At 46.0% G+C, this 70,726-nt stretch overlaps 1 protein-coding gene, 2 long non-coding RNA genes and 2 pseudogenes across 7 annotated transcripts in view; 2 read left to right on the plus strand and 3 right to left on the minus strand.

Moving 5' to 3' along the window:
* Positions 1–208: 208 nt before the first annotated feature.
* On the minus strand, positions 209–44,605 carry LAMP3 (lysosomal associated membrane protein 3). Of its 3 annotated transcripts, XM_077161161.1 has the most exons (7): positions 44,440–44,605; positions 41,611–42,089; positions 40,706–40,834; positions 21,387–21,444; positions 18,594–18,764; positions 5,737–5,783; positions 209–907 (listed from the first exon to the last, which is right to left on the minus strand). In XM_077161161.1, exons 1-7 carry the CDS (start codon positions 44,486–44,488, stop codon positions 803–805), a joined length of 1,038 nt encoding a protein of 345 aa, XP_077017276.1. In that variant the 5' UTR covers positions 44,489–44,605; the 3' UTR covers positions 209–802. The 3 variants fall into 3 exon arrangements, with proteins under 3 accessions (XP_077017276.1, XP_077017278.1, XP_077017277.1); XM_077161163.1 differs by lacking the exon at positions 209–907 and having other exon boundaries at positions 5,147–5,783; XM_077161162.1 differs by lacking the exons at positions 209–907; positions 5,737–5,783 and adding an exon at positions 16,247–16,404.
* Positions 22,349–26,239, minus strand: LOC143682182 (microtubule-associated protein RP/EB family member 1 pseudogene; annotated as a pseudogene).
* Positions 44,606–55,636: 11,031 nt separating the features above from the next.
* LOC143684301 (uncharacterized) lies at positions 55,637–60,961 on the minus strand. 2 transcript variants are annotated; one of them, XR_013175963.1, is made up of 3 exons: positions 60,674–60,961; positions 60,484–60,595; positions 55,637–60,192 (listed from the first exon to the last, which is right to left on the minus strand). It is a non-coding gene; the product is annotated as an uncharacterized LOC143684301 (long non-coding RNA). The 2 variants fall into 2 exon arrangements; XR_013175964.1 differs by lacking the exon at positions 60,674–60,961 and having other exon boundaries at positions 55,637–57,318; positions 60,079–60,192; positions 60,484–60,612.
* The window catches only part of LOC143684300 (uncharacterized), a 22,154-nt gene continuing 9,983 nt past the window's right edge, over positions 58,556–70,726 (plus strand). Inside the window, exon 1 of the long non-coding RNA XR_013175962.1 lies at positions 58,556–58,583. This is a non-coding gene — a long non-coding RNA (uncharacterized LOC143684300). The remainder of the gene's footprint in view (positions 58,584–70,726) is intronic.
* Positions 64,592–70,726, plus strand: part of LOC143684299 (F-box/LRR-repeat protein 4 pseudogene) — an 8,833-nt pseudogene continuing 2,698 nt past the window's right edge. The window contains exons 1-2 of the transcript XR_013175961.1: positions 64,592–64,865; positions 70,005–70,726. The exon at positions 70,005–70,726 is cut by the window's right edge and continues 31 nt beyond it. The product of XR_013175961.1 is annotated as an F-box/LRR-repeat protein 4 pseudogene (transcript). The remainder of the gene's footprint in view (positions 64,866–70,004) is intronic.

Raw genomic sequence — 70,726 nt, forward strand, 5'->3', positions numbered from 1 at the left:
TGCTGAGCCACCGTGGCCCACCCTTGAGATGTCTTTTTAAAGTGTCTTAAAAAAAAAGTAATTCTAATAGCTAGTGGATTTGTGAAGGCATGGGGTGTTAGGGGCCCCTGACAGGTGGGTCAGTGGACGCTGTGCTGGATTGAATCTGTGGTGGTCCCCAGAAGAGCCATATCCTTTAATCCTCATTCAATATTGCTGGCTGGGAGCTTTCTGATTGTTCCCATGGAGACATGACCCACCCAGTTGTGGGTGGTAACTTTTGATTAGGTGGTTTCCATGGAGAAGCATCTGCACCCATTCAAGGTGGGGTTGCTTACTGGAGCCCTTTAAGAGGGAACCATTTTGGAAAAAGCTTTAGAACCACAAGAGACCTTGGGAAATGAAGGAAAATGCCCCTTGGGGAGTTTCATGAAGTAAGAAGCCAGGAGACAAAGCTAGAAGATGTCGCCATCGGCCTTTCTTGAGAGAAGGTAAACTCTTGTTGGTGCCTTAATTTAGACATTTTCACAGCCTTAGAACTGTAAAATTGCAGTTTATTAAATTCCCCTTTTAAAAGTCATTCCAGTTCTGGGTTATCGCATTTGGCAACTAACAAACTGGAACAGATAGAGACCGTGAGATCCGGCTGTCCTGAGAGGTTTCTCTTGCCCATCTCTGACTTAGGCCTAGCACCTCATAATCAGAGCTGGATGCCTTTGGATTAAATTGCTGTCTTTTAACAAAATGCAAATGACTTTGGGAGGGATAAAAACATAATCAGTTACTAACACATGATAAACTAGTTAATCAAATATTTTTGGCATCAGCTAAAGCACGTTGTTATGAGATTGTGGGGTGGTAGACATGATGACAGAACAGGACGTGGGCACTTCCCAAGAAAGCTGGCCAGGACAGCAGGAGGTAGTATCTAGAAAGCAAAAGAGGTCTGAGAATTCTGACAAAAGATTTTACTTCATGATTTTTTCAATAGCCAACCTAACTCTTAATAACCCAACAAAAGCAGCTAAGTTAAAAACAAAATAAAAGAAACAAAACTGCTTGCAATCTCTTCTTCATGATTTCCAACTTCTCCCAAATTGGGATTTTCTTGGAAGCACCATAATGGGGATGAAGGAATGTGTTGACAAAGGTGTGTGTGGGGGGGCACTGGGAGGGGCCAGTGTGTTATAAAACAAAAATCTTCTTTCTTTGGCAGAGATTCTTCCATCCTTTTATGAAATCTATCCGTCAAATGGCATTTTTGGTATAGGACAGTGGATTTCCAACCATCTTCCCCATAGGAATCACTTCCTGAGCAGGTCTGCTCTGCTAGCTTGATTTCTGTGTAAGATTTTATTGGCTAAAAGAGTTTCCTCAGCTCAAAAATCAAACTTGGAAACTGTTGGTAAGGAAGAAGAGTGGCTGTGTGTGCTACAGACAGAAGTAAGAAAGAATTAATCTGGAAGCACCAGAGAGTCACTCTTGGAATGTAGACTGTGATCGAGCTATTTAAAATGTTCCAAGAAATGATCATGATGATGGATTTGCAACTTTGTGATGATATTGTGAATTATTGATTATATATGTAGAATGGAATGATCAAAAGTTTTGAATGTTTGCATTTGTTTGGTGTTTTTTGATATTTTTTTAAAAATTAACTAAAAAAACTAAAAAAAAAATGTTGTGCTAACAATGAAACTATATTTAATAATGAACAGACTGCATCAGCTGTCTTCACAAGGCCTTATCAGGGCCTTTCACATGGTGTGTGGAAGATTTGTTTTTTTTTTTCTAACGTTCTTGTTGTATAATATAACATATACACAAAGCAAAGAAAGAAAAAAGCAATAGTTTTCAAAGCACCCTTCAACAAGTAGTTACAGGACAGATCCAGAGTTTGTCATGGGCTACCATACCATCATCTCAGATTTTTCCTTCTAGCTGCAGAATATAGCAGACCAGAAGGAATAAATATTATTTTATCATCACAATCGACTTTTTTTCCTTTTTTTGTGAAAAATAACATATATACAAAAAAAAAAGCAATAAATTTCGAAGCACAGCACAACCATTAGTTGAAGAACAGATTTCAGAGTTTGGTATGGGTTACAATTCAACAATTTTAGGTTTTTACTTCTAGCTGCTCTAAGATACTGGAGACCAAAAGAAATACCAATTTAGTGATGCAGCATTCATATTCATTTGTTAAAATCCACCTTCTCAGTGTAACTCCACCATCGCCTTTGATCTTTCTAGCCCATCTTCTATCCATTTAAACTTCTTTTACATAGAGGGCAGAGAGAAACCTCTCAATGAACCATCCTAGAGAAACAAGGGTTTTGGTGAGGAAGCAGTGACTCATCTACTTGAATCCTCCAGACTTCCAGGCCTTCAGGTGGGCTGTGAACCAGAGGCTGGCTCAACCTGAACAGAGCTCAGAGAAGGGACCACTGAGGATCCAGGCACTTTACACTAGGAAAAGGTGTCTGAGAAGGTGGGCCATTCCTGGCCTTAAGGGACGGTGAAATCCTGGCGTTAGCACCGCAGAGCCATGGCTAGCTGTGGAAAGCCCAGGCAGCCTGAGAGCTGCTGGGGTGGACTACGGCCCCAGGGCCCAGAGGTACCCTCCTGGAGGTTCTCCATTGGGGCAGGGCTGGAAGCAGGCTGCAAGCAGCCTTACCCTCATTGCACTTTATAGGTTTCTGTGGAGGGACAGCCCTTAGAGTGTGTACTGGAGTTTATGGATCCGAATTCCCCCAAAATGTAAACCAGTACTTCTACGTGTGCAACTCGAGAGTGGGGACCCATGGCCACCAGCTGCCACCCCACCAGCCCCCCTGCTGTTCACATGCTGACCCCTCACATGGCATCGGGGGTGGTCTGTGTGACCAGGAGAATATAGCAGAAGTGATGGTGTGTCACACTGTGGTTAGATTATAGTCTGAACCAGAACTGCTCAGCTAAGCTGCTCTCAGGTTCCTGGGCCTCAGAAACGATAAGATAATAAATGTTTTGTTACTAAGTTTTGGGGTACTTTGTTTCACAGCCATAGATAACTAATACAAGGTGTCTTCATATTCATCTATAGAACACAATGAGTTAGAATAGAAAATTATGAATATAAAAGTTCAGAAAACGCAAGCTACCACAGGGGGGAGCTACATCCAAGAAAGAAAAGTTAGTAAGAGGTCAGTGCTTTTTCTGTTTTTCAAAGAAAAAAATACCTTGAGAAGTTTACTCTGTCCCTTCATTTTTAGAGCCACAGCTAAAGAATCCCATAAAAATGAGAAACCGTTGAATGCCTTCCAGAGCCCCTGTAGGGGTGTAGAAGGCCAGTTCATACATGTAAGGCCCTCCTCTCACCTTCCCCAGACGCTCAGGCTTTGCGATAAATCCGCCCTTCTGTGAAACGGCATGTGCTGGTGTGATGCTCAGGGTCGCTGCTTGTGGGCAACTTGGTATAATAAAAGCCAAGGCCTTTGTGCCTGGCTGGCATGAGTTTTAATTTCTGCTCTGCCACCTGCTGGCTGGGTGACACTGTGTATGCACTTCCTTAAGCCTGGGTTTCCTTGGCAGCATTGAGTGAAATGTCTGAAAACTGCTTAGCCTACTGTCTGGCACATATGGGTTCAATAAATAAGGGCCATTACTATTGCTTTCTGCACACGATTGAAACCTGTTATCTGTGGCCACCTAATTTTTAGTCTTTAATGAATTTGGAGCAGGAGTCATCAAGATAAAAGAAATCAGCTGATTTGTTCTTCTTCTTGGTTTCACGTAAAAAAACAAGACAACCTGTGATTTGTTGTTCTTTTTGATGATTTTAAGAAACCAGCTATACTTACAGATAGAAACAAAGCCAATCAGGTCAGGATTAAGGTAATTCAGAACATAGGGGTAAGGAAGACATGGTCTATATTTTGGAACTTCATCTACTCTTTGAGACCCAAGGAAGAAAGGTATATTTTGTTCAGAACGAAAATTTTCAGTAGTACATAATCTAACTCAATCTGTCTGGAAGGATCATTGAAACAATCTAAATGGAACCCAGAATTAGAAGGAGAAGCTTTAATCTTGTATAGTTTAATGTAATGTCTGGATACATCCTAGAGTATATTAGGCAAATAAATAAACAAATAGTATTGGCAAAGTCCTTTGAGGGATGGGAGAAAAAATATGAAACTATTAAACTTTACCAGTGGGGAAACCCCTGGTACTGTGTCAAACCTAAGAATCACCTCTGGAGGGCCTCTTTTGTTGCTCAGTTGTGGCCTCTCTCTAAGCCCAACTCTGCAAGTGAAATCATTGCCCTCCCTTCTAGTGGGACATGACATCCAGGGGTGAAAGTCTCCCTGGTGGCGTGGGAGGTGACTCTCAGGGATGAGCTTGGTCCTGGCACTGTGGGATCAACAATGCTATCCTGACCAAAAGGGGAAAAGAAGTGTAACTAATAAAGTATCAGTAATCGAGAGAGTTCAAATAGAGTTGAGAGGCTACTCTGGAGGTCACAATTATGTAAGCATCAGTTAGACATTGCTACTATCATAATTTGCCAACCCCCAACCAAAATCATTCCTGCTAATCCTAAAGAGCACTTAAGATGTTATATAAGATTCTGCAAAGGTTCCATGCACTAGGGTAACTTTCCAGAAACCTACAACCTCCAGATGGGTTCCTCGACCAGATAAGTCCTGAAATGCAGCGAGTCCAACCCTTCCACAACATCAACTAGTTCCATCTTCCTTTATCATATTATCAACAGCCGCTTCCAACATGAAAAAGTTAGAATGGGCATAGCCCAACTATCCCTAAAGAGTGGGAGAAAAATCAAAGGTGATGGTGGAGTTATACAGAGAAGGTAGATTTAACAAACGAATATGATTGCTGAATCGTTATATTGATATTTCTTTTAGTCTCCAGTATCTTAGAGCAGCTAGAAGTAAAAACCTAAAATGGTGGAATTGTAACCCCTACCAAACTCTGAAATTTGTTCTACAACTGACTGTTGCAATGTGTTTTGAAATTTATTGCTTTTTTTTATATATTATTTTTCAAAAAAAAGAAAAAAAAAGTCGATTGTGATGATGAATGCACAGCTATAGGATGATACTGGAACCAGTGATTGTACGCTTTGGATGATTACGTGGTATGTGAATATATAATACATAATATATATCAGCAAAAATAAATAATTAAAAAGAAAAAAAGAAACCAGTTAAAGTGGAAAAGCAGATACTTGTATCACCAACCATTTGTTCATCACATAAAGCACAGATAGTAAGAGCAGTGAAAGTCTATTTTCTAGACAAACAAGAGAGATTCTTTATAATGGAAAAAGGTTAAAATAAAATCCCCAATGCAGACACAGGCAGCATGTGTCACTTTGCATACATTTTATCAATTTAATAGTCCTCTAAGGTTGCCTTTGAGAGGATACAAATGTTAGGAGGAAACCAGAAGATACTCTTAAATAGCTCACTAATCGTTAATAAAATTAACAAAAAATATTTAGAAATTGAAGTTCTGCTTGACCTTAAATCAGGAAAGACGCGGTTTTTGAAGAAGCTGGTATTTTACATTATTGGGAGCTCCCCCACTATAAGGGAAGTCTCTAACATCCTGGAAACAATGGACTCTCTGAACCCCATTGTTATCTTTTTGGGGCGCCAATTAGATTCTCTGGTATCCTGCTGATACCCGCCGTAGGCGGAGCCCACAGACAAGCAACCCCACAGCGCCAAGAGCCAGCACACTAACCCCGATCACAGGAAGCACGAGTGTGTAGTCAGACGAACACTCCTCCACTAAGAGAGAAAACAAAGACAACACGGCAGGTTAGGTTTCATGACAATAGAGCAGGGAGCGGGCTAGCTCGAGTGGGAAGAGCGTGAGCTTCGAAGTCAATCAAATCTGGGCTTGGCTTTTATTTAATTCCACTATGAACTAGCTATGACCTTGAGGAGGTTATTTAACCTCGCAGTTTCCTCAGTTACAAAGTAAGCAAATGGCACATGAGATTGTTGGGGGATTAACTAAGCTGGCCTTCGTATCTCAGCGTTGAATCAGTATTCAATAGATGTTAGCCCCGTTTCCTCAACAGAGCAAGAAGTCCTCCCAGGCAGGCTCGCTGCAAAGTGGGATGTGCTCGCATGAAAGAGACCATTTGCATCACTTACACTAGATTGTATGTGATCTCTTGAAGACATGATATTTATTCACTTTACAAAACAATTTTGTCACTCCTAAAGTTTTCTTTTATTGCTTTCAGTGGGCTAAGAATATTAGAGATTGGACCTGATTATTTATGTGAGTTTAAAAATGAGACGTGTCAAAACTCTTTTTTCTTTAATTCCATGAAAGACTACTTATTCTATTAATTTAAAACAGAACTGATTGGGTCAGGGGCTAACAATCTCAAATGGAGAAGGTTGGAAGTACCTGGGAATAAAGGAGAACTTGATAGAACATATAATGGAGGGTTTGGGGTGGGGGAGTGACTAAATGGAGAGCTTTAGTCATATTTATCCATGGATAGCTAAGAAGATATATGCTTGAGGTCTTTACATAAACCAATATTAAAATGTGTTCTGCACCAAGGGACGCACCTTCACCTCATCATCCCAGTCCTGCCCACCTGAAGTTCAAGAATTGGAGACTCCAGTAAAAAGTATGTACAAGAAAGAAATGGTGCTTGTAGCATACTCTTTGGTTTGGCTGTGGTCAGTATTTACATAATTATAATATCTTATTGGTTTCACAAAAAAATAGTGTTAAAACCACAAATGGGGGTGGTGTGTGTTGAGTCCTTGTCTACCATAGAAGGGAAGTTCCGAAAAAGATAAAATAAGAAAAGGTATAAGATTTTAAACTTCAGTTTTTTAGAATTATGATGATAGCTACCAGAAGAAATTGATCAAATTAGTTAAAAGTGCTTTGTCTCTTAGGGGAGGGACAAGAAAATGTTGCTTTTCATTATAAGCTTTTCTGGAGTATATGATACTTTTGTTATTTGGCTAAAAATGAACTTTGACAAGATGATAAATCAAAATGAGTGGGGGAAAAATGGACCAGAGTTAAAACAAATATAAAGCACATACTTATTGGTCCAGCAATTTCACCAGTAGGAATTTATACTAAATACATATTCACAGAAGTACACAAAGATATATTACAATAATGTCTATTTCATAAGAGCTGACTGAGACACAATCTCAGTATCCATCAGAAATTTAAAATGGCATATTCCTACAGTGGAATATAATGCAGCTATTGAAAAGAATATGGCAGAGCACAAGGCACTGACATTTCCCTAAGAGCTCTGAAAGGGGAAAGAGGTACAGCTGAGCATCACAGGAACCCAAATAAATGTGCCCATGTCATAGTGTGAGAAGATGCACAAGAATCTGGGGGAAGGACTGGGATGCGAGTGGAGGGAAACTTTACTTCCACAGAGTTTTATTCTATTTTAACATTGTTTACATTTTTAAAATGTAGAAAAGTACACAAATAACTATCCAGTCACCACATTTCCAGCATTTGAATTCATCATTGTAAACCTGTTGAGGCATTAGCTACCTCTGTGTATGTTCTCATGTGCACGCTTAAAGAAAACTTATTCTATCTTTAAATATGTTCACTATAAATAAGTATCTCAGGAACACACAAACAAAAAAGTAAAAATCACCCCAAAATCTCCCCACCCAGAAGTTATCATTGTTAACATGGACAAACATTATTTCAGAAAGCTTTTTTCACAGCTATGGACAAATAGAAAAATAAATCGAAGTATGTTCACTAAAATAGGATCATACAAGTGCTATTTTATTGAAATTGTTCATTTCAATTTTACTTCACTTTAGTAGAAGGAAAAAGGTAAAATGAAACTGAGGGAATTACTGCACTTCAAATAAATGTTTCTTTGTCATGGGAAATATTGTTTCTAAAAAGATCCCTCTAAGATTCAAAAAAGAGATTAGAAACTACATAATAAAAGATTGTGAAATGGATTAAGAGACTATAATTTAAACTGGATTTATTCAGTGTTTGCCATACTTTGTTTTCAATCAATAGACATTATCTATTGATTCTGTTAGGAAAAATTAGCAGTAGGAGATTCTCTTCCTCCCCCTCCCCCCAAATCTAAATTCTGAATAGTTATATTACCATTTGTAACATTGTCCAGGGTTACAATGTTTAAATTCTATTTGATAAACTATAATACCTATAGTTTTTGTTTGTTCGTTTTGGCATGCGGAGGCTCTGGAAATGAACCTGGGTCTCCGGCAAGGTAGGTGAGAATTCTACCACTGAACCACCATTGCACTGCCCCCTATAGTTTTTAAACATTTGTTTTGAGTGTATAACACAGTCACATGATTTAAAGTTACAATTATACAAGATGCTGTACACTGAGAACTCACTTCTACTTTCACTATCTAGGTTTCCCCTACCCCTTAATTTCTTATATGTATTTCCAAAGTTTTGCCATGTAGATACAAATACAAGTGACTATAGAGATATTTATAGCAAATAGACAATTTTTACTTTGCATTTTCCCACTCTGATACACTATGCTGTTTTGCTCGGATATATTTTGTATATCTTTCCTTATATACACACATTCATACATAACACCCACATTTGTCTTTATAGCTGTGCAGTTTTCCAGCGTGGAACCTGTCATCCTTTGTCAACCACTCCCTGCATGACGGATCTTGGTTTGGGTCCAATTTTTTGCTATTAAAAATAATGCTGCAATGAATAACCATGTACAAAGATCATGTCATATATGAAAAGATATGTCTGTATGATAAATTCCCAGACCCATAATAGTTTAATAGTTCTTATATTTAAATGAATAAATGCTCACCACCATTGTCATTGACATCATCTTCTTTTTATACTGTGGTTTCTCTATTCCTAAGGGTTGTTTACTTATTTCCTTATTTTTATTGAGGCTCATGTCTTATCTGAGCAAATTTCATTGTCAAGCAATCAAGCAATATCTTTTTTTTTTTTTTAAATTTTTTTATTAATCAAAAAAAAGAAAAGAAATTAACACAACATTTAGAAATCATTCCATTCTACACATGCACTCAGTAATTCTTAGTATCATCACATAGATGTATGATCATCATTTCTTAGTACATTTGCATCGATTTAGGAAAAGAACTAGCAAAACAGCAGAAAAAGATATAGAATGTTAATATAGAGAAGAGAATTAAAATAATAATACTAATAATATATATATATATATAAAAAGGAAAAAGAAAAAAACAAAAACAAAAGATACAAACACACAAACAAACAAACAAAAAACCATATTTCAGGTGCAGCTTCATTCAGTGTTCCAACCTAGTTACATTACACTTAGGTATTATTGTGCTGTCCATTTTTGAGTTTTTGTATCTAGTCCTGTTGCACAGTCTGTATCCCTTCAGCTCCAATTACCCATTATCTTACCCTGTTTCTAACTCCTGCTGGTCTCTGTTACCAATGATATAGTCCAAGCTGATTCTCGAATGTCGGTTCACATCAGTGGGACCATACAGTATTTGTCCTTTAGTTTTTGGCTAGACTCACTCAGCATAATGTTCTCTAGGTCCATCTATGTTATTACATGCTTCATAAGTTTAGTCTGTCTTAAAGCTGCATAATATTCCATCGTAGGTATACGCCACAGTTTGTTTAGCCACTCGTCTGTTGATGGGCATTTTGGCTGTTTCCATCTCTTTGAAGTTGTAGATAATGCTGCTATAAACACTGGTGTGCAAATGTCTGTCTGTGTCTTTGCCCTTAAGTCCTTTGAGTAGATACCTAGCAGTGGTATTGCTGGGTCGTAATCCATTCTGCCATTCTATGTCTTTTGATTGGGAAATTCAGTCCATTAACTTTTAGTGTTATTACTGTTTGGATAATATTTTCCTCTACCATTTTGGCTTTTGTATTATATATATCATATCTGATTTTCCTTCTTTCTACACTTTACTCCATACCTCTCTCTTCTGTCTTTTCGTATCTGACTCTAGTGCTCCCTTTAGTATTTCTTGCAGAGCTGGTCTCTTGGTCACAAATTCTCTCAGTGACTTTTTGTCTATAAATGTTTTAATTTCTCCTTCATTTTTGAAGGACAATTTTGCTGGATATAGGAGTCTTGGTTGGCAGTTTTTCTCTTTTAGTGATTTAAATATATCATCCCACTGTCTTCTAGCTTCCATGGTTTCTGCTGAGAAATCTACACATAGTCTTATTGGGTTTCCCTTGTATGTGACAGATTGTTTTTCTCTTGCTGCTTTCAAGATCCTCTCTTTCTCTTTGACCTCTGACATTCTAACTAGTAAATGTCTTGGAGAACGCCTATTTGGGTCTATTCTCTTTGGGGTGCGCTGCACTTCTTGGATCTGTATATTTAGGTCTTTCATAAGAGTTGGGAAATTTTCAGTGATAATTTCTTCCATTAGTTTTTCTCCTCCTTTTCCCTTCTCTTCTCCTTCTGGGACACCCACAACACGTATATTTGTGCGCTTCATATTGTCATTCAGTTCCCTGATTCCCTGCTCAAGTTTTTCCATTCTTTTCCCTATAGTTTCTGTTTCTTTTTGGAATTCAGTTGTTCCATCCTCCAGTTCACTAATTGTAGCTTTTGTCTCTTTAGATCTACCATTGTAGGTATCCATTGTTTTTTCCATTTTTTCTTCTTTGTCCTTCACTCCCACAAGTTCTGTGATTTGTTTTTTCAGATTTTCTATTTCTTCTTTTTGTTCAGCCCATATCTTCTTCATGTCCTCCCTCAATTTATTGATTTGGTTTTTGAAGAGTTTTTCCATTTCTGTTCGTATATTCAGCATTAGTTGTCTCAGCTCCTGTATCTCATTTGAACTATTGGTTTGTTCCTTTGATTGGGCCATATCTTCAATTTTCCGAGCGTCATCCATTATTTTCTGCTGGTGTCTGGGCATTTGATCAGATCTCCCTGGGTGTGGGACCCAGCTGGTTGAAAGGTTTTTCTGTGGAATCTCTGGGCTCTGTTTTTCTTTTCCTGCCCAGTAGGTGGCGCTGGTGGCAGTCGTTTGTCTGCGGGGCAGTCGGCCCGGGAAACCGCGCGTGGAGGCGGGGGTCGCTGGCTGTGGCTTGGGGGAGTGCCGGTCCAAATTGCCCAGCTGGCCCGAGACGCCAAGCGTGACGGGAGGGCCCCGCTATCCAATGTTCCCAGTCAGACCGGGGAGCCACGTGCGTGGAGGGGACCCCAGATGCCAGCCACCCCAGCTGGAAAACGTGCACCCCTCGGGTATCTCACAGCAGTGGATTCTCCCTACCCGTTCAGCCGTTCCAGAATGGGGTACGCTGTCTTTTTTGGTCTCTGTCGTGACTCCGGGAGCTGTTTCGTATTGTTTCTGTTTCTTTAGTTGCTTTTCTGGGGGAGGAACTAAGACCCGCGCGTCTTACTAAGCCGCCATCTTCTCCGGAAGTCTCAAGCAATATCTTTAAGAATGGCTTGTTGGTGCTGCATCCCTTAAACTATTTCATGTTTGAGAAGGCCTGCTTATTGTCTTATATTCAATAATATTTTGGGGTCACACTTCCTTTTCTTTAGAAGACTTTGGTTCATTGCTTCCTTTAAGTGTTATTGTCAGTGAATCTATAACTATAGATTTGCTTTAAAAATTTCTATTTGCCTGACTGTCTAAAGGAGTCTTTCTTCATTTCTGAAGTTCTATAGCTTCCTTTGGACATGTCCCAGTGCTACGCTTCCTGTATCAGTTCTTTCCTAGGACACATTATACTCTTTCAACTGGCAACTTCAATTCTTTATCTCAAGAAAATTCTCTTAAATCTTCAAATATATCTTCATTCTATTTTGAACTCCATTTCAGAAACACCAATTGTCCTTATGCTGAATGGTCTAAATATATTCCATACCTAGTAGCTTCTCTATAATGTTTTAATCTTGATGTTTTATTTTTGTTAACTGTGATTATCTACAATTTTCTCTATAAATATAATTTGATTTTCAGTCCTATCTGTTCTGCCTCTTACTGGTTCAATTTATTATGTCATTATGTTGCTTTGATACACACTTTCTCAGGAATGGAATTTCCTTTTCATCTCACTCTTTCATTTTAACTCTCATCCTTGAGCTCTTGTTTTATGGAATTCGTACTCTTTTGAAGGGGTTCACAGCATCAGGCAATTGTAAGAGATTTATTTCTGTTCCTTAAATTATGTTTCCTTTGTGTGTATTTTACTAAAAATAGTACTTTCTAATCCTCTGTTCTTTTCTTCAATTTAATTTTCTATTATCATCTCCCACACCACCAGGGTTGGGTGTGTTGTTATTTTCCTGGAGCATTTTTTTCATAGAGGTCATGCAGTTTATTTTCATCTTGCACATACCTGAGAAATTCAGTTCAGACTATTCACTTTTATGATGTCATTAGGTTAATTATGGTCTTTCTTCCCTTTGTATCTGAGATCAGTTAATGTTTCCTTTTGAAAGTATTGGCAAAGTCCCTTGAGGGATGGGAGAAAAATTACAGAACTATTGAACTTCATCACTGGGGAAACCCTGGATACTGTGTCAAACATTAGGGACACCCAAATCAATAGGCCAAGCCCTTGATCTCGAGGCGTACTCTTGGGAAGCTTATGTATATAGGGAGAAGCTTAGCCTACCTATAGGTGTGCCAAAGAGTTACTTCTGGAGGACCTCTTTTGTTGCTCAGATGTGGCCACTCTCTAAGTCCAACTCTGCAAGTGAAATCGTTGCCCTCCACACTATGTGGGACATGACATCCAGGGGTGAAAGTCTCCCTGGTGGTGTGGGAGATGACTTCCAGGGATGAGCCTGGCCCTGGCACTGTGGGATCAACAATGCCATCCTGACCAAAGGGTGAAAAGAAGTGTAACTAATAAGTTATCAGTGGCTGAGAGAGTTCAAATAGAGTCAAGAGGCTACTCTGGAAGTCACTCTTACACAGGCTTCAGTTAGACATTGCTACCTATCATAACTTGCCAAACCTTGGCCAAAACCATTCCTGCAAATCCTAAAAAACACCTAGGACAATATATAAGATTCTACAAAAGTTCCATGCACTAGAGTAACTTTCCAGAAATTTACAACCTCTAGATGGGCCCTTGGACCAGATAAGTCCTGAAATGCAGAGGGACCAGCCCTTCCAGAACATCATTAGTTCCATCCCCCATCCTATATTATCAACAGGCCTTCCAACATGAAAAGTTAGAATGGGCATAGCCCAAATACCCCTAAAGAATGGGAGAAAGATCAAAGGTGATGGTGGAGTTACACAGAGAAGGAAAGGTTTAACAAATGAGCATGATTGCTAAATCAGTATATTGATATTTCTTTTAGCCTCCAGTACCTTACAGCAGCTAGAAATAAAACCTAAAATGGTGGAATTGTAACCCATACCAAACTCTGAAATTTGTTCAACAACTAATTGTTGCAATGTGCTTTGAAATTTATTGCCTTTATGCATATATGTTTTTTAAAGATTAAGAGCATAACAGAGAAGATAGGATTTAACAAATGAGTATGACTGATAAATCATTATATTGATATTTCTGTTGTTCTCCAGTGTCTTGGAGCAGCTAGAAGAAAAATGAAAAATCGTGGAACTGTAACCCATACTGAACTTTAAAATGTATTCTATAATTACTTGTTAAAATGTACTTGGAAGGCGATTGCTTTATATATATATATGTTATATTTCACAATTAAAAAAAAAAACAAACAAAAAATCTCCTTTTCAGCTACAGGCTGAAAATCCCTCCTTCCGTCTGCAGCCCTCCAGTCTGGGCTGTTCCTCCTTTTAACTCTATCTGTCCTGGGCTTGCCCTTCCTAGTCTGAGCTACTCCAGGGCTGAAGGAGGAAAAAGACAAAGCCGCCTGCAGTTTTCTCTCCAGATTTAGGACTAGTAACAAGAGCCCACCAGTTCTGCCTCTCCTGACAGGGGTCCTTGGAGTAGGAGGACAAGCCAGCGCAGAGGGCTCTGAGCCCCCTCTGCTGCCTCTTTCCACTCTCCCTGAATCTTTAGTTTCTTTCATGTTCTCCAGTTTTTAAAGTTTATTGCATTAGGTTATATCTCTTTGCGTGCTACTGGTGATCTTTTAAAAAACTGTTTTTTTCTATCTTATTAGGTAAAGGAAGGAAAATTCTGTGAGGAATCTCCTGGTCCACCGTTTTATCCCTTAATTTTCATTTATTTCTGCAGTGCTTAATATATATATATTTAACCACGTCTGTGTTATTTTCGTTTCCATTTGGTTTTCTTAAAAAGTAAGAATTCGTATGGAAGAATAAAATTATAACCATTTAAACAACCTGTCCTATGAGGAAATCACAAAATTGAGGCACATATTTACACAACATTATTTATAACCCAGAAGCAATAAACCTCAAGAATAATGGAATAGTTAAGCAAATTATATTATGTCGATAGCGTATTAGGTAGCCACAAAATTATAGTTCGAACCTTTAATAGCATGGATAAATGCTTATGATGTATGGTTAAAAAAAGATATTAAATTGTGTGCTCTGTGTGCTACTAGTTATGCCAAACAAGATTAACGCGAGGGCAACACATCCAAATTAAGCTGGCTAAATGCCCTGGTGGGCTTCTACAGCTCTAAGGCGGCAGGTGCCAGGGGCGCTTGGGGAGATCAGGGGCGTGGTGGGGGGGAGGGGGCGAGAGGGGCCGAGGGCGGGCGGGCCTAGAAGCCGAAGGGCGTGGGGGGCATGGAGGAGCGGAGGGGCTGGGAACGGGGTGGGGGGGGAGGTCGAGGGTGTGAAGGCATAAGCGTGGGGGTTGGGGGGCGGGAGGGGAGCGCCCGCAGTCGCGCGGCCGCATCCCGCGCTTCCAGCTCTCCGGGTCCCCGCGGCACGGTTCTGGGCTGCAGGGACAGGCAGCTGGGCCCTCGTGGTCACAGAGCTGATGGAAAGAGAGCTTAAGGACAGGGGCGCGGAGGCGGCGGGCGGCGGTGCAGGGCAGACCCACGGCAGACCAAGGGGCCAGGAAAGCCGGCCCAGAGCCCTGAGCCACTATGGGCGCCCGGTTCTCCCCTCCCGCCCCCGGCTCTCTGCCAGCTCCCGCTTCAGGGTTTTTCCGGCCATCCAGCGCCCCAGGGGTTCTTAAAGCCCACCTGTAGCTGCTGCGTGCCTTCCCAGCCCCTCCTCACTCCAAAGTGGAGACAGCTCAGATAACCCCAGGAAAAGCCAGGAAGGCTCCTAGTTGAAGCAGGGGGTACAGAGTTGTCGCCAACTCTCAGGAACTTCCTGCTAAAAATCATGAATGGCACCCTTGGAAAATGTAAAAAAAAAAAAAAAGAAGAAGAAAGCTTTCTGTTAATAAAAATTAGCTAACAACATCCAGAAGTCCATTACTACCCCTTTTCTCTGAAATAAAACCCCTTATGTTTAAACAGCCAGTGTAACAGGAAACGGTGAATAACACTGAAACCATATTTTAATAGACTTTTTTCCCACCACACAGCAATCATTCCCAATTAACAAGTTCCTGGTTTACAATTCTTTGGAAATGCTTGCAAAAATAAACAGAGAAATGGAATCACATTGTGGGTAGGTCTTCCTCTTCCGGCTTGCCAATTGCGATTGGCTCAAATGAAAAAATTTATAAGGGTAAAATGGAATCAGAGGAAAACAGACAAATCAGAGAACAGTGTTAAGAAGGCGGAAAGCAAATGAAGGTGAAGGAACGGAGAATTAATATCTATTGATCCTCTGTTGTTTTTTCTTTGGTTTGTCCTTTGCTTTTTAAAAAGTGAAATGCTGGGAATTTTTCTAATTTTTTACTGTTGTTAATAATATATTACAATCATGGAGAATATGTCTTTTCAGAAGAAATTACAGTATGTTAAGACCATCTGTACCTTAAATCAGAATTTGGGCAAAACCCAGGAATTTAAAATAATTTTAGAATCTATTTTGCAATGAACAGATTTTTTTTCTTTGTAGTATTAAAAAAAAAACTATTAGGTGTTAAGATGCTTTTACAAATGTGAAGAATGATCAGTGCAGTCTCAGAATATCTGCCCGCCAGTCCTCCCGCGCTCCCTGCTTCCCTTGGGCCTAGCCGAGCCACGCCCACAGCCGGGCATTGGCCAGCGGCAACTGGGGGCGGGGGCAGGGCTTTCCCCGATGTGTGGGTGCTGCGGGAGCCCTGGGGAGGCCGAAGGGCCACAGAGGGCAGGACCTCGGGGCATGGTGCGCCTCAGACGGGGGTGGGGGCAAGGGGGAAGGCGGGGGCTCTACGGGCGTCCACGGCCGCCTCTGGGCTTCTGCCGTGCCACCAGGCAGGCGGTGAGCAAGACGCCAAGCAGCCCCGCGAGGCTCAGACCCACGGCCACGGGGCTCTGCCTCCTGCTGCTGTCACGGGAGCATTCCTCCGCTGTAATCCAAGTAAAAGGTGTTAGGGCCGCAGATGCAGTGGGGACTGCGTGTGGCCTCAGCGTCGCAGAGGGAAACTGAGGAAGCGAGGGAACCGCGGGGCGCCCACCTGCCGCCTCAGGTACCCAGACGGGAGGAGCACCGGAGGGGAAAGGGCCGGGCAGGCTGGAGGCTCGCAGTGCAGTGCTCGGACCACGCCCTGGGTCGGGGGTGGGGGTGGCGCAGAGCCGCCACAGGAGGGGGGCGGCCCCAGTTCAGGGACAGCAACTCGGTGGAGGGGGGGAGGGTCAGGCCCCGTACTAACTCGCCGGGCCGAGGTTTCCACCCAGACTTTGCACCTCTTACAGGGGCTGCTGGGTGGGGGGGGCGTGGAGAAGGTGGGAACCAGCTTCCATCACGCCTGCTGATTCTTGGGCGGCTCCCGGGCAGCATGAAGACAGGCCCCCCCCCCCCCCCCCCCCGCCAGGTCAGATTTCCCCGCGGCCCCTGCGCCTGCCCTCTTCTGTACTCTTATGACACGTTGTACCGCAAGGTTTACTTTTTTAGCTCACTCCTTTTCTCTTACTCTCTGCAGAAAATGTTATATATATAAAATGTTATTTATAACACACACCTTGACATCTGAGTGTCTGCAGTGACATTGGAAGCCACAGAGTGGGGGTGCAGAACTGAGTGCGGGTGGGGGGGGGGCCAGGTAAGAGGGCCCAGTGAGATGGGGCTGCAGGGCAGGGAGTCTGTGAGAGGACGTCTGAGGAGGGGAGAAGTGAAGGGTACTGAAGTTTCATGCTACCTGGACTACCCTGGAGCTGTGATTTTAGAAAGGGCATTAAGAGATAAAACAAAGTAGCTTTCCACATTTCCCTGTGAGCACTGCTTGGAAGAGGCCATGTGTGCCGTTGACAGGGTTGATTGCCCATCCCTGCCACTAAGAGTTTTCCTGGACCTGCTCATTTCTTGCTTCACATGGTAATTCTGAGGAATAATAAGGGCAGGGCATACCTTATGTTAAGATCACACAGTTAATTACAGAGATTTGTCAGACCTCTTAAATTTTGAGACCAGAAGACAAAGTGTGGACAGCACATACTAGGAGATTTTCAGTTAATCTCAGCATCGCGATAAAAGCCAAAACCGACAGTTGGAGACGGAGGGACTCAGACAAAACCTAAAGAGATAAGGGACTCAAGGCAAGTAACACCCTAATCCTTGCTTCGGTAAATGTTTTCCACCAACTATGTCAGGTGGAGTTTTCAGCCGGATAAGGCTTCAAATTATAATGGAACCCAAAGTAAAAGCAGATTAGCTATAAAGTAATTTAATTTATGGCGAAACTTCTATATGCATCTATTTTTGACAACTGAGAAGTGTTTACAGTGTCTTGAGTTATTATGAGAGGGATGTTTTAGAAACTGGAGTTCAAGACCTTCCTGTTCATAAAAGCAAATCCCTGCCTTTTTCCTGCAGGGAGGAGGGGAATCTCACTTGTCTGCCCTTGACCTTTCCCCTCCTGGCCAGCCCTCGGGCACAGTCTACCTGTGGTGCTTAAAACCCAAAGCAGAAGTTGGAGGGAAACTAAAATTGAGTAAGAGGAGGCACTTCTCAGGTAGCACAGCTCATAACTGGGAAGAGGTGATCCAACAGGGTTTATTTCTACCTTGAATTATCACATCCTCCTCTTTTCCTTCTGTGGGTAGGATAGCAGCTATTCTGAAATCTTTAATTAAACACATCACTCAGACTCAGGCTCTTTAAAGTGTTCCTCAAGCACACCTGCATTCACCAGCGCTCAGAAGTGTGTAAGGGGGTGGTAAGTGTGTGAGGGGGATGGATCACAGATGATGTCTGCTGATTTTTATTGAGTGTCTATGTGTTTAAGTGGGTGAGACCATGTGTATTGACCAGAGAAGGAGAATGTATTCTGCATTACAGTTTTGGATGAGTGTGACTAAGTCTGAGGGAGTGGACACAAGCGGGTCAAGATGTCTGATTTGGGGTTGGGATAGACGTTCAGAGGGACAGGGGGAGGGAGGAGTGGCCAGAGAAGCTTGGGCCTCTGGACTCTGCAGGAGTCCTCCTGTCCTGAGGAGCTCATGTGAGTCCTGCCCCTTAGCAGCTTCAGACAAAACCCACCTTGGGACTGCCCCGGGTCTCTGAATATTATGTTGAGGACATGATGGGCCCCTAACTTACCATTTCCAAAGCTGTCTCCTTCAAAGTCAAAGGCTTGAAGCTGGACATTCATTGTTTTCAGGTGAAGGTGGGTTGAGAGCTCGGTGCTCTGTTCGCTCACACACTTGAAGGAATGCCCCACTGTGGTCTCAAACAGCACCACAGCATTTCTCATTCCTTCGTAAATCTTCTCTGAAAATACAAAGGTGAAACAGACAAAGAAGACTCTTGAAATATATCCACTGAGTTCCCTCTGGGCCGCTGCCAGGATGCCCAAACGTGGTGAAAAGGTCTTCCTCGAGACTGGATTCTATCACTTATTCTCATGAAGAATCACCCTGGTGCTGTTTGGGGTTTTAGTTGTTTTGCGCAAAACAACTGCACAAAACACTCCCCAAAACAATTAAAAGGTCCCGTTTCAATGTTATTACTCCCCAATTCATGTGAGGTATATGGGTGGAGGACCTCACATGAATTGGGGAGTAATAACATTGAAATGGGACCTTTGGGGAGTGTTTTGTGCAGTTGTTTTAAATCACGGGGTGTGGAGTTAGCGGGAACCATTATCAGTGCTCAGGGGCTACAGGGCAGGGTGCCAAAACCGAGAAAGAAAGTGAAGCTGCTCCCTGAGCCTACAGTCACACGAACCTTTAACAACTTAGTGCAGAGACGTGCAAAGCCATCTGGTAAGAGCACTTACGCTTCACCAGAGGAAAGTATTAATAAAGCAAAGGAAGGCCCTGTCTGGCATCAGAGGGGTTGTTGTGTTTGCCCAGGGAAACAGCGAGGAGGAAGCAGCAGGCGGCTGCGGGGGCTGTCTCAGAGGCCAGCCCTGACCTCTCTCAGTGTGCCCTCCTTGAGGAAGCTGGTGCTCAAGGCAAATTTTCAAGGTTCAACATTTTAATCATGTAGTTAATTCCATCTGCTTTACTGCCATCCTCACCAAGTGCCCTTCTGATTATAATTTGGCTTCGGAATGGGAGAAAATGCACTGGCCCGATGACCCACCTGTCGGGTCCCCTTGGCAGTTAAAATAAAAAATAGCTGCAGGATAAAGCAATAAGTTGGCATTTTCAGTCTGTGCACCAGTTTCATGACCTTGACTGAACCTCAGTCTCTGCCGAGAGACAGCCCTGCCCCAAGGGACTGCTGGCGCGATTTTTCCAGTTCAGCAGGTTGAGGGCCAGACATGGAGGCCTCTCAGCCCCGTGACCTCCCATGTGGCACCTCCGAGCGATGCCACTAGGAGCCTGTGGGGAGCCCGAAAGGCTGCACCCTTCTCAGAGACAGCAGGACCCGTCCCTTGTCTGCTCCCCACGCCAGGTGCCATGTCAATATGCCACCCGCCCCTTCCTGCCAGATTCTCACCGCGATTTTAGATAGATGCTATGGTGTCCATTTCATACGTGAGGGAACGGGGAGTTGGGGAACTGAAAGCATTTGCCAAGGACGACACAGTCAGTCGGTGGTATCTGGACTTAAACCTCTGATTCTAGAGCTTGTCCTCTGCAGCGCCGTGCTGTGCTTCTCTTGCCGTCACGGGGGCCTGTGCCATAGTGCCTGCGTTTGTGCCTAGCCATCCTGCATGGTGCACGGAGCGTCAGCCACGCTGCTTGGCCGATGGCAGATCGCAGGTGTGCGGCTCCCCCACCCCCGCCTCTAATGCCCTGCAAGTACCGCCACTGCTGGATGGACCCGATGGCTGCTGCTGGACAGACCAGGGCCACTGCTAGAAGGACCCAATGGCTGCTGCTGGATGGAACTGACGGCCGCTGCTGGGCAGACCTGGGCCGCTGCCAGCACCGCTGACATGAAAACGCCCAGCCCCGCTGGCTGCTGGCTCCTCACCCTTACAACCTGCAACTGTTTCCCCTTCCTCAACCTCTAAATCAGTTTCTGGTCCAACTCTCCCTTCCCCTGAGTCTTGCGAGATGACTGCCCTCTCAGTGACTAAAATTTGGTGCATGCCTGGCGATGGCATTGGCTAAATCATGCTCACATTCACAGTGGTTATTCCCCAGCCTGGACTGGGAGACTAAGCTGAGCTGCCAACTGCGGCATCTAAATTTAACCAGCAACACTGGCAGAATCCTCCTGACACAAAGCCCACATTACTTAGCTAACATTTAAAATAGCCATTTCTCCCTATTTTCATTTTCATTTCCTCGGGCACTCTCTCAGTCACACCCCTGCTGGAGGTGAATGGGGGCACACTCACACCCTGGGACCAGCGTGCCTGTCGTTCCTGCTCTGGAAATGAATGGCCCGGGCCTCGATGTCCCCTGGGTGTCTCCTCACCTCCTTCAGGTCTCTGCTCAAACTCCCCCTCTTCAGAGGCCCTGCTGCTCCTCACCTCTACGCTGCCCTCTACTCTGTGTGTCCTCACAGCACTGGTGGCTACGTGACACTGTTTCACGTGTCTGCTGATGGTCTCTCTGCCCCACTAGAAGGTAAGTTCCTCTAGAGCAGGGCCCTCTGGTTTGGCGGTCGTGGGTCCTCAAACCTAATGCAGGGCCCCACCCGGCAGGCATAAATGCTGAATGTATGTTGACAAGAGTATAGAATAAACTGCACCATCACAGCAAATCTGTCAAAAAGCCACTCAACTCTTCATGATCACTGATAACGATCTCAGACCTACCTCCTTCACAAGCAGATAAGCAAAGTGAGACGGACAAAGTGCAGTGAATTCCCCAGAGGTGTAGAGCTGGTGACTCTCTTTGTTTCCCAAAAGCAGCACCACAGATTAGCGGATTCATGGGATGCAAAAAGAGCGAACTAAATACACTGGCCACCAGTGGTGGAGAGACTCACCTGGATGTGAGAGGGTCAGACGGGCTCCCACTCCACTGACATAGTATGAGTTCTCATTCTGTAAAACAGCACTCCATTAGCCTTTGCATAATCTCCATTTTTACATCTGTGCTCAACAAACTTTGTTGAGGATAGATTCTAGCTATGAAAGTCTTCATTTTGGGGTTTTGGGGTATATAGGCACCAAGCCATAATTGTGCTTGAAAATGTCAAATAAAAAGTGAACATACCACACATTAAATAAATAACAAGTAAAGGCTTGCCCCTGGCCTGAAACCCTGCCACAGCGTACTTGTTGTTGGAACCTGAAATTCACACTCCACCAGTACAAATTCTGTCCCTTCAGGTGGGCTGAGCTGGTGAGGACACCTGGCAGGTGTGGTGTGGTGGTGCTGTCCATTGTTGTATTGTAATGAATACCGTAAGGCAGGGCTTCTCTACCTGGGGACCATGGGTCCTAAAGGTTGTCTCCTTGGGGTGCATGAGCCCTCTGGGGAGAATGTGTGCCAAACTGTGGGTGCATTTTCCTGGGTTCGATGCCAGTTGTTTTAAACAGGTTGCTGGGTTCGTGTCTCCCAAATGGTTAAATGTCTGGGACCACCACGAGGGACCCCGGGCGAAGTGGTTTACCCCAAAATGGTAGAAGCTTCCAGTATGCCACGTTTTATCTCGGGATTGCCTTTTGGGTGAAACAAAACAAACTAAAAAAATAGTCCTGTAACTCCTGAAAGACAGAGGGTATGAAACATTCAAAGAAATTGAGTTTGAATATGAAAGGGAAAGTTGAAAGGGAGTTTTTATTTTTTAAAAGAGGTGATTTACAGTGTTATCACTTTTAAACTTTCATTAGAAAACTATCCAGATAAGAGATGCAGGAAAAAAAGAGCAACCAAAGTGAGAGTCTGAAATTGAATTCCTTTTTTTTCTCTTGAAATACAGAATTTTATTTAGAAACTGTTTAAAGTAGAAAAAAACCCAGTCAAGAAAGACCAGGTGGAAAATGGGTTCCCAATAAAATGGAATTTTAGGGCAATGAAATTCTAAAAGACCACAAAAGAGAAATAGCACCACTGTTATTTGAATAATAGCTAGTTACTTGCATTTTTTTTTGGCATAGTTAATCACTGAATCTGGGTTTTCCTCTGAATTCCACACAGAGCATGCACTACACAACAATTTATCATAAAATACCCGCTTTCTAAGCACATTTTAGGACAAGCGACCCTCAGAAGCAAATCAATACAAATACATCAGGACTGAACAATCTCAGTACTGTGTGACACACATTTTGCAGAATTTTATCAAAGGAACTGAATAGGCTGTGGGCAAAAGCAAATGAGGGAGAGTTAAGGAATGGAATATTTAAATATTAATAATTAAATCAGTCACGGTACTGTATTTCTGCAAAAGAAAATGAACATTTAGTAAATACACTAACACATTTATCTCCAAAGAGATTAGTGCACTGGTAAAGTATTCCAATAGCAATGGAGAGCTGTGGACAGCAGGTACCGAAAACACCCCAGCCTTGCAGATCCAAGGTAGCGATGGCCTTCACTGATCACTCCCTTTGTCAGAGGTCCAGAAAGAACTTGCAGTATGATCACCTGCCTGCTGTATTTCCACTCTAAGCAGCGAACTTCAACGAGACAAAGAAGAATCCCCAGAGGACAAGGGGAGCAGAGAAGAGAAACATGTTATATGTAAACTCAAAAAACAGTAAAACGGGAAACAACCCCCATTCAAATCCCACAGATGTGGGCAAGTCCCCAAAGTAGTTGTTAGATTAAAAAACAGGACACACTTCATTTCCCAAAAAATACAATACACAGAAATTCGGGGGGTAATTGGGAAAATCATCAGAGAAATGCACAATGAAAATCGAGCTCTTAAACTCAAATATGTCCGGGTTGAAAATACCCTTTATTCATTCAGGCAACAATGCCTCTTGCTTTTTAGCAGGGATACAATTGATGAATGACACCACATGGCTGTACAGAGCAACCTTCCTTTTGGGCCAGTGTCAAAGCCTACGAGGATTCAAGCAGTCCTGCAAAGGCTTGTGAACAGCAGGTTCCAAAGGTTCCAAGGTCTGGCCCTTCCTTCACAGACACAACATCAAACACATAAAATCTGTACGTTCCATTTTATATTTTGAAATACAGACTCATATTTTAAATACTCTTAAGGCATTTATTTATTACAACGTTCTCTGCCAAGATTTCACATTAGCGTAAAATTCAATTCAGTCATTTCTCTACTGAGGTTTCTGCTTCAGTGTATCACATTAACACCTCCTCCAGCAATCAGCATTTTCAGCAACCACAGAGTGAGCCCCAGGGTCAGCCTCTCTGCTCCCTAGGTGAACCAACTAGGTGTTAATACTGTTCTGCTACAAGGTTCAAGTTCCTAACTCATACTTAATGGAAAAGGAGTGAAACTTCTGCAAAGTGCACTTTTAAAGAAGAGGCAATTTTTGCTTATGAAAAGAAACCGATGAGTCCTCTACGAATAACACAATAGTATTTTACAGTTAAGCACATGATTTAGAGTGAAGAATTTGGATGTTTCTCTGCTGGCCCAGGTTGTTAATACTCTTGTTGTTCCTCGTGTGGCCCCCTTCATCAGGTATCACAAAGCCTTCATCCGTGGCATACAGAATGTCCACAGCCCTCTGCAGTACAGGGTCATTTCCCTCCTCATTCTCCTGACAAATCAATTCAATGCTCCTTAGTTTTCCAAAGTAGAAATCTCTCTCCTTCTCCAAGTCTTCAACAGTAAGTTTCAATATGTTGACCTGCTGCATCAATTCAGCTGCTCCATCATCCCCATTGCCCACATTAGGATTCTTTCTCACCACACCTGGACCAGCCTTAGGCGTTGCAGTAGTTCTGTGTGTTGAAATGGGCCTCTGTAGAGCTGCACTGCTAGAGCTGAGAGGTTTCTTTGGCTTGTTCAGAGCTGACGCAACAAGGGAGGGAGCCACTGCCATCTCTCGACCTTGTCCAGTAGCCACAGGATCATAGCCTTTTCCGTCATAGTTTGCATCAAAAAACTTCTTGAACCACTTAACAAATTCAAAATTGTCCTGAAACTTTCCTTTCACTAATTTGTCCACTGGAATTATTTTGTCAACACCCATTCTCTTAATTTATGCTTGTAGTATTTTGAAGTTCTGGATGTATTCATGTTCTAACTTAGCTTGGAACTTCTTCAAGGCAATGGAGCCAGGGAATAGCATGTCCATAAACTGATAATAGGCAGCCCCTGAGCACAACTGTTCAGTCTTTGTCAAATTCAACTGCAGAGACTCATTGATCCATGCCAGCATGCCGGGTCGACTTAAATTATCACTGGTCACTGATGTCTAACATACATTCACTGCCACCTTCGACTCTCAGGGCCGCAACCACTACCTGTGTCCAGCTCGGGTTTCGTCTGCGGCTGGTTCAAACCGTCCGACCCCGCCTGCGCTCCTGCGCGATGACCTCACAGGCACATCCCCCCCCACCCCCCGTAGGCGTCGATGTAAAAGCTGAAATTGAATTACTTTTTAGAAGTTTTAAACATAGTCATTAAAGACATTTAACACTAATAATCTTCACCAAATACCAGTCCAGTTGCATGTTACTCGAGGATAAAATGATTCGCACTGGGTATAAATCCCCCCCATACAGTGCTTTGGTGAGGTGGGGCGCACGCTGAGCCCCTGATCCCGACTCTCTCCGGAAGCACCCCACATGCTGGTGCTGGGGGCAGGGGAAGGCAGGACCAGCCGCGAGGTTCCCTCCCACACACGCCAGGTGCAACCCTGGGGGAGGGACTTGATTCCCCATCCCCACTCCCGCCTTGTGCTCAGCCTCGTGGGCCTCGGCGGCACCCTGGGGACAGTCCAGCCACCCTCCCCTTCTGGGAGAAGTGTCTCTGCGCCTTGCACCCTCCCTGGGCTGCCTCCTCGAGTTAGGCTTTTAACACTGCTCCCACATCTGTCCCGTGTGGCTTTGTTTGGCCCTCCTGGGATACGAGGGCTCTACATGTCAGGCCCCACCTCGGGCAGCAGGACCCCAGCACCACGCCAGTCTGAGCGGGTGCCCCGGGAGGTGTGGGCTGAGCAGGGCGCTCATATTTATCTTTGGGAACCCTCCAGCTGGAGGTGAGTGACCGCAGGGCATACGGAGAGCAGCGGAGGACCGGCCCTCGCACGCACCTCCAGGCCTGACCCCAGCACTGGACAGAGGCTGGCCTCCCCGCAGGGGTCACCATTGCCAAGTGCGTGCCTTTGCCGCATGGCCCCATGCGAACCGCACAACAACCCCGAGACAGAGTGCATCTTCTCAGCCTCTCACCGCGAACAGCAGAGGCCTGGAGAAGCGAGGCAGTAGTTCAGGCTCAGCCAGTCTATAGGCAAGACTGAGCAAAACCCACATGCTGCACATGCAATTCACCCTTCCCTCCTGCTTCCCTCATGGCTATGGGGTACAGACCAAACATTCATCGTGCAGACATTTCATTCACTTTCCCTGAAATGCAGATAGAGCCTAGAGTGTTTTATCGTAATCAGCATCACGTAAATGATTTGTGGATTCCAGTACAAAATGAAGAAGCTGAACTCCTGTTCAAAAATTAAGAATTTCCAGAAGGCAACCACAGAGCATTCCAGCAAGTGGGGTCCCTCGTGCACAGGTTCCTAAGCCTTGAGGCCTGCCCTGATGAGACGGGCCACTCCTGTTCCACGAGATTCGGTGCTTTACCAGCCAGCAAAGCACGAGGCCCCCATGGGCAGGTGGCAAAGGGCATGGGGCCCCATGCTGGCGGGGTGAGGTGGCCAGAGCCGGCCCTCGGATTTCCTCCATTTCGGCTGAGTTGAAATTAGACAAACTTTGAATGGGACTGAGCTGCTACCTGCCTTTATGGAAAAGGAAAGCATTTGTTAGGTGAATTCATGTATACGAAATAGCAGGAAGATGCCTAATTTCCTTCAGAGTCCAAGTTTTCACACAGGGTACACTGCTCATATCAACGACTCTCACCACGGCTACGGTGCCCACTTGTGTGTCAGAGGATGGAGGATGTGCTTAAAGGCCGCAAAATCGCCTTTTATTTTCACGAGAATAAAGCACCTTTTAAGATCATCTGGTATAAATTGAATGGGAATAGGCCTGAAGTTTATTCCATATGAGAAGTGGACAAGCTTTTTCCGTGAAGGACCAGAGAATTAATATTCTAGGCTCTGTGGGCCTCTGGCCACCACAGAAGTACAAACACAGACAACATGCAAAGCAGCAAAGAAATGCGAGTGGCTATGTTCCAAAAACTTATTTGTGGATACTGAAATTTGAATTTCATACAGTTTTCATGAGTCACAAAATATTCTTTTTTTTTTTTCTTCCAACCATTAAGAAATGTAGAAGGCATTCTTTTCCTGCGGATCCTACGTTCTTAGGTGGCAGGCTGGATTTGGTCTGTGGGACGTAGTTTCTCCACTCCTGTTCTACACTAGCTGCTGAACAAGTCAGTTACTACATGCTAGAGAGTGGTTAGCGGGCTCTATGGCAAGGAATCTGGCTTTCAAGAAGAGGTCTGGAGAGACACAGGGACACACAGAAGACACACCGGGAAGGAAGCCATGTGAAGATGCAGGCAAAGGTTGAGTGATGCAGCTCTGAGAAACAGGCCAGGCTGGCTTTCCTCTGTGGAGAGTGGATGGGGGAGGCAAGAGCAGAAGGTGGGAGGCCAGCTAAGAAGCACTGCAATAACCCACACACGGTGCCAGGGGCCGGGGCAGTGTGCCTGGAGAGCAGTCGTTGGATTTGGGAGACAGTGGAGTCATCCCTCATGTGGAGGGGTGGCTGTTGGGGCAGGTGCCTCAGTTCATCTAATTCTATCTTCTGAGCTGTTGATGGAGCCGTCACCTGCTTTCCCGGCTCCTTGAACAGTGTGTTTCCTTTTGCATCATTGGTGTGGGCTGACCTATAAAAAGCAGTGCAGAGCTCTCCTCTTCTTCCTGCTCGACATCATGCTATCACAGAGCCGGAAATGCCCTGACCTGGAACATCCCTGCCCATTCTAATAGGGCGTCCCTTTAACTCAGATACTTGTGGGGAAAGACAGAGGCAAGGAGCCCGCCACTGGGTACTACCCTGTAACAGGCATTCTGCCACCACCTTTGGAAGGTTTCCTCTGTCAGAAGGTCATCAGGCTGTTTTCAACCTCATCTGTGTGTGGCCAGGCTGGTTCAGGGAGCCAAGGGACTGCTTTACCTCCAAACTTCTGAATAAACACGTGTCTTATGCTGGCAACTATTATTTGGGGTTTTCTGTTAGAGCTGAATACAATCCCAATTAATACCAAAGTTACACCATATTTTAAGTGACTTACAAAGTGGAAAAGACTGGCCGCATAGTTCATTGGACAACGATCAGAGGTCAGGAGCCGTGGACTGAATATGACAGCGTGAAGTTTAGCAATGATAATGTAGTCAGCCCAGAGCTGTCGTCATGTCAACCGCAGGCAGCAGAAAAGAGGACATAGAGGCAGGGACAGTTAGCTTTCCTTTTAAGACACCTCCTGTATAGTTACCTCATTTCTTCTTGCACACCACTGGCAAGAACTTAGTCACAACCTGGCTGCAAGGCCAGGGTGATATGTCCATTTAAAAGTCAGGTGATGATACTGCTGAAGACTGAGGGAGAGAATTTTGAGGGGTGACTTGTCATCTTGGTCACTCCTTCCAGTTCTTCATCCATGTCAGTGGTAGAACTATTAAACCATTTAAGATGAAGGTAAGAGACCAGCGATTTATTGAGCATTGACTACTTGCCAATCTCTGTTCTGTGCACATGACAATGTAGCTAATCATTACAAAAGCCTTTACGGTGGGCATGATAATTGCCTGGATGCAGAGGTGGGGCCAGAAGCCCAGGAGACCATACTAGGGGCAGAGCTGCAGCCAGAGCCTCGTACCTGGCTGACCCCTGCAAGGCTCTGCCTTAGGGCAGCGGGAGAGATGGAAACCTCTGTCTCAGTTAGCAACTGCTACACTATGGCTTTTTTTTTTTCACTCACATGTGGAGTCTGCCTCTTCTAGAGTCTTCTGTGGTTGAAGGTAATTAGCAAGCCTCAGGCTTGATCCGTAGTCAGTGACTTGCCCCCATGGTCTTCTCGGTCTGCTGGGCTCCTGAGAGCATCGTCCTTTATAATCAGGATAATCAAGGTCAAACCTCAGAACCAGATTTTGAATTAAAAAAATGGGGGAGAGCTGACCTAAAAGTGGAGCAAGTTTGGAGCCCAGCTGCCCACCACAGCTGCAGAGTGGGGGTCTGGGGAACTCAGGGGCCTTGGACAGAGCTCAGGGGGAGCCTGGGCCTGCCGTTTGTCACTGAATAAACTCGCCAACCTCTCTGCCTCCCAACTTCCTCACATAGGACCTACAGTGCACATTTGTTGCGAGGATTCACACACACACACACACACACACCTGAAAACCTCACCACACAGATTCTGGCCTGGGCAGGCTCTCATTGCTTTTTCACTCTGATGACAACCAGTGGGATCCAAGCACCGCAGAACTCCCGGCAGCTGCAGGGAGAAGGGAAAGTGAGGGGGTAAAGGTAGACAGTGGGCAAAGGAAATAAATTAAGTCCTTTTTTTTTTTTTTTTAAATCTTCTCTGACTTCTAGAAATCTATCCTAAGGAGCAAATTCAACTGAAGGAAAAACATAGATGCTAGATGTTCACAGCCATGTCTCAACGGTTAGGACCGGAAGGCCTCCTGCTCGTGTGCAGAGGGGTGGAAGGGCTCAGGGCACGGGGCACAGGACTTAACCAGTCCCCAGGAAGCCATTCAAGAGGACAGAGGTGGGGCCCTTGAGCAGGATGGAGAAACATTTAGGATTTAGTGTAAATAAAAAATAGAAGGCACAGAGAGTTGATAGAATAAATACAAATTTGGTACAAGGATGTGGGCAATAGCTGTAGACCAATAGCTTCAGACTGTCTTTCCTACAGACAAAACAAGACAATTTAACAAAGTATTCCACAGGGCTACAGGACAGAAAGTCAATTTTTGGTATTTCTAATAATAGCAAACATAAACACATTTAGCACCAGATCTTGTTTTTCTAACACCATTCTCCAGTCAAGGGAACCAGGCACCTTGACGAAACGGCTGAATCCAGGACTGAGACGGGGATAGCCTAAGATGAGCCTGGAACATGTGGTGATGCCAGCAAACAGGGAAGCACTCGCAGAATGATGGCGAGAAGCAAACGGGCACAGGAACCAGCCCAAATGGACTCTTATGGACCAAGCTGAGATATTTGGACACAAAAATAAATGATAGTGACAGAATAAGATAAGAACCTATGCTTCCATACTGGTATAAATAAATGGATAAATACATAAATGGGGGAGAAGGGAAAGTGCTTCACAGTAAATACCAACTAATAAATGTAGAAGGCATGATAGAATTAGAAAATCACTACTAGGTAAAAACCACAGTAATAATTGTTTCAGAGATGACTCATCAATGGATACTAAAGAAACAAAATAACCCTCCATAAGATACTTAGTTACAGAGGGAGGAAGAGCACGTTTATAGTGGAGAAATCTGGAAACCCTACCTTAATCAAATGGCAGCATCACGTCCCAGGAATGGGATAAATAGGTGCCACCTGCCTCCTGACGTGGCACACTGGCAAGGACACACCATGGCTGAGGAGACGTCCAACCGCCTGAAACTAATTATGAGGATTCACGAGACAACCCCCAGATGAGGAACAGTCAACAAAATAAATGGTCTGACCTCTTCCATACTGTCAAGGTCACACTAGATAAAGACTGAGGAATTATTCCAAATTGAGAAGACCAAAGACATATAGACACTAAATGCAATCTATGACTCTGAATTGGATCTTGGAGCAGAAAAATATTTTTCTTTTCCCATAAAGGACATTCAGGAGTCAGCTGGCAAAATTCAAAGAAGGTCTGCAGAGATGATACAGATATATATATATATATATATATATATATATATATATATATATATATATATATATGCTTGTGCCTAGGGGTATACACTTACATATATATAGATTCAGAGACAGAAATGGAAAGCCATAAAGCAAATGTAGGAAAATATTAACATTTGGGGAATCTAGATAAGGGGTATATAAGAATTCTTTGTAGTTCTTTTGCAAGCTTTCTGTAAGTCTAAGCTTATTTCAAAATAAAAAGTAAAAAAAAAAAAAAAAAAAAAAAGAGGTCTGGCTTTTATCACAGCTGCTGGAGGTTTACCTCAAAGTCTTAAGAATTCCCCACAACCGGGGCTTTTTCTGTTATTCTTCATGGGCTCTCCCAGTGGGTGGGGGAGCTACAGGCTGTGTTAGGGTTGGGGGCTGGCCACACAAGGGAGACCCACCCTGTCATAAGAGCGTAGTTAGGACTCTGAGCCATGCCACATCACTCTGTCTGGCATGAGCTCTGGGAGGGGACACCAGCTGGATACTGAGTTCACTCAAGTTGGCACTGACTCCATCAATCACAGCTACCTAATGAGACCCCAATAAAACTCTGGGCACTGAAGCTTGGGCAGCTTTCCTGATTGATAATATACATCAACGTGCTGGGAGGCCAATGAGTCCTGACCCCAAGGAGAGAGGACAGCAGGGCTTCATACTTGTTATGACTGAAAGGCAGTACTTTCTTCAACCACTGTTTCTTTGGGATATTATCTGTCATATATTATTTTTTTCTCACTTTTTTATTGTGAAAAATAACATATATATAAAAAGGCAATAAATTTCAAAGCACACCCCAACAATTAGTTATAGAAGAGATTTCAGAATTTGGTATGGGTTACAATTCCACAATTTTAGGCTCTTTCTTCTAGTTTCTCCAAGACACTTGGGTCTAAAAGAAATACCAATATAATTATTCAGCAATCATACTCATTTGTTAAATCCTATCTTCTTTCTCTCTCTTTTTACCCAACTAATTACTGTTTTTCTTTGCTAAAGCTGCCAGAATGCAATATACCAGAAACAGAACAGCTTTTAAAAAGGGAATTCATTAAATTAAAAATGTACAGTTCTAAGACCTTAAAAATGTCCAAACCAAGACATCCAGGGAAAGATACCTTGACTCCAAAAAAAAAAAAAAAAAAATCCCGAATGGCATCTGGAACACCCCTATCAGCTGGGAAGGTATGTGGCTGGTGTCTGTTGGGGTCTTGGGCTTCTGGTTTCAAACAGCTTCCCTGGGGGCATTTTATTGCTTCATCTCCACATGTCTGTGTATCAGCTCTGAGCCTTTTCCAAAATGGTTCCCTCTAAAGGGCCCCAGGAGGCGGACTAAGACCTACCTTGAATTGGTGGAGTCACATTTCCATGGAAACCACCTAATCAAAGGTCCTACCTACAACTGGGTGGGTCACCTCTCCATGGACATGTAATAAAAAGATCCTGCCCAAACAATAAGTCTGCCCCCACAGGATTGAACCAGGAGAAAGAACCTGGCTTTTCTGGGGTACAGCAGAGCCTCAAACCAGCCCAGGTGCCCCTCCTGCTCATCCTCGTATCCACCCTCTCCTCTAGACCCCTCTCTCCTGCCTCCCCCATCTACCTGCAGTACCCCCTTCAGGAGTCCTTGCAGAGCAGGTGTCATGCTCACAAACTCTCTCAGGGTCTATTTATCTGTAAATATTATAAACTCACCTCCCTCATTTTGCTGCATATAGAATTCTTGGTTGATAGTTTTTCTCTTTCAGTATTTTAAATGTATCATACCATTGCTTTCTTACCACCGTGGTTTCTGCTAAGAAATCCACATATAGTCTTTTTGAGCTTCCCTTCTCTTGTTGCTTTCATAATTCTCTCTTTATCTTTGATATTTGACAATCAGATTAGTAAGTGTCTTGGAGTAGATCTATTTGGGTCTATTCGTTTGGGGTACTCTGCACTTCTTGGACCTGCAATTTTATGTCTTTCATGAGAACTGGGAATTTTCAGTGATTATTTCCTCTATAGTTCTTTCTGGCCCTTTACTTTTTTCTTCTCCTTCTGGGACACCCACAACATGTCTATTCATGCACTTCATGTCGTCATTCAATTCCCTGAAACCCTGCTCTTATTTTTCCATTCTTTTTCCTACCTGTTCTTTTGCGTGTAAGATTTCAGAGGTCCTGTCTTCTTGTTGACTAAACCTTTCTTCTGCCTCTTCAGATCTGCCGTTGTATGTCTCCATTGTGTTTTTTCATTTCTTCTATCCTGCCTTCATTCTCATAGAGAAGCTTTCTAGTTCTTCTCTATGGTCAGCCAGTATATCGTTTATATCCTTCATTTCTTTTGCTATATTTTCCTTCACCTTGTTGATTTGATTTTTTATTTGATTTAGAAGATTAGCTTGGATATCTTTAATTAGTTGTTTCAACTCCTGTATCTCAGTCGAGGTGTTAGTTTACTCCTTTGGCTGGGCCATATCTTTGTGCTTCCTGATATGAGTTATGATTTTTTGCTGGTGTTAAGGCATCTGGTTTTCTTATTTAGTTTATTTCAGAGGTAATTTTGTCTCTTTTGCCTAGGGATTTCTTGTTGGTTAGCTTTGTTCTCTATCTGTTCATCTCTCTCTGCAGCCAGTTGTCAGATTGGCTCTGCCCCGCAGTCTCGCCCCCAAAACCAGGCACCTACAGAGGCCTGCCTCAGAAACCACAGCAAGGTCTCAGTGGGTAAAACAAGTCTGCTGGATCCCAGCAGTGCTCTGTTTTTCACTGTCCTGCAAGACCTGAGTCTGTTTTAAGGCACTGCTTTAACAGTTGGGTCATCTGTATTTCTGAGCCAAAAAGGGGAAGTTCCTGAGCAGGCAGTCCAGACCAGCTCCTGTGAGCCTGGGACAGGGTCTGGGGTCTCGGCAAAGCCCTTCAATTCCCTTGCATTTTCCAGTATGCCCAGCAGATGGTGCTGCTGAGTAACTAATTGTCCTCAGAAGCTCTTTGTCTCCTAACCCCAGCTGTGTCTGACCAGGGAGGGCTGGAACTAGGGGTTCCCATGTCCTTACTTTGCTTGCCAAAATCTGACTCTGTGTGGGGCCATGTCCCCCACTCTACCTGTGGCAGAGGACTCCCCCAACCATCCTAGTTTAAAGCTGAACCCAGGCAAGGATCAGGCTGCCTGCTGCTGTTTCCCTCAGCAGTGGGGAAGGGCTTTCCAATCCAGGGCTGGAAACTCAGCCTCTGCCCACGTTTTCTCAGACTCTTTGTCCTTCACTGACCAGGGACTTTAAATGTCCTCCCCTGTCCCCTGGGTCTCCAAATGGTGGGGGTCTGTCTCACTGCTGAGGGAGAACTTATATTCTGGGTCCCTGGTGGGAGAGACTCCAGCTGTTACTTTTGTGCCCTCTGAGACAGCTGTTTCCTACCTAATATCTTTTCTCTTTCTTCAATTTGGCATTGGTATACCCTTTTCCAGTCTATATCTTTATCCAGAGTCCTGAACAATTCAGAAATTGACCTTTCTTTTTATGTTGAATCTCTAGGGAGAGATTTTCAGTAGCTTTTTACATCGCCATGCTGACAGTGTTCAGAGCTTCATATCCGGGGACCTTGCCCTATGTATCTCCTCTTATTTGTATCCCTTTTGCTATAATAGTTTTATTATAAATTAATTGTAATTAATTGTAAGAATAGCACTTTCCTGAATTATGAGCGTCATTCCAGTGAATTATAGAACTGAGGGGGTGATGGGGACCCCCACATTTTTAATGAGTTGGCCAGAGGTACGTGTGACCTGGGAACTCCCAAACTTGTGGCTGGTGTATGAAGCGAGGGCAGCCTTGTGGGACTGAGCCCTTAGCTTGGGAATCTGACCTTATTCTGAGTAGAATCAGATGCAGTTATAAGAAGTTACCACACCTGCTATTTGGAAGAAAAAAGTGCTGCCAAGCATTTTTTAATGCTAATTTAAAATAATCACTTTGATCCTTAGTTAGCCTAGTTTGAGTAGCTGCCTCTTCGTGAACATTCCAAAATTTTACTTCTTACTAATTCAGAAGAAGACTATGATAATAGTCCTTATGTCTTGGGGCCTGTGTGAGGATTGAACAAAGGCTCCCTGTAAGAATTTGGCACAAAGTCTTTACTCAGATTTTAGCTGGTGCTGCCAACAACTGTAACAATAAAGCAGACTGTCCCTCCCATTAAATCTCTCCCGTTACGCTTTCATAATAGCTTTTTTTTCTTTTCTATTTCCTAGAGCAAGTGATTTAAACGATATTGGACAGCACTTCTGATCACGGAAACAGTGACAAACCTCTGTGGGGCCCTTGGGGACTGTTTCCAGAGCTTCCAGCCAGTGTCAGATGTAACGGGAACTCCGGGGGAAGCACACGCCACGCAAGAGCAGCTTGCACGGCATGCCTTCTCCCGTGACGCTTGTGTGTTATTTCCTGCAGCTTGCACCGTGTGCCTTCTCCTGCAATGCTCATGTGTTCTTCTTTGCCACACGTCACTCTCATTTGTGGTTTGGGTGAAAGAGTGGCTATGCCAGATGGAAATCCTTCACATAACCATCAGTATTGACAAAAGCGGTCTGAGAACGCCTACCAGCCACATGTGGCCCCTCAGCACTTAGCTCGGACTGGGGCCAGGTTTGTGGTGCTGGGCACACATGTGTCTATTTGAATTGACCACCTTTCAAAGTACCAGCTTGCTGGTGAACCCAGGGAATGCCAACGCAGAAGCCCTGCTTCTGGAGTCTAGAGAGCTTTGAGTGCTTCACCAGAGCCTTGACCAATGTAAGGACGATCCTCAGCAAACCAGAGTTCTCCAACAGCTCCCATTGTGGAGGGCAGCCCAGGGTTGTGGACGAGCCAGTCAGTCAGGCCTGTCCAGGAAGGCAGTGTGGCCACCAGGGCTCCTCTCAACTTCTGCAAAACGTGTCCTGGGAGCTTCACAGTCACGTGTGTTCAGGGTGTAGATTCTGTCTACAGTGTCAGCCAGCCCTTTTCGCTCAGGATCATGGTGACAAAACCAAGAAAGCTCTGTTCTTTACCTATCGAAAGGAAGCCCAAGAGGCTATTCCTTTAGAGCCATGACCTACTTTGTGGCCCAGAGTTCTCTGTGAAATTTATATTTACTCCTTTATCGATTCATTCGATCACTGAACATTTGCTAAAGATATTATTACGTGTAAAACTGGGGCTGTGCACTAGCGGGACATGGGAATTAGCCACAGACTTTGCAAAATGTGCAACAAGTGCATTAGTGGAGGTTTTTGGAGATAGTGCTCAGGGAGCAAAGTGAAGAGGAGAGAGCAGGACAGGAGAGTGCCAGAAGGTTGTTAATTGAGCATCTTAAAGGATAAATGCAAAAGGGGGTAGCAGGGGCCTGCCAGGCAGAAGGAAATGCACAAGCAAAGGGACACAAAATGGTACAACAAAACTGAGGAGTTCTGAGTAGGGCACCTTGAGGGGTTAAATCTGATCACAGTTCTCCAGAGCCCAGCCCCGAAGCAGGGTGGGCCCTGAATGCTGCTGAAAGGATGGGGGAAACCACCCTAGGCTCTGGACCTTCGCTGGCAGAGGACCTGCCTGGGCCTTCCCCCTACCCTTGCCCCCACTGAAGATTTCTCCTACCCACCCCCCAGAGGCAGTGGCTGGAACTTCCTGTTGCTTTCCGTAGGAGTTTTTGGAAACAGCCAACCCAAGGCAATGGACAAGAAAGGGGTAGTGTGGTGCCCAGAAAAAGAAACTTTATGTAAAGATACTGAAGGATGGTTTAAAAACACTTCTGGGCAGGAAGGAAGTGTGAGGAGTGGTGGGGGAGGGAGGTATATTTATCTTGAACCTGAAGGAACAAATGTCAGCTTGTTGCCTTTATCAAGTGAGACACTGATGTGGAAAGGCTCTCAGTTCTTTAAAAGATGAAGCTGAGGGAAATGAGGAAGTAAGCTGGGCCGGTTGCCACTCTCAGCCCTCCCACATGGGTTAGCTCAGTTCAACCTCCCAGCAGCCCAGCAAAATAGGTCTTAGTTGGCCTCATTTTATAGAAGAGGGAACTGAAGGTAAGAGATCTGATGACTTGTCCATAGTCACAAAGTGAACAATATAGTTGAGTCTTGATTGAACAAGAAGATCAAGAGATCCTTTGAGCAGTTTTTAAACAGTTTTTATAGCCTGTTTTTGTTACTGGGTAGTATTTCAACCAAAAGAGTGTTGTACTCAGAAACCTGGCATTGTAGCGTCTGTGTCTTTTATTTTCTCCCATAATGTCTAGCAGAATGTTGGGGACAAAATCTGTGTTCAGTAAAGTCTGACTAGTATACTGGTTGATTGCAGCACAAACAGGCCTGCAGGTCATCATCCATGGGGCATTGTGCAGCTTGGTTCCCATTTCTAACCTCTATTTCATTATAATTAATGCAAATTTGTTTTTTTCCCCAAGGGTCCTCTTTTTCTCAAGAGCAATGGTTCTTAATTAGGGATGATTTTGTCCCCCCCAGGGAACATTTGACAATGTCTAGAGACATTTTTAGGTGTCACAACTTGGCGGAGCTAGGGGAGGGGGAGTGTGGGGTCAGGGTATTGCTGGCCTTGATGGGCTGAGGTCAGAGTTACTGCTGAGCATTCTGGGAGGCCCTGGACAGCACCCACAGCAGACACTGCCTGCGGGCAGCAGCGCTGGGAAAGTGTCTGAACTGTTGAGCTCACTTCTCTTCCCGAAGGATCTAGAAGCCTTTTCTATTCTCAAGCATTTCACGCATTCCACCCTTTAGGGCAGAAGTCAAAGCACAGGGGTCCGCAGGGCAAATCCACCTTCAGCTGTGTTTCGTTTGGCCAGCATGGTCATGTTCAACTTTTAAAAAACTTGTGAATGACAATTAAAAATCAGGCACTTTTATTCTTTTCTTGAATAACAGAAGACAGAGCAACAAAGGCTCTTACCCTCACTGGCAGAGGAGGTGTGTAAAATGTTGAATAACTTGCACTGCTGGGCAAGGGCCACCCGCAGTGGACTCCGACCTGAGAGAAGGGACACTCATGACAAACGACGCTAGGGTCCTGGCACGAACCCCCAGCAGCACTCCCAGAGGTGAGGAGGGGCTGCTCCTCGTGGGCAGGAGCTGGGGGCCAAACCCTATCCCACCCAGCCCAAAAGACACATTCGAGCCTTAATCTGAGCCCCCATGGGTGTGTACCCATTTGCAAATAGGATCGTTCAAAACACTGTTATTGATTAAAGTATAGACTCCTTTTCAAATAGGATCGTCAAAGGTCCTGTTTAGAAAATACCAATCGAATCAGGGTGAGCCTTAATCCAAAGGGCTAGAAGTCTTATGCGAAGGACCTTGGGTCAGTAGAAGCCAGAAATCAGAAGCCAGCGGTCTGTGGAAATTAGAGCAGCAGACTGAGGGATGGCCTTGTGACACAGGCTGAGCCGAGGGCCAGCCCCACGGCGCCTGGCTCCCTGGCAGGTGGGGCCCGGCGGGATCTGGAGTTTGCACTTCAGCCTCTAGAATGCGGAAGCAGGAAACCCCTGTTGCTCCTGCCAGCCCCGTGTGTGGAACTGTAACCAAGAAATCAGGATTTAAGGGATGACTTTGATGACTGAATCATTCTATAGATGTTCCTTCTTGCTTTCTGCTATATTGGAATAGACAGAGGGAAATTCCTGAAATCTCTATACTGTAACCCAGCTGCCCTGACCTCTGACAGTGATTGCCTTGCCCTTATCTTCTGTCCCTGTGATTGTAAAAACCTTGTGACTAACCTTCACTTGTACCCAGTTATCCAGTTGTTCAACTTCAGAGTCCTGTCATCACTAATGACAGCCCCCAGTGTTTATTAATGAAGGGACTCGGGTCAGCCCAGAACTGACCCACCCCAAGTCCAAAGTTACCTTGATTACTGAGACTGGATCTAACCAAAGTAGGCACACGTGATATGCGCAGTAGCTTAGACTTTAACCTGCAAGTCCCCTACGCCTCACACCGCCATTTTCCTACACAGGTTCTGTGACTGAGCACATGATCAACCGGCGTGTGTGCAATAATCAGGTCACCTCTAATCACGGCACCTGGGGGCCCTGAGCTCATTACTCTAAACCTGCCCATCTTTTCTCTAATAAAACTACCAAAATCACTGCAGTTCAGGAGACAGACTTTGGGCATTAGGCCATCTGCTCTCCTACTACACTCTTAATAATAAACTCTCTCTCTCTCTCTCTGAAACCCCAGGGTCTCAGGAATTGGTTACTAACCCCATTGGGCAGAAGAATCCACGGCCTTTGTCCATAATGATGTCTGTCACAGCAGCCTGGAGAACTCTGAGCCGAGCTTTTGTCTTTTCACTACTGTCACCAACCACCTGTGCTCACCTATCGTTTTTCTTATGCAGTTTAAAGGAAAAATGAAATATTTTTTGTACTCATGGTGCCAACAAAAGTGAGAGGGAAAAAAAAAAAAAGAAGGACTGAATATTTCCAGGAAAGTAATTTGTCTACTAGCCTGCTTCCCTCTCCACGTTACCTGGCATTTTAACACTTCAATTCCTGGCCTGTTTTTGCTTAACTAAGTTCTCTTTTAAAATGCGGAAATTTCCCCAGGACTGAGGCTGCTTCCCTCCTGTCCCGGAACTGAATCAGCTGGGGGAACTCAGACCTGTAGGTGGAGAGAGGCTCGCCTGCCCTACCTGACATGGGGTGGGCAGGGGTATGAGCTGCTGGGCCCTCCCCTCCTCCGGCCCCCACTCTCCAGGGAGGAGCAACGTGGAGAACAGAGCGCTTCTAGAAGGGATTCAACCCCGGGCTAGGTTTGTCCAGCCCGGAGGGGGCAGAGAGGCAGGGCTCTGGGAGTCAGCAGACAGAAGGAAGGTGCAAAAACAGAGGTTGGAAGGTCCCAAAGGAACTTCTGCTTATAGTTCTGCCTCAGACCCGGTAGCAGGAGCCTTGGGGTGCCACAAGCAAATGCTGCAGGTTTCTGCTGCCTTCTCTTAGGCAATTACTTGCAGAGGCAGGGCTTGGAGTGGAATCAAGTCCCAAACCAAAAGTGGTGATTTAAAAAAAAAAAAAAATCCTGACTCATATAAACTTCAATTGTCCAGGAATAGAACACTTATTTTATTTGTGTGTGAGGGAGTATAATTTTTCTGGTGTGAGGGAGTATAATTTTTCAATTCGGTATTGAAAGGAAACCAATGATTTCTCAAGTGCAACTCTACCTTATGGGGAAAAATATGCAGCAGGAGGACAAAGCCTTTGAAACCAATTTAATAATAATGATGATGATACAATGGTGATGACAACCATCTCTTATTGAACACTACTATGCAGCAAGCACTGTGCTAGACAATTTACACACACCATTTCTATTTCTCCTAAGAGCTCTACTGGGTAGGCATAATTATTTCCATTTTATGGATAAGGAAACTGAAGCCCAATCTAGGCTAAGATCATACAGCTAGAGTACTACTCCTCAGAGTCAGTCCTAGTGTCTGAGCCCTAAGTCTGTGCTCATTCATATAAAACAAAATGCTGTCCCCATAACTTCAGGGGTCATATTCCATAGATAAGAAGGGGCCCCTCACTGGGTTTCAACCAAGCAGGGCAGCCCTGTCTCTCCCTTGAGAGCTAGATGGCCAACAGCTTCTCCCCAAGACCTTTGCCTAGCACCACACCCCATGCATAGGGCATGCTCTCTGCAGAGGTGACAGCTAATTCCTTTTCCCCATTTTGCATATGATAAAGTAAAGCTTAGACAGGTGGGTTGCCTGGGCAACATCACAAGGAGAATGGCAGGGTCAAGTCTGCAGCCAAGCCCCTCCGAGGCCACTGCCAGGTTCTTTCTTTCCACTCCACCTGCAGGACGCGGTCAGGAAAACCCAGAGCCAGTGGGCAGTGGGTTTGCCCTTGAATTTTGCATGGTATGGTGGAAAGAACCCCTGCTGACATTTGATATTGGCCTTAAAATAACCCTGTTTTTCTGGTCTCCACTGGGAATTTCTATGGGTCTGTTCATCTGTACAATTTCCTCCTGAAGTGGTTTGCAAAGGGCACTGGCAGCTGGGTTCCCCAGAGCCTAGTTTCCCCTAAGGGTATCAAAGCCCTTCCAGGGCTGCACAGAGGAGGCTGCATGGGGAAGAAAGCAAACACAAAATGTCGAAACTTCCTGCCACTCCACCTCCAGGCCCCTCTTTCTTATCAGCAAGGATCTCCAAAGGCTCTGAGAGCTATTAGTTTCAACGGAGCTCAACCTGAAGCACCCCAAGATTACACACAGGGCCCCAGGGTGAGGGGGTGGGGGCGGCCCTTGAGTCAGGAGCTCAGACCTTACCTTGGTAAATGTGAAATTCACAAAGCCGTCTTGGAAATGTAAGAGAAGGCTGGATTTTCGGGAGCCACAGCTCCCAGAGGCTTGGGTCACATTGGGGTTGATATTGAAGTATTTCAAAGGTGAAAAAACCTGAACCAAATAAGATAAGTCATCTTGAGAGGCAGAAAACTCAAGAGCTCAGGGTGGGGATGGTGGAGCTCAGACCAGGAAGTGGACCTGAGTTCAAGGCTCTGGGGTGCTCATTTGGCAGCAGGCGTCTCCCATTGCCAGCTTGTTATGGTCAAAGGATTCTTTTAAAGTGGGTCTTCTACCACAGACGGGAGCTCCTTGACCAACAACTCAGGACAGGAATGCCCCAGATAAGTTGTGTGGAATTTAATTTTTGTTAAATATGTTGAAAGATGCCACAGGAAAGGGTTTACTATTTAATAGACTTTCGTCTCAAATAAAACCTGGATGTGAAAGTTTTATTTGAAATCATAAAACCTGTGCAAAGAAAGAAAGCAGAATGATGATGCCTTTAATAAGTCAAATAATTCAGAACCCCCCCCCCCATTCTTTTTGTTAATCTGGATTTTCCATATTGAGGTCAGAGCTGGCTAGAACCATAGAGGTCATCTTGTCCAAGCCTCTCAGGGCACAGGAGAGCAGCGGAGGCTGGGGGTCACCCCAAGGGGGGCTGTGCGGGGGTCTGCCCCTGCACCCGTGGAACTGGGGGACACGCAGATTTACGCTTCTGATGCGTGCTTTCCTCCCTTTGAACAGTCTCTATCCATTTCTATTTCTATACGTTTTCTCAAACAGGCTGGCCTTGCAATCCAGCTGCGGGGGAAGGCTGGGCAGGTGCAGGTGACAGCTTGGGGGACCGCAGGGCCTGGGATCCCGCTTCCGCGGCGCGCACTTACCGCCTCCTTCTCCTGAGGCACCAGCTGTAGTCCCATCTCCGCCTTGATGCAGGGCCTGCTTCCATTCAGCACCTGGTAAATGCCGGTCTGCGCCGGCTGTGGGGCTGTGCGACTGCTGGCCTCTGCCAGGACGCTGTGTCCTGTGGGGCTCGGCCAGGTGTGTGGGGCTGAGCTGGGGCCTGCCGGGGCCTCGGGAGCTGCGGGGGCCCCTGTGGGGTCGTCCTGGTTGGTGCAGGCTCCTGGCACTGCAGGTTGTGCGGGCGCAGGGTCTGGTGCGTGCTCAGACCTGGGGGTGGCGGCAGCCATTGGAGGGGTGTTGTGTCCAGCTGGTGGGCTGGCTGTGGGAGGCACTGGGTCAGCTGGTGGAGGGGTAGGAGGTTTTGCTGTGGCCGCGACCACCGTGGCTGGAGCAGGCTGAGGAAAGGCCCCGGTTTCTGGAAAAGCTTTGGCACTCACTGGACTGCTACAGTGAAAATGTACTGCAAATAGGAAAGAAAGGGTTAAAACACAGCCAGTTTGCAAGTGCTCTCCCCTCTTTAATGTTAGTCCGTAAAAAAACAAGCATGCATGTTTTCAGATTTGGTGGAAAATTTACAGTGCTACATGAAGTAAAGATCCTCAAGGAGCCACCTGGAAACCACAAAGGTGGCAAAATTTTGGTTGCGCTAACGTGTTTTTAGATGGCTGTGACCATGCCCCAGAAAGCCATCCCCATGGGCCCCTCTGTCTGCATGGGGGCAGTACACAGCAAAGTGACCACGCACAGCTGCATGTCCAAGTATGGATGCCATGACATGAGTCCCCTCCACGCCCACCCACACGTATACGCCTGTAATTGGCATGAGACAGTGTCCTGGGTGGACAGCTGCTGCGACGACCCGATGATGCTGGGGCAATGTGGGTGACAGTGGTCAGGATTCATGCAGTTTATTCTTCTCATGGAAACTGGCATTCTCAAGTTTGAAGGGTCTGAAACTCACCTGGTCCAGCCCCTAATCTGATGCACATGCAGCTGAATCTAAACGTAACTGATACAAACTTAAATCCCCTCATTTTGTGGGGAGGAGTTTGAGATCAGGGAACTAAAGGGCCTGGAAACAGATGACTCAGTAATTTGCCCAGAAGTTCGTCTCTCCTGCCGAACGCCCTTTGGTCACCCCAGTTCAGTGGGTGTTCCAGGCAGCGGTGGGTGGCTGGGGGCCGTGCAGTTCCTTCACCTATGAAGTGGGGGTACGAGGTGGCCCCTGCTGCAGGAGGCTGAGGCTCGGTGAGTTTGTGTGGGTGGGACAGCCGACGTATAGAGCACTGCTTAGGTGCCAAGAGCATGCACTACAGTATGACATTCTCTCCGTCACCCCAGTTCTGTGACACATGCACCCTATTCCCCTCTCGGCCCATGTCCTCGTGAGCAAAGTGCAGAAAGTAACAGTGTGACAGCACCTGGCAGGTCACCGTGGGGGTTAAAGTGCCCAGAGCAGAAGGGGCACCCAGCACATGCCCTGAGGTGCTGGCCATTGAGGTGACCACCTGCGGCCCGTGAGGGGGGGTACCTGAGAGGAAAGCCTGGGGAGTGGGGCTGACAGAACCCGGCATGAGCCCCGCAGTGACTGCCTGACCCTGCCAGCCCGTTTTGTCTTTGCAGCACCCAGGCGAGAATATTACTTTCCCCCTTTTGCAGTGAGCGCCTGAGGGGTCAGCTGATGTGAATAAGGTCCCCTGCTGCTAGGGGTTGGAGGGTTTGAACCCACTAGTGTGCGACCCCCAAAGGGCCTGGGTGTGGGTCACCTCTCTGGAGGGGGGGGCTCCGTGATTTCGCAGCTCCGGGGGAGGAAGCAGCGTGGCTGTGCTTGTCCCTTGCGCTCCGGCGTTCTGGCACCAGACTCCTTCCTGTGTCTCCTTGTCCAGCTGTCACTCACACACACAAGTCCCTGTGGGGTCCTGAGACTGAGCGTTCTTCTGCTTTTTATCAGGTTTCTCTGCTCAGTGTGATGATAACTCCTGCCCCCTCCACTAGAAGTGAGTGAAACTATAATTCTGAACTGGGGGGCGGGAGGGCCATAGAAGAATCCCAGCCGCCTTATCCTTCACCCAACTTTCAGGACAGCTCACACCACAACCCGTGGGGACGCCCCAGTCTGAGCCGGGAGCAGAGGAGTTTGGACAGAGCCAGCTCCCGCTGCTGATCGTTCAGTGGCATTGGAAGGAATTGTGAGCAAACCCACGGTCTTGGGAACAGGAACCAAATGCACTCGACGGGATCCAGGCCGTGGGCGAAAGTGGGGACGTGGAGTCACCAGCGGCCGCCTGGGCAGCAGCCGGGCCTGAAACGCACGGGACCTGGGTTTGTCTCCGCCCTGCCCCACATCTTTCCCAAAAGGTGCAAAGTGTCACTCTACACCTTGCGCGTCCTCACCGTTCCCTTTTTAAATACGCACAGCACTTCCAGTTGAGAAAAACAGAAAAGCAAAGCAGGAGGAGGTTTTCTCAGACCACATAATAGTCCTGTTCCTAAGCCGCGGCGTGGCTCCGTTCCTGGACTCCAGGTGGTCTTCACAGGTCCCGGGTAAGGTGCCCCTCACCCGGCCGAGACCCAGGGCACCTACTGCCTTCCGGGCTTGGCACCTACTTAGCCCGACTCCCCGAGTGCAGACGCGGCCGTGAGCGCCCTTGAGGGAGACCCAGGTGCTGGCACCTGTGCAGGTGACCCGGCCTCACCCCGGTGCCCCGAGGCCGCAGCCGCCCCCAGCCTGAGCGTCACCCTCGCGGGGCACCAGGCTCGGTCCCATCTCAGAGGCGCGCGGGGCAGACCCAGGCGTGAGCGTCACTCACCGGCCAGGCACGCGGAGAGCAGCGCGGCCGCGGAGAGCTGCGGGGCCATGGCGAGGGCGCGGCGGCGGAGCTGGGACCGACCCCAGCCGAGAGGGAGGAGGGACTCGCAGTGCTTGGGCACGCACACCTGGAACCAGAACCCGCGGCACCCGCGTTATGAGGCACGGCTGGGCCGCTCGGAGGCCTGCAGAGAGGGGCGGGAACCCATAAGTGCCCCTCGAGGGCAGCAGGTCCTAGCCAGGGCGGCGGGGCGGTGGTTGAAGTGGGGAGGCGGAGGGGAGGGGGTGGTTATCTCCTTCAGGCTTCAGACGGATGTGCGTGGGGGTACCCGCTGTTCTCCTCTAACCTGTCTCTTCTCTTTCCTGGACTCCTGGGCATTTCTGTGAACCCACAGGCCTTCCTCCGTCCACAGAAGCCCAGCTCCTGGAAGGTGAAACTCGGTGGCTGCAGCACTTTCGTTGTGTGTATATTCACCAAGGCTCATGCCTCCCCTTGGGGCTTTGGTCTCCGGAGGGCACATGGGGGCAGGGAGATCTGCATTTGGGAGCTGCGACTGTGGGTGACCTCTCCCAGCCTTGGCTTCTGCTGTATGATGGGGGTGATAATGCTCACCCCGAGGTGGTTTTACAAGCAACAATTCCTGGAACATTGAGAAACCCAATAGTTTTGTAATAAGCAAATATTTTGTTTTCCTCTTATCATATGACATAAGTTGTGTTGTTCATGTTATAGTATTTAAGTCACAGGATATGAAGTTTAAGACTGAATGTCATCTAAGAACTTGCACCCAATTTTGGAGAGAGGTAGTGCATTTCCAGGTGTATGCAGGAGAGTTGAGTATTGTCAGGTGGAACATATGTCTGTTATTGTGTTCTATTTGGAAATTAAGTGTTTTAAGATGATGTGTACAGCTGACAAATTGACAGGGGTAGACTGTGATGGTTGGGTTCTGGGATCAACTTGGCCAAATGGTGATACCCATTTGGTGGTCAGGCAAGCACTGGCCTGACGTGCTGTGAGGATATTTCGTGGCTGGTTGATAAACCAGAAGGCTGGAGTATTAAGTCATCAGTCAGTTGATTGCATCTGTGGTTAATTATATCTACAACCAACTAAGGTGTGTCCACCGCAATGAGACAATCCCAGTCAGTTGAAGGCTTTTAAGAAAGAAGAAAGACTCTTTCCCTGCTCCTCCAGCCAGCGAGCCTCTCCTGTGGAGTTCATCCAGACCCTTCCCCGGAGCCTCCAGCTTTCCAGCCTGCCCTGCGGATTCTGGACTCTTCCATTCCCATGGTTGTGTGAGATACCTTTATAAATCTCATATTTATAAATCTCTCTTGTTGGTTCTGTTTCTCTGGAGAATCCTGATTAATACAGGTACCTTAGTTTTTTTCAATTTAAAAACTTACATACCATTAAATTCACCCGTTGTGGCATACAGTTGTGAGTTTAGACAAATGCACAGTCGTCTATGCACCGATACAATGAAGATACCCATGCTGCACCTGTGTTGTAACCCTTCCCCCACTAATAGCCTGTAGCAACCACTTACTCTGATCTCTATCCCTATTGCTTTGCCATTTCCAGAATGTCATAGAAATGTTTTTTGCATGAACAAAAGTGAACAAGGGTATTTATTTTCTTGGGTAAAAACCTAGGAGTGGGATTGCTGGTTCACAGCGTATGTGTTTAAGTTTATGAGATGTCACCTGCTTTAATCACACAATTTAACCACCTAAGCGCTGGGCTTGTAGATCTCAAGCAGTTTGTGTTCACACTTTGTTACCTGCAAAGGATTCAGTACCGCAGGGGCAGTAAATGTAATGCACCAAAAGGGGCTGGGGTCCCAGGCTCAGGCTTCTTGCCATCCGCCTGGTGTGGAACCCCTGTGAGCACATGTGCCAGCACCTAGGGCCAGGGGGCCCGTGAGGAGGCCTCGTCCACTCTCATGCCAGCCTGAAGTGTGAAGACCCCACCCCCTTAACAGGGTCCTCTGAAATGGGGCCATACAATAAATCAGTTATTATTATTAAACCATGCTGGCAGCTATATTAATAATTGCTGCTTTTTCTCTTTTTTTCCTCCTGATCAGTTTGGCCAGAGTTTCATCAATTTTAACACATTCTCAAATAAAATTTTGTTTTGAGTTTCTCTATTGTTTTTCCATTTTCTTTTTCATGGATTTACACACAAACTTTAAAAATATTCTTTCTTCTACGTACTTGTGTTTCATTTTGTGATGGTTGATTTGATGTGTCAGCTTGGCAAGGTTGTGGTTCTGGTTACTTGGTCAAATACCAGTCTCGCTGGCTAGTAGGAGGTATTCCGTAGATGGATGAACGTCTGCCCCAGATGACCTTAAGTGACGATCTCCCTCCCTAACGTGGGTAGGTCTCCTCTGGTCAGCTGGAGGTCTTAGCAAGGGATCAGAAGAACGTCTGCCTCGAGCGTTCAACATCAATTTGGAAGCTCTGAATTTGAACTCATGACTTGGTACCATCTTCGCCGCCATTCCCAGCTGGCAGCCAGTGCTTCACACTCTGCACCTGCTCCCACATCCCATGAGCCAGTTCCTCATAATGAACATGCGAACCAGCAAACACACAGTAGGAGACCACCGTAGGCGCCTCCACCTATGATGGGCTTAATTTTAACCTGCCGTGCTGCTGTGTGAGCCCGTTTTACATGGGATTTCTTGCACGTGACGTTTTTAGTTAAGGTCTGTAAGACGGCCAAGAAACCCACATCTTGCTGGCCAACAAGGGTGCTGCTGACCCCAAAGGAAGCAGAGCTTCTAGCCTCCAGCATCACGAGGAAATAAATTCCCGTCGAGCCAACCACTTGTATTTCACATACGTGTGTATATATACACGTACATGTATATGAGGTTTATTACATGGGATTTAAGTATGTATATATCCTGTTGTTTCTATTCCTCTGGAGAACCAGGGCTGATACACATTTGTCCCTCTTCTACTCATTTGTAAAGATGGAAGTTGCGGTTATTGGTTTGAGACTTTTTTCTTCTCTAATAAATGTGTTTATAGCTATCAATTCCCCTCTAATTATTACTTAGTTATATCAGACAAATTTTGATTTATTTTCATTGTCACTTGGCTAATAATACTTTCTAATTTTCCTTTGAATATCTCCTGAACCAATGGATTATTTTAAAAAATTATTTAATTTCCAAATACTTGGGATTTTTCCATATTATCTTTCTTTTATTTGTTTCTAATTTACTTCTTTTATGGTTGGAGAACATGATTATGGGACTTAGATTCTTGTAAATTTATTGAAACATGTTCTAGGATCCAAAATATGGTCATCTTATTCGATGTTCTGTGTACTTAAAAAGAATGTGTATTTTCTTTAGTCATTGAACTCAGTGTTTATAAATGTAAATTAAGTCAGTTTATAGTGTTTGTTCCAGGCTTCTATTTGTATATGTTTACTGATTTTCTATCTACTTGTTTTATCAACTTTGTAAGAGAGGGGTGGAAATATCTGATTATATGATGGATTTGCTTATTTCTCTTTACAATTCTCTTTCTGATTTGTGTAATTTGTGTATTCTGAAGCTCTTATTAGAAGCATAAAGATTTAGGATTGGAATGTTCTCTCAATGAATTGACTCCTTTTTCAGTTTGAAATGACCTTCTGTATTTTTTGTGGTATTTCTTTGCTTGGAGATCTATTTTGTTTTATATTAACAAAGCAACTCCTGCTTCCTTTTGATAAGTGTTTGCATGGTATTTCTTTTTCTCTCCTTTTAATCTGTTTGTGTCTTTATACTCAAAGTGGATTTTTGTAGGCCACAACAGTCTTGTTGTTGTGCTGCTTTTTATATCCCAGTTGACAACTGCTTCTTTTTAATTGGGGTGTTTGACCATGTGATTATTAATATGGTGACTTTTAACTTGGGGTTGAATTGTGTCCCCCATAAGATACATTGAAATGGAACCCTGATACCTGTGAATATAATATGACCTTATTTGGAAATTGGGTCTTTGCAGATGTCATCAAGGTAAAGGAATACTGGGTTAGGGGTGGCCCTAAATCCAATGACTGGATTCCTTTAAGGAGTCTGAAGACACGTGAGGCTGGGGGTGAAAGGCAAGCAAGGATAGAGGCGGGGAGTGCAGTGCTGCGGCCACAAGCCAAGGAAAACCAAGGAGTGATGGGAAGAGGCCGGGAAAGACGCTGCCCCACGGCCTTCATAAGGGAGAGGCTGGGAAAGAGCTTCCCACGGCCTTGAGAGGGGAGAGGCTGCTGCCAGCTGGACCTCAGGCTTCCAAGGTGAGGAGCACAGTTACGCTTCCAGCTACCCAGTCCGGGCTCAGCTGATCCACAGAACTAGGAAACTTGCCATCTGTTCCTGGTTTCATTGTTCCCCTCTTTGCCAACTCTTGGTTTAGTAGTGTTTTAAAATTCAATCTTATTTTGTTTGTTGGCTTATTAGTTATGCCTGTCATGCTCTTTCAGCATTTGCATTAGAGTAGTGCTCATTTTTAAGGAGTCGCAGTGGTTCTTCAAATGGTGTCCACCAGTTTACATATGGCACAGGAACCGTGAGTTTCAGTTTCTTCCCTTCTGCCTCTGTATTGTCATGCTTGAATTCTGCATATGCTATAAAATTCACAACACATTGTTATTATTTTTTGCTTTTAAACAGTCACTTTTTTCAAAATTTAAAATATTTATTTTTAATATACAAAAGTTTAACAATGTAATTTGTTCTGAAAACATTAAATAGTCATAAAGAAGGTTACTATATGGACAAGGCTGCCTTCCGTGGACTCGTCAGGATGGTGTGAACACCAGGATTTTCTCTTTCTTTAGTTTATAAAAAATTTCTTGATCTGTAATGAGAGCATCAGGTTGGGATTGTTCTTTTCTCTAAAAAGGAAGAAAAATGGCAGTATCTTTGTGGAGTCTGTTCAAAAACTAATCTACTGCCAATGTTATTCCCCAACAGGAAAATACTTTGTTTCCAGGGCTCATTGCTGCATTGCTGCCTTCGGATACTTACTGGTGTCAGGTTTTCACCATTATCTGTTACAGTCTCTCGCAGGAGATCCAGACCTCTGCGAATCCAGGGAAGCCATTTCTCGCATTATACTGTCAATTGTACCATTTCTCACATTATACTATCAATTGTACTAACTGTTCGGTCAGTCTCGCTTTTATTTCCAAGTTTCACAAGGTCTCCCAAAATATCATTGATAAAAGCATCGGTACCAAGTTTGTTTAGCACGAACTGTACTTGCTCTTCCTCTTTGGAATAACCTAACAAGTGCAATCTCCAGTTTTGTTTGGTATCTGGCACCACACCAGGAAGTTTCTCCACTTCCTTGGGTGTAGTCTGGGACTCTTCAGTTTCAAAGTCTTGCAAAACCTCAGTGCTTTTGAGTATGTGAGGCTCTCAATGGTGGGGTCTACACAGTTGCCGGTGAGTCCTGGCTAATAAGCGTGGCTCCTCTGAGAGGCTACTCAGCTGCTCCAACTCATCAGAATTTGTACTTTCTCCAGAGTCAGCAGAGTGCATTCTCTTCAGACGTCTCCTGTTCTGCATCTGCTCTGGCCCAGTTGACTTGATCCATCGTGGGTTTTCCTATCATTGACCAAGATTCGGCTGCACTTGAACGTGGATCAGGCTGTCCCCCTGGAGGGGCTGAGGCGTTGGCCAGGATGGCCGTCAGGCCCGTGAGGCTGTTACATGTACCTGACTCCACTTTGCTGCTTTTCCTGTGTTCCTGGACACAAAGCACCTCATGTTTCCGCAGCTCCTTCTCGGCGGCCATCACTACCTACCCTGGATGCCGGGCAGCCCCAGACCACCTCCCGCCTCTGCCTGGCCGCCCCGCCATAGAGCTCCAATTAAATACTAGGGAAAAATATTTCATCTTACCTCTTTGATGTCATTTCTTAATGTAGATTCAGAACTACATGGAGTTTTATTTTTCTCCTGCCTGGAGATATTTTTATATTATTCTTTTTCTTTCTGAAAACATTTCTTATACAGTAGGTCTCCTGGTGATGAATTCTTGCAGCTTTTGTATGTCTGAAAAAGTCTTTATTTTGCCTTCATTTTTGAAAAATATTTTCACTGGGTTTATAATTCTGGCTCAACAATTTTTTTCTTTCAGACCTTTAAAGAGGTGGCTGCACTGGCTTCTTGTTTTTGATGAGAAGTTCTTGTTTCTCTGTGCTCTGGATTTTTTCCTCTGGCTGCTCTATCATTTTCTCTTTATCACTGTTAAGAAACTCGGTTGTGATAGGTGCTTTGATGTAGTTTTATTCATACTTGTGCTTGGGGTTTGTTCATCCTCTTGGATCTGCTGGTTTATAGTAGTCATCAAATTTGGAAAATTCTCAACCATTATTGAAAATTTTTTTTTCTGTATCCCCCTTATTCCCTGAAGATCCCAACAACACATATATTAATATGCTTGAAATTGTGCTGCTGCTCACTAATGCCCCACCAGTTATGTTAGTTTTTCTTCTGTTTCATTTTAAATAATCTCCATTGCTGTCTTCAAGTTGAATGATCTTTTTTTTCCAGTGCTGTCTTATCTGCTGTTAATCCCATGCAATGTATTTTCATCTCAAACATTGAAGTTTCCATTCCTATATCAGAAGTCTGATTTAGATGCTTTAAAAATATCTTCCATGTCTCTACTAAATATGTTCGAACCTTACTCTAGCTTACTGAATATTTGGAAAATAGTCATAGTAACTGTTTTAATGCTCTTGTCTACTTTTATCACCTGTGTCCAGGTCTGTTTGATTTGATTAATTTTTTATTCTAATTATATGTAGTATTTTTCTGCTTACGTACCTGCCTAGTCATTTAAAAAAAAACATTATTTTGAAATAATTTCAAACTGACAGGAAAGTTGCAAAAATGATGCAAACTCCATATAAAGAATTTCAGTATACCCTGTGCTGGTTTGAATCTGCTGGGTACGAAGCCTCTAGTCTTTCCATCCATTCTGGGGGCAGACCTACCGTGGTGGGACCCTTTTGTAAGGCTGTTTCCATGGAGATGTGACCTGCACAATTCAAGGGTGTCTGAATCCTTTCCCGGAGTCCTTTGTGAGAGGATAAAGAACAATACAGCCCAGAGAGCTCAGCGTGAGAGAGCGCCCAGAGACACTTGGAGACAGGCATTGAAACCAGAGGCAGAGGGGCCGGCAGACGGCACTGTGCTCTGTCCCATGGGACAGAGGAGACCCGAGGCTGGCAGCCTTTCCGCAGAGAAGTTGCGTTCCTCTTACTACCTCAATGTAGATATTTTCATGGACTTAGAACTTTAAATTTGTAACCTATTAAATCTCCACTGAAAAAGTCAGCCCATTTCTGGTATTTTGCATTCAGGCAGCTTTGGCAAAGTGAAACTTATCCCTATTGCCTCCTAATACCCAGATCCATCGATTTTATCGTTTCACAACCTTTGCCATATCATTCTTCCTATCATCTATGTATGTATGTATCTTTCTATCCATCCACCAATCATCTATCACCATTTTTTATCATTTGACAGCAAATTGCACACATCATACTCTCTGACCACATAATACTTGCATGTACATTTTCTAAGCACTAGGGTATTTGCTTATATAATCACCTTAATGCAGTAACCTAAATGTTACAAAAAATGTAACATTTGCATAAAGATTAGTCTATATTATAATTTTTCTTATGTCCCAATATGTTCCTTTAAGCATTTTCTCCTCCATTCTTAGATCCCATCCAGTATCAGGCATTGCATTTAGTTGTCACTATCTCTTAATTTTTTTTTTAAATTGCAGAAACATATATACAGCATAGATCTTCCCGTCCCCACCCCTGCCAAGAACCCCCTTCAGTGGGATCAATCACATCCACAGCGTTGTGGCACCTTCGCCACTATCCATTATGAGAACTTTCACTTCACCCCAAACAGAAGCCCTGCACTTATTTTGCATGAAGTCCCCATTGTCCCTGCCCCCCACCCCTGCTAACCCGTATTCTACTTTCTGTAAGAGTTGGCATACTCTCTGATATTTTCTTTGCTGTTATCATAGGGCTGAAATTTTTATTTTTTTAAATACCAAAAAACACCAAACAATCGCAAACATTCGTAATTTTTGATCACTCCATTCTACATATATAATCAGTAATTCACAGTATCATCACATAGTTGCATATTCATCATCATCATTTCTTGGAACATTTGCATCTATTCAGAAAAATAACAAGGAAACAGAAAAAAATTCATACATACTATACCCCCCACCCCTCCCCCTCACCGATCACCAGCATTTCACTCTAAATTTATTTTAACATTTGTTCCCTCTATTATTCATCTTTATTCCACATGTTTTACTTGTCTGTTGATAAGGTAGATAAAAAGAGCATCAGACACAAGGTTTTCACATTGTGAAAGCTAAATCATCATACAATCATTTTCAAGAAACATGGCTACTGGAACATAGCTCCACATTTTCAGGCAGTTATAGGGCTGAAATTTAACATCCCAAATCTATAACCATTTTATTTGCTTTGATACCAACTTCACTCTAGTAGTAAATAGAAACTATGTTCCTAAACCCCTCTGTCCCTCACCTTTAGGTAATTCTTGTCACAAATTACATATGTATATATTATGAGTCCCAAACCATTGATTTATCATCACATTTTATGCATTTGCCTTTTAGATCCTGTAAGAAGTAAAAAGTGGAGTTTCACAAATCAAAATATAATTGTACTGGCATTTATATTTATCCATGCTATTACTCTTACTACAGATCTTGATTTCTTCACGTGGTTTCAATCAATAGTCTAATGTCTTTTCCTTTCAACTTGCAGATCTCTTTAGAGCTCATGTAGGGCCAGTCTAGTGGGACAAAGTCTCTCAGTTTCAGTTCATCTGGGAATGTCTTAATCTCACCTTCATTTTTCTTTCTTTTTTTTTGCATGGGCAGGCACTGGGAATCAAACCCAGGTCTCCAGCATGGCAGGCAAGAATTCTGCCATGGAGCCAACATCACACAGCCTTCGCCTTCATTTTTGAAAGACAGTTTTGCCAGATATGGAATTCTTGGTTGGCAGGGATTTTTTTCCCCCCACACTTTAAAATATGTCTTCCTATTGCCTTCTTGCTTCCATGGTTTTGATGAGAAATTGGCACTTACTCTTATTGTGGATTCCTTATACGTGGCACACATTGTTTCTGTCTTGCAGCTTTCAGGATTCTCTCTTTCTCTTACCAGTCTACGGTTGACTGTAACATGGTACGGTGTGGCTCTAATTGGTCTTATCCTGTTTGGAATGTGTTGAGCATCTTGGATGTGTATAGTTATGTCTCATTAATCTAGGAAGTGTTCAGCCATTATTTCTCTGGTTATTTTCTCTGCCCATTTCTTTCTTTCTTCTCCTGGGATTGCCGCATGTGTATATTGGTGAGCTTTAGAGTGTCCCATGGTTTCTTGGGCTTTATTCACTTTCCTTCATTCTCTCTCCCTTCTGCCATGCCTAGTAATTTTTTTTTTATCACATGTGCTTTTATTTTGATACTAAACCAAAGCATAACACAGCACCAGCACCCTCACCACTGTCAGTTCTTTAGGCTCCATTTCCTGCATGTGGAATTTACTTGGAGTCATTGGAATAGGCACTGGTGAAGGACAGTGCTGTCTTCACTGCTTTGGTTCAGCTCTAGCCAAGTCTGATCCGGCCACAGCACCTATGGCCACTTGCTGGAGACGCTCCTGCAGGACAGGTGGGCGACCTGCTGCACTTGGCTGCTCCCCACACCTGCTGAGTCTCCCAGATCAGTCAGGTGGGGCGTTAAGCTTTCTGTGAGCTTTCCAGGTAAGTGGTAGAAATTCTTCCTAGCGACTGCACTATGGAAAGCAGTAAAAACTTATCCAGTGTCAGCGCACCACCTTTATCACAGTCTGAGAGAGTCTCCAAATATGAGAAGGTTCCAGAATAGGAAGTTTTGATTTTGTAAAAAACAAAACAAAAAAACCCTTTAGCTGCAGATCCTGGAAGAACTCTATTTAGATCAGGCTGAACGGTTTTATACCGATTTACATAATCATCCTTGTTCATCTGTTGTCTTCCGGGGTTCATGACAGCTGCTGAACTGCCCGTGAGCTTGCCGGGTGGTTGCAGCTGAGTCACAGCTGGGACCGTTGGCCGCCCTGGGCAACCACAGGTTGGCGGCTACCGGTACTGGCGGGCGGGGCTCTGCACAGCCCGCCCAGGGTTCCTGGGTGGAGGTGGGGCGCGCCCGGCCGCCGCTGGCCTGCAGGAGCACCCACTGTGAGTGCCTGCCCCGGGGGCCGACGCTGTGCGTCCTCCCGCGCGCCAAGCCGGCGGCGCAGGGGCGAGGGGTGGCTTTAGGCCCCTGTCCACCTGTCCCCGGAAGCGGAGGCGGCATTGCACCACGACGTGACCCGGCTGATCAGAATCTGCAGCACCGGAGGTGCGAGGAGACTCGCTTCCCTCCTGGAAGTCACACACCTTGGCGGAGGAAAGGGCTTTGACTTTATAGTCTCCACTCTTACAGGAGTCCAGCCTGGGCGCTAAAGAGCAGACTTCTTGCAAAATAATCACGTCTTGTTGCAGCGCCCTCGCAACACCGCGTTGCGGGGCGGCCACGCAGCGGGAAGAGCCCACGCGCCCTCTCGGGGCCGCCTCGGGGCTCGCGGGGCCGCGGCAGGAGAGATCCCAAGGCACCCGCCCCCTGCGGTGCTCAGTGTCATGCCTTCCGTGTCCGGGCCCGGCCCTGAGGGCTTCGCGCGACAGGAGGCGGTGGCGGGATGCGCGCGGAGGGTTCTGGGCAGGGCGGGGAGAGGGCCGTGGCCAGAGATGGGCGCGTGGCTTGGGGGGTGGGGGGGGGCGCGTAGGCTGTTTCTCCGCAGCGCCCCAGCGGCTTCCCCTTACCGCCCCCTCACGAGGCGCGGGCTCGAGTCTAAAGTCCCGGGGTCGCGCCCCTCCGCCGCTCAGCAGCCCCGCCTCGGACACCCCCCCAGCCCCACCTAGAAATTCTTGATCGGATGCCAGACACTGTGAAGTTTACCTTGCTGGGCTGTGTATGTTTTTGTATTCCTGTAAGTATTCTGTAGCTTTGTTCTAGTAGGGTATGATTAAGTTACTTAGAAACAAGTTTTTTTTTAATTATTATTTTTTTTTATACACTTTGTTAGGCAGAGCGGGAGCAGCTTTCATTTCTAGGACCAACTTTGCTGCAGCACAGAGGCAAAACCCCACCAGGCAGCAAAGCGGAGACTTCCTGAAGCTCTTCTTGTTTTGTATCTCTCCCGGGTCACTGTTTTTTTGTTACTTTTGCCCAATGTCTTGCATTGTTTCATATGTTTTGTCCAATTAAAAAAAATGGTTCCTAGTTATCCAGAAGCAGAACTCAATCATCGTTTTTTCCCCCTGTTTTGTTTTTCACGGGCAGGCACTGGGAATCGAACCGTTATCTCTGGTATAGCAGGCGAGAACTCTGCCTGCTGAGCCACAGTGACCTGCCCCAATCGTAGTTATTTTAAATTCCTTGTCCGATAGTTTCAACATCTATCAGTGTCATATCTGGTTCTTTTGATGCTTTGTCATTTGATGGTGTGTTGCTATTTCATATGCTTCATAATCTTGGTGAAAGCTGGACACCTCTGCAAGATAGTAGAAAGTGCTGTTGTAATGTCTTCACAGGGATTTGAGGCCACCTGGCTGAGCTGTCTGGAAGGCTGACTGGTCTGGCTGCACTGAGGACAGTGCTTCCCCTTCCCCACACGTAGCTGCGTTTAGGGTGTGCGCAGATGGCCAGCAGTTTTTCTCAATATCTGCTCTTTGTGTCACTTCTCAGCATTTCCCTGCATGCTCCCATAAATCTCCTGGCAGAGTCCACGGTAACTTACTGCTTGCTGCTCATTCGTTGTCAGGTGTGGCTGAGGGCAGGTGTGCTCGTTGGCTGTCAGGTGGGGCTGAAGTCAGGTGCTCCCTGTTGTTCTCAGCCCCACAGGCCTGCACCCTGGGTCTCCCACCCAGTGCCTTTCCCTGCCCCTTCCCAAGCATTAGCAGTGTTTTAAAAAATTTTGTTACCTTCCCCCAGCTGAATTGAATTTGCCATTCCCCTAAGGGCCTCGTGTCCGCGGTGCTTCCTCCAGCAGTTTAAGGCTTTTGTGGGTAGGAGGGATGAGCCATAGGGCGAGGCCTGGTCCCTGCCTTCCCCACAGCCACTGCTATTCTCTGCCAGGCCTGTGGGAGGAAGGACGCCTTTTCAGGAATGGTGCTAATCTTTCCTGTGAGTGCCCACTAAGGACGGTGGGGGGAAAATCCACAAGCGGATGACAGTTCTCTTGTATCTGTGGCCCCAGGCTTTCCATTTTCTCTTATAAGCCTGAACACCTTAGATTTCTGATTAATTAGGTTCCCTGTGACCTCAGCTCTCTCATATTTTCCAGCTTTCTTTCTTATCAGGATGGGAATGGTGCTTTTCCTAGCTTTCCACACCTCAAGCAGAAGATATTATTTTTGACAGCTGCATAGAGTTATGTCAGTATAATACTTTACCAGCCAGCTTTTTATTATTGAGTTTCATATTTGTTACCTGTTGCTGCTGTTTTAACAAACTACCTTAAAACAAAGCACCTTAAAATGATAAACACTTGCTGTCAGACAGTCTTTGGGGGCGGCTTAGCTGGGTGCTTCTAGGGTCTCCCATGAGGTTTCAGGAAGCCCTGAGCTGCAGCTTGATGGGGCCTGCAGAGTCACTTTCAAGGGGCTCACCATGGGGCTTTGGGCAGGAGGCCTGGTTCCTGCCACGTGGGTCTCTTCCAAAGGCTGCTTTAGTGTCTTCACGGAATGGTAGCAAGCTGCCTCCTGGGGAGCAACGCAAAAGGGAGAACAAGGAGGAAGCGCAGGTGTTTGGGATGGCTCAGTCTCAAAGGCCTAGTACTCCCACTTCCGGCACATTCTCTTTGTTAGAGTCACTAGTACAGCCCACTTGCAAGGGGTGGGAGGGATCAGTCTCCAAATTCTGGAGGGAGGAATTTCAATTTGGGGATAAATTGTAACAGCACTACATCCATCTAGGTTGTACCCTTTATTTCCTATTAAAAGTAATGTTAAAATGAAAACCTGTACACACAGATCTTCATTTGTTTGTGTTGGCAGATCCTTAAAATAAATTTCTAGAAGTAGAATTGCTGGGTCAAATCATATACATATCTTAGTTTTGATAGTAATAGCAAATTGTCTTCTAAAAGCTATTATTTATACTTTCACCAACAGTGCATGAGAATACTGGTTTTCCTGTACCCTGACCAAATTGGGGATTATCAAAATTTTAAATGCTGGACAGTCTGATGGGGAAAAATGGTATCTTATTGTTTTGCCTTTTTTCCTATATTTATTGAGTTTTGCATTTCTTTCCCTATGTATATTGATGTCCTTTGCCCATTTCTTTTTTCTATTGAGTTACTCTTATTGATTTCTAAGAACTCTTTATATGTCAAGGAAATTAGTTCTTTATTATATGTTTTGAAAATATATTTATCTTTTGATTTTTTAATCATTCTTTTTTCCCCATATGTAAGGTTTTGCCTCTGACATAGCCTAATTATGATTTTTCTTGGTAGCTTCTGGTTTTAGTTTTTACCAGAGAAAATTTGACCCTATTTGAGAATATTCTTTAAATGTTTTTATTTTCATGTTTTCTTTAAGTCACACATTAGAGCAATATACATTATTTTGATTTAAGGGGTGTGGCAGATTGGGTTATCTTTGAAGTGGGAGGGACTCATTCCTGTGGGTGGGAACCCCCTGTAAACAGGCTCTTTTGAGGGTGAACTTGTGTATTTGGTGAACTTGTGGCCAGCTGAGTGGGAGTGTCTTCATCCTGCTCCTGGAAGCCTCATGGAAACCAGCCCTGGTGGGGCTGGAAGGAGGACAGCCACAAAGAAAGGGGGGTCATCCCCAGGTGAGGAGAAAGTCAAGGGAGCCACAGCCTGCTGGCCAGCCATACCGCTGTGGGCAAAAGCAAATCTTCCACCATCTGAAGCTGCGAGCTAATAAATTCCCATTACTAAGGCAGCCCATTATGTAGTACTTGTCACAGCAGCTGGGAAACTAAGACAAGGGATGAGGTAAGACTTTGTCTTATTTTTCCTATGTTGGTAACCGGTGGTCTCAGCACTATTTTTACCCCTAGTTTATCTTTTTAATTCAGAACTAATTTGAAATGCCTTTTCCAGTCTCTAAATTTTGAGATGTATTTGAATCCATTTCAACATTCTGTCCTCTGTTCCTTGTATGCTTCTGTGTGCCCTCTTAAAACATTCTGATATAAATCTACAATTTTTGCTACTATAATAGCCACATTTGAAAGTGTACCCATAAATAAAAATTGCTACCAAAGCTGCAAATCAACAAATATTTTATGCAGCATCTGTGTGACTGTGTTTTATAAGGCTTTCTATCTTCACACTCTAACATGGAACCTAAAATCAGGATGCCCTTGGTACAGGTTGGCTGAGTCAGCAAATGTCCGTGTGGTGTTGAGAATCCTGGAGTGGAGCCCCAGCTTGGGTGGACTGCTGACACTGCTATGTAGTAAAGAAGTTGCAGCTGGGCAAGGCCTCCTAGCTAGATTTGCACCACCCCTTGCAGACTGTGAGGCTTAGGGGACCTTTTCTCCCTTCCTAAGCTTCCAGCAAAGGGCAGGAGAGAAGGTGTTGTGTGCCATTTCCTGTCGCAGAATCTTGTCCATGCAGTTCTCCAAGCTTATTCCCTCTCCTGTGAGCTGAAAGTGGCTATTTTGGCAACCCGTGTTTTTTTTTTTTTTTACATGGGCAGGCACGGGGAATCGAACCCTGTTCCTCTGGCATGGCAGGCAAGCATTTTTGCCTGCTGAGCCACCGTGGTCCGCCCAACCCGATTTTGACTGTGCAGATAAGCACAAGTTCTAGGGGATGGTGGAAAACCAGATAGAAGGAGCCTGAACCAAAGGACTGTGTGGAAAATAGCCTACAAGCCTAATCTGGACTGTTTCATGAAACAGAAGTAAGCTTCATTATCTTTGTCACTGTGTTGTAGGTCTCTTTGTTACAGCAGTTTGCTTTTCTCTCACTAGTACACATGGAATCTTATATTCCACAAAGAAGAGTGTTCTGTGGTCAATTTGTCTAGAAAATAATATATTTTACAAAATTATACAGACTTCCTCCCTGTAGGAGTTCTCAGATCCTTTAACTGACTGACTAGAAGCAATCAAAAGAGGAATAAAATACATAGTACTTTAAAAATGTAATATTAATGGATAAATTGCTTTTTCTGTGCAGACATCGTAGGATGAACTCTGAATTCTTCCTACTCTGCCAAATACACCATGGGAAGTGCTAAGTTAGAGGAGCTCTAGCTTTTCACAATGCATGGCTTATTTTTAGACGAGACTTAACTGCCGACAGGTTCTACCAAGCCAGGGCCACCCTTTAGCTGGGGCCTTGGGATCTGGGGCTCCGCCATGCCCTGAGGTCTGAGGCCCTCTAGAGGGTAAGAGGCAACAGTGAGGACATGCGTAATTTAAACAACTCATAAGCATGCTCGGGGTTATCTGGTGGTTTTATATTCTTTTCCACTTACTCGAGGGAAAGGTGACAGATTTCACTCACAGAAGAGGTGCTGGTCATTTTTTCCCAGTTCCCATAGTGTATAAAACAGGTACAGCTAGTTGTTGCATGAGCACCGTGTCCTGGCCTGGAGAAAAGATGCAGGGTCATGGATGCCTGCTGTTGGTCTGGTGTAGCTTTACCAGGACTGCCCACTCTCCAGTCCAGTCCCTCCGGCACTCCATGGGAGTCTGATCCCACCCCCCACCCCACCCCTGGCCTTGCTCAGAGGGAGCTTCCCTCAGGGGAACACCAGCAAGAGGGGCAACGGGAGGCTCAGAAAGGAGGTGGAGCATGAGGACAGCATAGACTTGTCCTGGAACACCTGGGGACCCGTGTGAGGACGCCTAGGATTAAAGTGGCTCCCCTAGTCGCCCACCTGTGATGTGAGGTTTGTGCAGAGGTGCTTTATCCCGTCGGGGCTGGGCACTTTGCACTTAGCCAGCATCATCAGGAGAGCCATTTTTTGTAGGTTCAGCAAAGGGCTGAGCCTAAAAGAAAATTTTGGGCTGTGTTTCCATGGTGAGTAGCTGGCTGGCCCATGCTCAAAAGTACTTAAAAGCACCCACATGATGTGCTTCCTGAGACTAACAGGAAGATTCTTCCATCCAGCTAAGACATGAATCCAACTGTAGTTTGTAAATATCCTTATAAAGGTATGTACGTGGCTGGTAAGATAATCAGGAGGAATCTGCTGGAAACTTCTTGATGTGCTCATCCCTGTGTGTGTCTGAATTATAAAAAGTGTGTAAAGTTAATTTTTTGGTGAATATGCCATCAGAGGTTGTGTGGGACTTTCTTTTAACTATCGTGTCCAGTGCTGCTAATGCAGCAAAGGCTCTGCAGGCTTTTAAAAACCCCACTGGAGCAGGTTCCCCCCCCCCCTCCCGCCCTCTCCCCCCCCCCCACAGGCAGCCCCATTTGGTCTTCAGCTCAACCTTTCAGAGGCCGAGGAAGCAGCTGGAGGAAGCCCTGACTGGCCACGGGGAGACCCCATTGTGTCTCCAACGTGTTGCCTGCGGAGCCTCCTGACAGAGGACCTGCTCTTCTCTACCTGCCTCGGCCCACGGCCCCACCACTTCCCACTGCTCGCTCCAAGTCCTCCTCCTCCCCCCGATGGAATTGAGCAGGAAGGGTCTCACCTCCACGGAGAGTGGGAAGGAGCGGCTGGGCCAGTGAAAACGGGTGCGAGGGAAGGAAAGCGAGACAGAGTGAAGATCTGCACAAACGTCCAGGCAAAGGGCCTCTTACCTCAGGACGAGCAGGCAAGAGGGGAGCAGCCGGTGTACTTCCAGCTCGGCGGCTGCAGCAGACCCGCAGGAGGCAGCGTCTGACGCCCTCCCCAGTCCGGAGCCAGCGCCCCGCCCAGCCTGGCCTCCGCGAGCCGGCGTATACCCATACGGGACTCACCCCCGCTCTAACCATCTCGGGATGCAGAGACAGTGGCCGGTGCTCCCACTGCTACTTGTCACACCATGCTGCTGTCATCTGCTTCCACGCGTCTCCACCAACTGGGCCGAGAGCCTGTCACGTGTCCCTCGCCACCCTGACCTCTCCTGGAACCAGCACTGGCCTCGGGTGGTGGCGCGCAGGCAGGAGGGTGGAATGAAGTGAGTGAGGATGAACACTCAGAAATTAATGTTCTTATGTTCAAATGGGAGCAATGTGGTAAGAAAATAACATAGGTAGGACACATGATTTCCTATAGATGTAAGAAGAACTTGGTTTTATTGTGCAAAGAGTAACAATTGTAGACCGCAAACTTTAAACACATTCTGTAGCTATGAGGAAAGATACTTTGTAGCTAGGAGAGGCGCGAGAGGGTAGGTCCGCAACAATGTAGCTTACTTTTCTGAACAAGTTGAAAGCCCATTCCTCCGGGCAATTGCGGTGAGCCTTTCCTGCTGCTAGCTATCAGTCTCCACCCCATTTTAGCAGCTTAGTCAAAGAGCATCTTTTTGAACAAAGTGAGACTCATTACTTTCGTTTTCTTGAATTCTAAAGTGATTATCTTAGGGAGAGATTTCTTTCAGGCACTGTTTGTTGATCCACTCCATTCCAGAAACAAATCCTGGGGACTGAAGACTCAGCCTGATACCATGTTCAGTGAAGTTAAATCAACCCTAACAATTCCAAAAAAACTTAATCCCATACCAACTCTAAAACTTATCTTAAAACTGGAAACCGCAATGCTCAGCGTGCTGGTTGTTGAGTCTTTACTTCTCAGCTTCAAACCCACCCTCTACTCACCCCTTTGCAGTGCAGGGGCTGCACCCTGCCTCCACCCCCCTTCTCTGCCACCAAGGACCACTAACCCTGGGGAAGGCTGAGGGGGGGGCACGCTGTCTGTCAGCGTTCCCCTGCACCCACTCTTCACCCTGATCCTGACAGTGGGCTCCAGAGGGTGCAGTTTGCCATTTTCCCAACACTCCCCATAGCAGTTGGAAGCCCCTCCGAGTTCTGCTTCCAGCTCCGGGACTCCTTCCTACCAGCTCTCAGCACCTGCACTTCGCAGGGAAGCAGCCAGGAGGCGCTGCTGCAAGCTCCCGAGCTTTGATCATTCCAACCTCTCTTCCTTTTTCCTCAGTGTCTGGGGATTCCATGATACCTAATTATCTAGCTAAAGTCTCCATTAGCTAGATAACAATTCTTCATATTTAATTCTCTCTGTTAAATTAACAGGTATTGTGTCTCTATCGGACTGGACCCTGACACATAGACTAAGCAATTCTAATACTAAATAATTTCAAAAATAAATAAATCAGAAAACAGTGAAAAATCAGAACAGAAAAAATGTTTTAAATGTCAAAGACATGACTGAAAAGAAATAACCGAGAATAAGTAACCCTGAAATTAACTCAAAGCCGAGTATCTAAAAAACCTCAATCTAAAAACTCTGAAACCAAAAAATTTATAAACTATAAAACTCAAAAGCTAAATAATTGAAAAATGAAATAATTAAAAATGAAGTAACCAAAAATAAATGTAAATCTTCAAAGTAACAGAAAATAAATAATGGTGAACATAAGTAACTCTAAAACTTAAATAACTAAAGAGAAAATGCCTAAAATCACATAAACGCCTCACTCTAAAACTAAATAACTCTAAAATGAAATAATTAAAAAAGTTCCAGGGAGTGTTTCACAGTCAAATAAGTAACCATGAAAACTAAAAAATTCCAGTAACTGTGGAAAACTAATAGCTCAGATGTTAATAACTGTGAAAATAATTACAAAGAAGTATAAAACTAATTAATTTGAAAATTTGTAACTTACTTTGTTACATAATACAAATAACTGCAAATATCTGAAAACGAATAGCTCAAAAACTAAATAATTTTGAAAATAAAATAATACAGGTGACTTCAAAGCTATAAAGTAAAATAAGAAAACGAGCAAAAAGTACATGGGAAATAACTAAAAAAGCCTATATCCAAACAAAAAGGTAAATACCTAAAAATAGCTCTAAAACTAGTTTAAAAAATAATAAATCCAAAGGAAATCACTTCAGAAGTTAACTTGGAAACCGGTTGTCTGAAATTGGGCAGCGTCCGAGTCAGGCATCTGCGCTCCAGTTCAGCCAGCTGCAGTTGGGTGTGGGCAGCCTCTGGGCTTGCGGGGGCGGCGGTTCCTCGGGTCTCGTGGTCCTACGCCTCTCCCACCCCACCCCCAGCCCTCGGGAACTCTGGCATCTTTAGATACTTCTGGGTGTCGCCCGCTCACGGATAGGCGCTGCTGGCATCTGCAGGCGGGACCCAGGGACGCTGCTAAAAGGCCCGCGGTGCACCCGGCAGCCCCCGCCGCAGGGACCCGCAGGGCCCCAACTTCAGAAGCGCGAGCTCGCGGGGCGCCCGAGCAGGCGGGGGGGGGGGGGCGTGAGGGAGGCGGTGGCCTCAGCCCCCCGGAACAGAGACGCTCCCGGGCGGCCCCAGAGCCCGGGCAGCGCCGGGAGGTCCCCGGGGCAGCGTCAGGGCCGCGGTTGTGGGCGGGGCTTTCGCCTGGGACCAGGTGTCTCCCCGCCCAGGCGCCCCCGGGTCGCCGCCTGCAGCTCCTGACTTTGGTCCGTGGCTCTGCATCCAGGACGCAATCAGCTGCCCGAGGACGTCAGCATCCACCTCCCAGCGTCCACGCTCGCGTTTCCTCCTCGCCGCGTCCTTCCTCCCCCCACCCTCTCCCCGACGGCGTCCTCGCGTCTCCACCCGAACCGAGTCGGGGGGACAGGGGCCATCAGTGTCGTCCACCTACAGAAGTCCCGAGAGCTGCACCGGGCTGCCTTCGGCGCACACGAGCCGGGTGCCCCACTCGGGTCCCCGCGGGCGCCCCGCAGCCGGCGTAGGGAACGGCGCGACGAGGGTGCTCAGGTCTCTGCAAGTCCCAGAGCCCGCAGCCCCGTTCCACTAAGAGATGCTTTCCTGAGCTTGACAACTTTCCTGCCTCCGTTTCCTCCTTCCCTACCGCCCACCCTCCCTCCTTCTCATCTCCCTCCTCTGCCTGCGTTTCTCTCCCCACTTCTGTCCACTCCCTCTCCCTTTAACCAGCGCCGTTGCTCGCGGCTGTGGAAGTCCCGGGGGCCGAGCACGCGCCTCCTGCCTGGCTCGGATGGGTCAGTAAACCGTCCCGTCACACCATCGCACACCCACCCCGTTCTTGGGATTGGTTAGACACGGGCACCTACTGAGTCCCTGCTTTGTGGCTGCATGACATCAGGCACTGGTCAACTTTTAAGCCTCACAACTACCCTGGCGCGGGTGGGGAAACCGAGGTAAGAATTCTGATCCCCTAGCGGGTGAGCATTGCGGCTGGGTCCTCCATTCCCGCCCTGACCTCACGCTCGAGGAAAGACCTGGTCACAAGTCACGTAGGGAGACAAGCCCAGTGCAAAGCGACGAGTGGGGACGGCCCCAGACCGAGGGTTGGCTGGGCGGGAATCCATAGGCATCCGGGTGGGGAAAGAGCGAATTCGGCCTCCTAGTGGGCAGGGCGGGCGGCGGGGGGTCAGAGGCCACGCCCAGGGCGTTGTGCTGCCCGAACTAGGGGTGGGCGGCAGTCATCTGGGTCCAGGCCGTGCCCTCCAGAGTGCCCCCCACCCCATGCTGCGTTCTGGGGTCCAGCGCTGGAGAGCAGCTCCGGGGGACCAGCCACAGCAAGAGAAGCGCCCGACCTCAGCTCCTTCTCGGAGTCCCTCTGGGAATCCTTCCTGAGACCAGAGGGTTTCCAGGTAACCGGACGCAGCCCCTCGAGTGGGAGAAAATTCTGGCCCCCGGACACTGCAGGGTTGAGGGTGGAGGGTGGAGGAGGGGCCGGCTCGGGGACGCGCCCACCTCTCTAGGTGCGACCCTGGGCGCGTCGGCGGGAACCGCGCAGAGGCCTCCTGGGTTTGCTCAGCTAGCCGCGGGCCCACGCCGGAGAAGGCAGGGAGGACCCAGGAGGGGACTCTCAAATAGCTGGTGCAGGCGGACAGAGCTATCTTAGGGGCGCCTGGAACATTCTCTTTCTCCATAAGAATCTTCCTGAGCTTGGACAGAGGAAGATCCTTCAAGCACTGCACCGCAGAGGTTCGCCTCCTGCCGACCGGCTCCCCGCGCGGCAGCCCACGGGGAAGAGCCTGTAGGGGCCCACGAGGGACAGGCCCCCCGCAGCTCGGCGGCCCCCGCCTTGGTCTAGAGCAGTGCTCTCCAAACTCCCCGGGCTGCATCCCACGGGAAGTGGAAACACATCCCACAGTGTGCACATGCGGACTTCTAGAATTAAGTGAAAAACCTCATGAAACAATATTTACTCCCGTAAGGTGTGACTCTTCATCCGTCCCGTCCCGTCCCCTCCCACCTGTCCCGTCCTGCTCTTTTTAAGAGTTGGCCCAGGCCCCGGTACTTTCATGGCCCACTGGTGAATTACGACCTGCAGTTTGAGAAGCATAGAAGGGGAGGAGCAAGAGAAGGAGGAGGAAGGGGGAGGACGGCAGAAAGGAAGGACGAGGAAGGCGGAGGCGGAGGACAGGCGCCGAGGGGCTGCCGTGAAGGCGGGGCCAGCACCCCGCGGTCTTTCCGCGCGGCCTCGGGGACAAACCTCTAAGGCCAGTCCCCGCCCACCCGCGAGCCCTGGGCCCCTGGCAGCTGGAGCAGCGCCGTGTCCGCCGGGAGCACCACGAGGCTCCGGGAGAAATGCAGCCCCCAGGGAGCAGCCCTCAGCCAACTGAGGGGCGGGGCGGGGTGGTTCCGAGTCCCCGCCAGCGACCCCGTGGGGACGAGCTCCAGGTCCACCGGGAGCACCCACGTCCGCCAGATACGGGCCTTTCCTGCCCTGGGCAGCGCTCCTCCCGCCCAGGCGCTCCCCGCGGCCCGGCGGCCTCCAACTCCCTCTTAGGCCACCTCTGGGCTCCACCCTTTCTGCCGCCCTCGGCGCCAGGAGTCTGCGCTCCCTCGGCCCCGAGGAGGGGCAGCCCCTGTGGGCGCACAGCTGGACCAGGGTGCGGAGGACAGTAGGCAGGGGAGCCGAGGACCCCCCCGCCCCGGGCCGGGGCGTCGGAGTCAGCCAACTCCTGGCGATGCTGAGAGCGCAAACGCCCAGGTGCGCCTCCTGGGGTGTCACCTAACCTCCCGAGCCTCGGTTTCCTCATTGCTAAACGGGATGATAACAACTATTTGGCAGCATTGCTGTGAGTTTTAGGAAAAACATTCATAAATGTCTGGCATGTTATAGGAATTCAAAACACTGGTTATGTTTTTTTTTTGTTGTTAATAATTACAATAATAGTAAAGACAAGGCGCTCCAGAGGTACTGTTATTACTCACATTTGGGAAAGACTTGGCTGCCTTTGTCTTTATTCTCATAAACACCTCGAGGAGGAAACAGCTCTAAGGTTAGTGAATGGCTTTAAGAGGAAACACGAAGCAAACACGCGCACGCACATACACCACACACACCCAGAGAAGCCAAATCAAGCACACGCCAAATGATTACTTGGTTACAGCCAGGTTTTCAGTGGCGGTTGAAGGGAGCGATGCCCCGCCCTGCGCTGGGCAGAGGCGACCCCGGGCTCCGCGCACGCAGGGTCCGTGGCCAGAAACAACACTAGTGGGTGGAGAAGGGCCAGAGGAGAGGTGAGCCATGCGCTCCTATGGAGGAGGGTGTGCTCTTTCCCCTCAGCAGGGGGTTTTATTGCTTACTCCAAAAACCATATTGGTTTAGGGAATTTAATTTTAGCATTCAGTATTTGGAATTCTAAGTTGTTATTCTGCAGCAAAAAATGGAACAAAATTTATTAACAAGTGACTCCATTAGCGATTTAAAATTTTACCGATCAGAACATACATTTTTGGTAAATTACTGACTTTGGAAACAAAAATCATGACAAGAGCAAGATTATTTTGCTGTAAATGTGGCTTTGTCCATTCTGTCCACTTGGTGGCGTCCGGAACCACTGTAGGTTCCGTCTAGTCCAGAGGCAGCAAGCGCGCCACAGATTTTAAATGGGAAAGCAATCATTGCTTTCTTCAGACTAGACTTTCTCTCTTCCTTACAATTATGCATAACTTTCCATGTGAACTAAAGTAAAAGTACATCATTTTCATTTCGTCTTGTCGGGATTAAGTACAAGATCACTTTCTGCCTGATCTATCCCAGCAGTCGTGCAGAGCTCATGAAAAAGATGTTTCCTGATGTACTGGATTGGACACGAATCTTTTGCTTTGTGGCCCAGTGTATAAAGTTGTGCATCTAGGCTTGGGCTATATCTGAAGTGTCCTTTTCCTTTGCAAATCTGTTTTTGTCCAACAAGTCTCAAATCACTCCCCAAGCATTCAGTCAATTGCTTTCAGACTCCACACATTTCAGGGCACATTTTTTGGGTGCATTTTCAGTTGTCAGCATCCTCACCTATTCACAGGGCAGCTGGAACTTGCTGTCTTGGACTCTCACGGCTGCTGCTTGCTGAGGCCAAAGAAATTTTGCGAGCTGGACCCCCTCTTAGCTCGACTTAGCTTAGCCCCCAATTGTTCTAGGCTCGAATTGACTCAGGGGTGGGTGGCCGGGGAGAGGACACGCTGATGCTTCTAGGTGGGTCTAGCCAGAGACTTGTCCATTTCACTGGAGATTTAATGGGCATTTCTCAATAAGATGAAAATATGAAGCCCCCAAAGTATGTGTAGTATGCTTCCAATTTTGTTTAAAGAAGTCATTTCTGTGGACAAAAAGTCTGGGAGAAATGATTAACAGTGGCCATTTATGGTCATGTCTGATTTGTAATTTTCTTCTTTGTACTTTTCTGTATTTTCTACCTTTTTGACAACCTATTCATGTATTCCTTTTATAATCAGAGAAGAAGTTAGCAAAATAATTAAAAGCAGTTCATCAGCTGTCTAAAATAACCCACAATCTCACCACAAGACTGTTTGATAGAACCTCTTTTCTCTATTACAATATGACAGCATTGGAGATAATTATGAACAACAATAAAATAATAAAAATAAGAATAATAATTTTGCTAGGTCTAAAGGAAATCCCCAAAAGATCAGCAAATAAACAGCCCTCGTGCAACACAGCAGCTCCTCACAGGAGTTAAGACCCAGAGGGACCCGAGAAGGGAGCTGCAGGAAGGGCTGTTGGAAGCCTGTGGCTCCAAGAGTTTTGCAGACAGACTCCACAGCAGCTCACTCGTAGAATGGTTCTTCTCATTCTAGGTACCTTTCACACCCACAGGGCTTTGCAAATCAAGGACAAAGCTGAATTCAGAATTCAAAAATTTCAGCACAATCCAAGCTAGGAAAACATTGGCTTCATTCCTTTATATGCACTGCCAGCTGCCAGAGAGGCTGTTCGACCAATAGCACCAGAAACAGCATGCCCATTTGCTCCAGGACTGTCTTGTGGGGTCTTAGGAGAATTCTCAGCATTCCCTTCCCCCATGTAAGGCACCTCCGGCCTAAAAATAGAGCTCATCTTGCTGCTAGTCTTGAATCTTGCCCTGCCCTCAAGAGGCGGAGCTTTGGATGGAGATTCTTGTGCAAATGGTATATGGAGGGAATATTTGCAATTGAAACCTACAAGGGAGTGGGGGCAGGGGATGAGGCAAGAATGAAATTAAAGCAAGAATGTAGGTCCAGGTGAATTTTGGTGTCACTGTTATCCTGCAGAGAGCTCTGAAGTAGCCTGGCCCTGCAAATTCCCCTTCTTGTTTCAGTGGTACTGCTGTATCAGTCACTGGCTATGGACCACCTCCGAGTTGTGGGGGTGGGGGTAATTGTAACAGGTATTTCTGGAACAAGTAACTCTGATCACTCAAGGAGATACACAAGAGAAGAGTGCAACTATGAGTGGCCAGCAGCGAGCCCTCAGAGCAGCCAGAGAAAGGGTGGGCCTGGGGGGGATCTGGACACAGCTAGCCTATTACAGTCCACCCCTTGCTCTGCACAGATCCACTTTCTTTTTGCTTTTGTTGTTCATTCTATTGGATTCTGGTGGATCCCTATTTCTGGGGAAATCTACAAGAGAAGGATGAACTGCAGTGTCCCCCCACCCCCTGCTGTGAGCTGATCCTTAGGCTATATCTTTTTTTTTTTGTATGCTGTATGATGGGATCATGATTCATTATTTTTCCATGTGAGTATCCCATTATTGCAGCACTATTTGTTGAATTTTTGCTTGTTCTTTGTTTTGCTTGTTTGTTTTTTTGGGAAGTGCATGGACCAGGAATCAAATCCAGGTCTCCCACATGGTGGGTGAGAATTCTACCGCTGAACTACCCTTGCATCCCACCCCCCCTTAGGCTGTGTCTTAAGGTCACCAACCCCTCCCACTCACCCTACGTCCCTCTCCCCCTCATCTGGCACTTCTGCTGGTGGCATGCCTTGTGGCTGTTCCGGATTCTTATCAGGCCGTGTTTCTTTTACTTGCCCAATTACAGTTACCACTGGGTGTGGAGTACTCAGAGATGCTCCAGTGGATCACCTGAGACTCAGAATATTACTCTTTGCCTCTGCCCCACTTTCCATGATGACTAGGATCAACTGCTTCTTCTGGAATGGCAATTTATTTCTTTGCTGCTGGACAACTGATATGAGGAACCCAAAGTGATCAGGTGGCAGTCATAGATAGGTTAAGTAGGACTCTTACTGCTCATCCTGGAGGAAGTGTCTCCCTTCGGAACCTCTAGATCCACTGAGTCTACAATTGCGTGGATGAAGAGAACAAATTCCCCATGTGGGTGAAAATGAGCAAGGGCATAAGTCCTTTGACTTCTTGGCACCCAGGCTCATATACTTCCCCTGCTGGAGGCACAGTCCCACAGAATGGCCATTTATTTATGGTATAAACACATCCTGAAGGTGAGCACCGCCCCCAGCATGTCATGCTAAAACCACTGCTCAGCATGAAAAGGCTGTTCCACTGTTGTATCTGGTTGGCAGTTTTTTTTTTATTAAATAAAAAAAATTAACAAACAAAACATTTAGAAATCATTCCATTCTACATATATAATCAGTAATTCTTAATATCATCACATAGTTGCATATTCATTATTTCTTAGTACATTTGCATCGATTTAGAAAAAGAAATAAAAAGACAACGGAAAAAGAAATAAAATGAGCGGCCGGGCCTTGGCCCGCCGCCGGGTCACTGGTGAAGCCC

This window comes from Tamandua tetradactyla, chromosome 5, assembly GCF_023851605.1.
Source record: "Tamandua tetradactyla isolate mTamTet1 chromosome 5, mTamTet1.pri, whole genome shotgun sequence".
NCBI lineage: Eukaryota > Metazoa > Chordata > Mammalia > Pilosa > Myrmecophagidae > Tamandua > Tamandua tetradactyla.

Bases quoted from the DNA above. Each gene is read 5' to 3' on its own strand.
- LAMP3 (XM_077161161.1), bottom strand. From the start codon at position 44,488: ATGGCCCCGCAGCTCTCCGCGGCCGCGCTGCTCTCCGCGTGCCTGGCC. The intron at 18,765-21,386 runs GTGAGTCTCTCC...TTGTATTTTCAG, and splicing joins TCTGACCCTCTCACATCCAG to AGAAGATTTACGAAGGAATG. The intron at 5,784-18,593 runs GTAAGTTAGGGG...TTTCTCTCTTAG, and splicing joins AGGAGACAGCTTTGGAAATG to TGGAGGAGTGTTCGTCTGAC.